The sequence below is a fragment of the Tympanuchus pallidicinctus genome, unplaced genomic scaffold, assembly GCF_026119805.1.
Source record: "Tympanuchus pallidicinctus isolate F22 unplaced genomic scaffold, pur_lepc_1.0 scaffold11, whole genome shotgun sequence".
In the NCBI taxonomy this organism is placed as follows: Eukaryota; Metazoa; Chordata; class Aves; order Galliformes; family Phasianidae; genus Tympanuchus; species Tympanuchus pallidicinctus.
In genome coordinates, this window is record NW_026294627.1 from 16,377,828 (window position 1) to 16,449,916 (window position 72,089).

At 39.2% G+C, this 72,089-nt stretch overlaps 1 protein-coding gene across 4 annotated transcripts; it reads right to left on the bottom strand.

Moving 5' to 3' along the window:
- Positions 1-1,221: 1,221 nt before the first annotated feature.
- SACS (sacsin molecular chaperone) lies at positions 1,222-56,260 on the bottom strand. Of its 4 annotated transcripts, XM_052669048.1 has the most exons (12): positions 56,018-56,260; positions 49,414-49,441; positions 36,195-36,738; positions 29,036-29,186; positions 26,854-26,941; positions 25,092-25,177; positions 21,817-21,928; positions 21,096-21,242; positions 18,481-19,963; positions 16,954-17,045; positions 15,654-15,680; positions 1,222-14,647 (listed from the first exon to the last, which is right to left on the bottom strand). In XM_052669048.1, the coding sequence occupies exons 3-12, from the start codon at positions 36,215-36,217 to the stop codon at positions 3,087-3,089; spliced, it is 13,770 nt and encodes a 4,589-aa protein (XP_052525008.1). In that variant the 5' UTR covers positions 36,218-36,738; positions 49,414-49,441; positions 56,018-56,260; the 3' UTR covers positions 1,222-3,086. The 4 variants fall into 4 exon arrangements, with proteins under 4 accessions (XP_052525008.1, XP_052524998.1, XP_052525018.1 ...); XM_052669038.1 differs by lacking the exon at positions 49,414-49,441; XM_052669058.1 differs by lacking the exons at positions 49,414-49,441; positions 56,018-56,260 and adding an exon at positions 48,999-49,098.
- Positions 56,261-72,089: the final 15,829 nt, after the last annotated feature.

Here is a 72,089-nt window from a genome sequence, read left to right on the forward strand (position 1 = left end):
GGCATCTGACATGGAAGTTCTGATGAAGTGAAGGTGTGTCATTGACGTTGCTCCACCTAGAAACGTCACCCACTGACATTCATTGATGCTTGGTGAACATTTATGGAGACCAAGTAGTGGATGTGAGCACAGTGAGGTTGCGTGTGTGCCATTTCAGCAGTGGTGACAGCAGGTCACTGCCACTGGTACATGTTTTCACAAGTGCAGCATGCAGGCTCTTGTTCATCACTAGCAAAAAAGCACAGCTCGTGGTGGCGATTATGCTGAAAAATAGTGTTTTGTATTTGAGCATTTGCTCTATGAAACGGTGTTTTTGTGTTCTTTGTATCTGTTGTGGTTTCCATCAAAATAAGCAGGAAGCATTACTCTTAGAGTAATGTACATATCTGCTAACATTTAATTCTATCCTTACTAAGAATCACCACACAATACTGCATAAGGCATCCAAGCCAACCTTAGGTATGTTATTGCACATTTCTCAATGTTCCCCAGTAGAACCAAAAGGAAGCGTAATTTTTTTTGTTGTTGTTTTGCCTTTTAAAATGCTCTGAAGAGACCCACTTCTATCACATTAGGGTTTCCATAAGTCCCTTTTATTTAGACTAGCTGTCACAATGAGTAAAGCAAATGAAATTGGAAACTTCCAGTTCAGTCATCCTCTCTTCCACATCTTTCTGGATCCATATGAAAATTTTGTTGAAACTTACAGATGGCATCAAACCATCAATAAAATAATTTTTCCGCTATTCAGCTTTTCTTGCTCATCTTCTTTCAACATTTAAACTTGATTCAGACCAGTTAGATTGCTAAGATCTGAGATGATTTTCTTTCTAACAGCTTCAGCACCTTAGCACACCCAATGTAACTAACACAGTAGCTTAGCAGTTCTGCACAGCCATTTTAAAGGCTCATAATATTGGTAGAGCTTACAAAACACAGTCCTGTACCTTAAAGGTTTCCTTTCTCAAAGCTTGACCTAAAAATGGAAAAGGTGTTCACGCAGCTCATCTGTTTTTTTTTTTCCAAACCATTCTGCCATCTTATGTTTTGTGTCCATGTAAACTGGAAAACATACTGAGAACTGTTTCCTCTTGTTATTATTAAATTTATCCTGAAAATTATTCATCCGACTCAATATACCAAGTAACAAAAAGCCACAAAGGAATGTTTTTAAAAATGTAGGGTATAAACTAGATTGATTTATTTCACGGCACACAAAAGTCTGTGGTTCACTTACATGCTATTTATTGGGGGGAAAAAAGGCAAAATGTACAATTTCTTGAGAAATTATTAAAGCCATTGCAAGAAAAAATGCATCTTTCCTTTTTAATATTAGTATTTGTACAGTTGTTTAGAATTAGTTTAAAAGAGATGGTGTATTATATAATACAAAGCTTGAAATAATAGGCAAATTTACTTTATAAAACCAAGACACATTGGACTGAAGTATGTTTGCATTTTTATTAAAATTACGGCACTTAATATTGAATAGCAAAAATAATGACAGGGCTTTCCAACCAGAAGCAGCATTGTTTTCCAAACATCCAATTTCTTCCCAATACCATTCACTGCAAGCTTTTCATAATTTTTCAGAGAACAAGCCCTTTTTAATTTGCAAAAAAAAAGCAAGGAAGCTTTTGTCGTGGTTTTTTCTTTTGACTTAAAACATTGTCAACAAACAGCTGTCTCAGCCCTGCAAGCTCGCTTGTCTATTTTTCTTTGCATTCTCTAAGTTAAATTACAGTTTCACTGTGCTGCCAAGTGAACAATACTAACAGCATGTCACTGGAAAGTGATGAACATGTTAAATATTGCTGATCCAGCAAAGAAAAAGCCTTCTTTTTAGCATTATCCTTCATTTTAACATTAACTTTTTTTTTCTTTCTTTTTTCTTTTTTTCTTTTTTTTTACAAATAGCTAATGTTGAACGTACTGCATGGTATTACCAGAAGTAGTATAAGCCATAAAAGAAAGAGTGTGAACTAAGCACTAGGCTTCTTTACAGCTGTAGTGAACTACAAAATGAAAGCATTACATTTCAGTACCTTTGAATATGTAACCAAAACAAACAAACAAAAATCAGTGTTCACTGTACACCAAAAATGTGGCACTGAATTATACTATTATCAATGTTTGTGGAAAAATATATGTATATATGTACACACACAAAGGCATATACAGGAAAGAATGAAACCCAAGCATTTCAACATCAGAAAACTGAGTTTGGCGTGTGGTTTTGAAAAAAAAAAAAAAAATCCATCATAAAACAACAATGTATAATAATGGCCACAATGTTGTTTCAGCCACATGCATTTTTTTCATTAAACAAAAGATGACAGATTCTAGAAAAAAAAAAGTAAATTAAATAATTATTTTACAATAAAGTAAATGCAATCAATGCATGACATGGAGTTTCACGTTAAGTCAAGTATCATCATTCAGGATTATAACAGCGTACCAATTCACAGGTACTAGACAATCCTTTATATGTTTACAAGGTGATACTGCAGCAAACCTACAATCAGATCCAGCTGATAAAAGTATTACTATAGCTGACATGAATGTCCACAGAACACAAAAGAAAACAGAAATGATTTGGAGCGTTATCTCCAAAGTTTTTTAGTTTTCATCCCACCTCACATTCCCTAGTACGTCCAGTCTTGAGATTAGTACATTGAATAACGATATTACCTTCTTGGAAACATAGCATTAAATGAAATAAAATCTAAGAAGGAGTTACAATTACAGAACCATCTAACAGAAAGCTAAGCTTTGGTTATATAAAGTGCAGTTCAGTAATATGCCGATGAATCACAATAATGTACATACAGTTAATTTTTGCACTGTTTCCTTGGAAATTTTAAAAAATATGATTTACAGTTTGCTTGTACAGCAGGCTCAGTTTAAAAAAAAATCTTGTTTAAATAAATTTAAATTCTAAACATTTCACTACCATCCACTTCTGTGCACCATATTTCTAAACTGCTTTGCAATATTTAACCCCTTGGATGTTTAGTAATCAGCTCGATCACATTTGTGTCTCATCACATAAAATACCTAAGCTCTGACAATAGTCTTCAAATCCCTTACACTTTTTGTTGTATAAAGTTTTCAAGTTTTATTATGATACAAGCAGTACATTCCATCACTCTCATAGCAACTTCTGAAGTAAACCTATCATTTGGAATCTGTGGAAAAGGAAGCAAGTCAGGATATCTAGTTTTTAAGCTATCTACTCCATAAGCTTCCAAAGTTTGAACATCGTTCGCAAGCCCTTCAAGTTGTTGACTATATTCTTCTATTTTCTGTGCAAGGGCTGCTGGTTTTACATCTTTGTCTGATTTTCCCTTCACAGCATAGTCAGCAGCAATCAAGGCTAGCTTAGTAGAAAGGTAGCACTTAAAGCATACCCATTCATTGGCATTTTTATGAAGATCATTTCTTGCAGCTGAAAAGTTCGCTCGGGCCTGTCTAAGCCATCGACGTGCCTCGACAGGATTGCCAACAGACCTGAATGTGGGTGGGACAAAAAAGCGTTGTGAGAAAGATGGCCCTGTGGAAGATGGACACTTCTCTTTATACTGCTGCCTTTCAGATTTGTGGCTTGTTGCTTCTTGATTCCATGAAGTATAAAACCTTTGGAAAGAAAATTTATCTGACTGAAATCGAGAAGCTGAGGATGAAAACGTTCTTCTTGAGGCTCTGTCCGTGTTTTGATCCATAAAGGCCTGCTTTTCTAGCCTGTTAATCTCATTCTGTAAATGTTTGAAAACTTCATTAGCTATATCAAGATTATCTGCATTTTTATCTGGATGCCATTTAAGATAAAGCCTTCTAATAATCTTCTTTCTTTCAGATTCTGGAAGCTTCCAAGCCTGTTCAATCACAGATGTCACTTCTCTTAATATTTCTGGCAAGGAGCTTGGCTTTAGCTTTTTTGGAGAGTGATGTTTTGAGGATGTTGTTTTGTGGCTGTCTCTACCAGTGAAGAGAGGTGGAATTGTTCGCAGTCCATGAGCTGGAAATTCTGTAGGACTAGTTGGGGTAGAGGGTGTGCTATCCCTACCTTGAGAACTTTCCTCAGGTCTTGAGAATCTGTACAAGTCAAGAGAGCTCACTATTTTATACTCACTATATCCAATATCAATCTGGTAAATCTTTCCTAGAAAACTGGGACTTTCACCATCTTCTCGTTCTACTTCCTGTACAATTATTGCATACGTGTAAGTTGGTTGATATGATCCATAGATATCACCACCTTCAGCATCAACAAGGTAACCAACGTATTCACCAGGGTAAAAGACATTCATCGGATCCATAAGAAGTGTGTAATGAATTTCAGCTGGTATAGGAGTGCCAGGTGTTGGGAGTTCAAGTTTTGATGGCTCAGATGAGTCATACTTCACCCCTAAACTGTCAAGCTTCTCACTGATCCGGTAAATATCATTACAACCCAGCATGGCAATTAAATATGAGGTATCAGAAATAAGGTTGTCAGTTGCAGATTTTAAGGACATTGCTAATGCTAGCAGGAAATTTATGTCTTTGCTGTCAGAGTGCTGTATATAAAGCAATATTACTGCGTTTCCGTATCTCTTTAGAAAAGCAAACGTTTCACTTTTACTGTGTGGAATAGGAGCAAAGCCTTTAACTCGTAATGTTGTTTGCAACTTCTCAAAACAGGAAACTTTCAAACCTTCTCGTAAAGCTTTGCAAAGCCTTATTGCTTTCTCTTCATTCGCTAAAAAAGCATTGTCGTTTTCATGCTTCATAATCCTAATAAGCCCTGTGATGAATTGTTCTGAAGACAACAGTAATTGTAATCTTCCCTGCAAAGAACACAAAGCTCCAAACTGACAAGTTCTGGGAGACTCTTCATCTAACTGCTCTTCAAGAATACTGCTAAGCAAGCGAGGCCTCAATTTCTGAGGGAATAGCATTATCAATTTCGTATGAAAACCATGGTCTTTGCCTAAGTAACACTGGCTAAGATCAACAAGCATTTGTACACCAATGTTACCCTGGATTCTACTTTTGTAATGGGGTGCATCATCAAAAACTAAGATACTGGACTTAACTAACCTACCATCTTGACTGGGAAGGTAAAGGGCAAAATCCCGCATGTTGTCGAGGTCATTCCTAACCTTGACAGAATCATTCTGAAGACTTTTGAACAGGCCAGAAACTACTCTTTTAACTGTGCGCATTTCATTAGGATCCAGTTGCTTTCCTTCTGAGTTCTTGAATATACGTCCTAGAACTTCAACATACTGTTTTGTTGAAATAACATCTTCAGTACCCAAATGTTTAAATAACTGATGGAAAGTACCGAGTTCTAAAGGAAGTTTGTAAAGATAAGGCTTAAAATCAGATTCATACTCAAGGTTTATTACCACCTCTTCAGGCTTCAGGAGCTTCCAGCCTTCTTCCACCATTACAAAAGAAACTCCTCGAAGCTGAAAGCGAAATTCCCTTTTCTCTGTACTAAGAAACTCATAAATGCTTCTCAGGATCTTGGCCCGAGTTTTCACCATTTCTTCATCCACAGTTGTTATATTGCATATGTTCCTGCAGTTATTGATAACTTTGTCCAGAGGAGGGTCTAGATTAACATTCAGCATAGTTAAAACTTGCTCAAGTTGTTCCTGCACATCAAGAGTACTTCCTTCTTGCTCTTTGATGCTTAAAGGTGTCGCTTTCTCAGGAAGAATGGGACATGAAGTCCACAGCAACTGTAATACATCAGTCTGCTTGAATTTAGGATTCACTTGTGCCCCATTGAATCGTATAAGAGGGAGTGTTCCATTAACTTCTTGGTACTGTGGATGAAATCTAACAAATTCTGCTGGAGCTCGTTCAGGGCAAAGAAAAGGAATTAACGACAATTCCTTCAGAAAGTTTCCTGACAAAAGATCAGTTCTTTCCTGAAAAATGTGATGAAGGAGGACATCAACAGCATTCTGCAATGTTTCTTTAGACCAATTTTCTGTATTAGCTCGCATGCTGATCTCCTTAGCAAACTGTATTAACTGTTGCTGTGAAATAATGTATTTTAGTCCGATATGCCGTAGAAAAGTTACCCATGATGGAAGGAATGCAGCTTGGCTTTTCGGTTTCGTAATTTGTTCTAGTTTCTTAAAAAAATCTTGAGGTATAAACAATTTTTCAGGAAGCATAACTTCAAAGACTTTCACAGTCCTGTCATAAAAATATTTTGCAGGTTTTAATCTATTGCTTGCATCATGAATGATCAATATGCTTTCAAGCTTTTCGAAGAGCTGTTCTTTCATTTCTGATGTTTCTTCAATGCTAGTTAGCCTATTCTTCAAGTAGATCAAATGTTCTAACTTTGCATCATAAGACAAACTTTCAATTTTTGGCAGAAGATGTTTCAAGTACACTTCAAGATCATCCACAGAGACACAGCCAAGCACAGTATACAAATCTTTTAAATGTATTTTCTCTTCAAGAAAAGCTGATGACGTTGACTGTGTCCATCTGTCTACTTCCACTGATGGGATGCTTTTTGTGAGTACATAACACGTCCCATATTTTGAAATGCTTATGTATCGACCACTAATGGATTTATAACATGGGAGAGACTTTAAAATTTTAATGTCATCTTGAGATGTCAAATGACATAAATTGCAGTTGAAGTACATTAAGAGAGCCTCAAAGTCACTTTCTGCTAACTTTTCAGTTCTAAAAGATGATGTTTGTACCATATACTGTATGGCTTTCAGAATGCTTGAAGGATTATCTATATTTGCTGTGGAAGCTGACAGCAAAGGCACTAAAGCACTATCTTTGGAGCATATTTTGTTCAACGCCAGCTGAATACAACCTGTTTTCATCAAAGCATGAAAGACTTTATCACTCTGGGCATTTGGAAAAACAGCAATATGCATAATGCTGAGAGGCAGCAGAACATCACACTCAGGCACAACAAGATGATTAGCTGAGACAGTAAACTTTACACCTGGAAGCAAAGTCCAGTCCTTCAAAGTTTCAACAACACCATCAAATTTTGCTTGGATATCCTCTTGTTCTTCCTTAACAGCTATAGATTCACTAATAAAATGCCAGGCATTTTTAAGCCAAGACTCACTTGCAAAGTTTTCTTTCCATTTCATACAACTTTTAGTTTTATATTCTCTGGGCAGCACAGAAGATAACAACTCAGCAAAACTTGCGATATCAAAGACTTTTGCTACATCACTGCTAAGTAAAATATTGTTGTACCTCAAATATAAAGTGTTCATAAAGAGGTCCTTGCGAGATGGAATAAGTTCATGGTAAGTTGTTAAGAACTTTGGTCGTTTTGAATCAAAAATTTGCAAAACGTTGTCAAGGGTAATAAGAAGTGGCAAGCCCTCAATTTGGATTTCATTTTCTTCTGCATCCTTAAAACAATAGTCCACCAGAAGTTTGAGGCTATGGAAGAGTTTCAAATTTGTCTGCTGAAGACGACAGGGTAACTTTCCAATGTGGCAATTCGAGTCTGGAAATGAAAATGTCATCAAAAATAATCGGACATCAGCAGGTGTGACATAGGTGACAGGAATATCTGCATCTACCAAACAGTGGTAAAGATTTGCAGTTTCATCACAGTTGTACACCAAATTAAAACCTATTTCTAAGAGTAAATGTTTTAATCTATAAACATTTTCAGCTACTGACTTCCGTGTTGTGATGTTGTATTCTGTGTTTTTGAGATGCTGCAATTCATCTTGTAGCAGATTGTCAAAGAATGGCCGGCCTTTATTCACAGTAGACATGTTAACCCATGTGATGATAACAGCAGAATGCAGATCAGAACCATCAACATTTGGAGCTCGCATAACAGGTAAAAGACGCTTCAAATCCTCATAAATGCAACTGTAAACTGCTTTCACTAGACAATACCAATCTGGCTGAACATCAAGTCTATTAACTGGAAAAAAAGATAAGAACTTTTTTAAAGTGTCTTTCACAGCATGAACTGGCGTGTTTTGCAGCACAGACACCGTAGGATCAGTGCCTGGAAAATAACGTTTCTTCAGTTGAATCAGCAGTTCAACATAAGCTGGTGCTATCAGCGCTGTCATCAGACTGTTATTCCAGTCACTTCTTACTCCGACTCCGTTATCATCACGCCACAGATTCCTTCTTGCAGAATCCAGAGCAAAGTGTCCATTCACATGAAAAGGTAGCCCAGTTTCTAAAGATAAAGGTAGGAAACAGAATGCTCTGTGGGGTTTTTTGTAATTATGAGTAATGCAAGCTGCTACCCCACCACGTGGAAAAAGAGTGATGTCCTCATTCTTGTGGGCTGAAACAACACTTTTAGATACCTTTTCCATAGCAGAAAAGCCTGACCTGTTACAAATCAACCAAGTTGTAAGATTTCCTTCAGAGTCCTCAGTATCCATTGTGTAAGTAATCTGTTGCACAGGTATTTCACTTAACTGCTTTTTTTTAGTCACGCTCTCAATTACAGATGCATGGAATTGCTTTCTTTTCAGCCTGTCTCCATCAGTGATTTTTCCTTGTACAGAATACAACACATTCAATGCTCCTGTTGCTTTCTCTATCTCACAAATAGAAATTTTTTCCATATGGTTCAAAAACATTAAGAGTTCTGCTCCATCTGTACGCAGTTTATCTAGAAGATTTTGGACCATTCTATCTGAGCATGGAACTGTGGAAATTTCTGATACTTTTGCCATTTCTCCATTTCGAAGAGGAAACCGAAACATTGTGCAATTATCCAGTTTAAAGTGATCTCCTAAGTAGAGGTCCAGGACATCTGAGAACTGAGTTCTGAAATCTGCATCTAAATCTCTAAACATGCGGCCAGGACTTGTTGATGTTGCACCTGGTGCGTATCTAGCATGAGGATCAAAAATACAAAGAATATCATTGCCAGATATGAAAGAAGGGCAATCAGTAATGTGATAAACAGAATTGAAGCCTATACCGTATTGCCCGGTTTTACAGGGGTTTCCTACTTTAGTACCTTTTCCAAGGTTCTGAATTCCTCTAATATCATCTTCTGTAAACGGTTGGTTGTTGTAAACACACAGGGCTGGCCCTTGAAGTGGTGCCCATTTCTCATCAAATATTCTATCAGCTGGATGCTGTCTAGGATCAAACACAAAACAGATCTCTGTAGCTTTTGCATCATCTGCATTCTGAAGGAGCTCTTTCAGCATTTCTTTTTCTGAAGGGTAGGCATTAAGAATACTTTTAATTCTACTTGTCAATTTTTCTTTCTGGCCAAATTCTGTTCCTAGGGTAGTAAAACAGATGTTGGACGCATATCTTTCTAAAGCTTTATGGCGTTTGGGTATTGCTCCTAGCTTTACTGCAACTTCCCTAGGAATATCAGCATGACAATACTTAACTGTTGTGTCTTTAACTTTAATCCATGGACAGTCATTGTAACACAAAGATTTTGCAGGCAGAAGTGCAAGACGAGTATCGGGCAACAAAATCTCTCCATACTTTTTCACACAAAATTCCTGCTTTTTCTCTCTAATGAGGCTCCATATTCCTTCACTAATTATTCTCCTGCAAAGCTGAAAATTCTCTTCTGTTAGTTGTTTGGTCCCTCTTTCCTGATTTATTAGTTCCAGAACAAGAGCAAAGTCTTCAACTGTGAAAGACTGCCTGACACCCATGCTTTCAAATAGCTCACGAAAACTATTTTTGTATTTGTTAGGCAACTGATAGAGATATGGTGCTGCTTCAAAATTCAAGTGAAAAGACACTTTTGTCGGATCAACATATACATTCTCAACAAGAATAAAACTACAATTTGTCAGTTGTTCAATTATCATAACTTTTGTTGATTCATTTTGCAACATTGCTTCATGTAGATGCTTGTAGCAAGCATTGGTGATATTCTCCTGATACAATGTAATGCCATCAAAAGACTTTGCAACTTCTTCTAACTGATTAATGACCAAATTAACAGCTGGTTTCTTTAGCAAACCCAAAAATTCTTTTACAGCTAATGACAAAGCACCACAACCTTTAAAGGAATGGGAATTTTCATTAAGAATTGGTTGTATCAGGCAAACTATATCTTGATGATCAGCAGTGAAAAGATCAGTTGCTGAAAACATTGCATCGGGCAGAAAATCATTGCCTTTCCAGTGCAGTGAGAAGCCTGCTGGCTTGCTAAGGAAAGGAAGAAAAGGGATGGTTTGACATTTTTCAGCAAATTCTTTAGCTCTAGGGTCCCTACACTTCAGTTTCTCATCAATAAGACTTAATATAATACTGCTTCTGAGACAAGCTGCTGCATGATCTACCTTGTTAATTTCAGCTACTGACTCTGCACGTTCTATCAGGTCTTCCCACAAAATATCATCTTTAGCCATTCCTAACTGAACAAGTTTAATCAAAGTAACTGGATTAAGGTAATCCTGAGTGGTGCCATAAGGAAATCTTCCGTCTTCAGCATCATATAACTTTGCAACTCTTCCTTCTGGATGGATCAGTCTTGACGGTGTAACTAATGGGTGCCCATCCAAAGAACAAGGAATACATGGAGTAACACGAAGAATTCCTGAAAACTCCTCAAGTTTTTCATTAAGAACATAACGCATCAAAGGATCTCGCAGCTCTGCAGCAATCTCTTGAACATTAGGGAAAAACACCTCAGAAAAAAACTGTTTTTCAGAGAAAGTGTTCTCCAATAATACATATTTGCATCCTGCTTCTTCAAATCCTGTCTTAACCCAGGAAGGGAGATCCACAGCACACAGATTTTTGGAACCAGTTTTTTTAAGGTACTTCAAAAAGATCTTAAAGGCTGATGGTCCAACATCTGGCCGCTTCAGAATTGAGTCATCTAGAAACCTTACATTCTTCATGGAAACCCAAGAGATACCATCAGAAAACACTTTTATCCCTTCTTTGCTTTTCATATGAGCTATGTCTTCATAGAACCCTTGACAGATAACAGAAAAATCATCGTGAACTGAATCAGGATCTGGCCATACAGCACAGTAACTGTAGTCGACGAGCTCACCACTGATTGCCATATCACGGAGAACACAAAGCGCTTCTATGTAGGCTTTTACAATAACATGCCTCATGAATACTGTGTTCCATCTCCCTTTTGTGTCTGTTTTCCAGATCTCTTTGCGGTTTGAAGTAACTGCAAAGCAACCATTTATATGAAGAGGTAAGCCTGTTTTTATTCGTAGAGGTAAGTAGCAGAATACTTCACCTATGTTGTTGCAATTAGGTTTCACAATCCACTTTTGATCCTGGGTTTCATTCAGCAACACCGCTACTCCACCACAGGGAACAAGACCTAGTCTTCGTCCACTTTCATGTAATGAAAATTTTAAAGCATCACCAGTGTCCATGCAAGAGCATATAAGCCATGTTGTTGAATCTACTGTCTTCTGTGGCAGTTCATCAGCTGACCTTTTTATCTGTCCTGATTTAGCCATTTCAAAGAAAGCAGCTGGATCATCTTCTGCACCTCTGAAAAGGGGAGACTGTAAATCAGCAATCCGCCTAAATACATGGTGAAATTCTTCTACTACTATCTGTAAGATACAGGAGGACTTTGGTGTTTCAGTGGGAAGCTTTTTATTACTGCTGCTGCAGACCTTCATTAGTTTAGCTGCTTCTTTTAAAACACTTACATTTGGTTCAGTCAATGCTTTGGAAGAACAAACTCTTTTTTTAATGGTGACAACATCTTGTGCCACGCCAGGATCTTCTTCCTCAATTTTCAAGTACTTCAAAACCATTGAATTTACACTCTGAGCAAATATTATCAGCCTATGACCACAAATGCTAAATTCGTCCACAAGAGAATAAATGTCTGCTGTATTGTAACATGTATTGCTGACTTCACTCACTTTAGCTTCCTGCTGAGTTCTGAAGGAGAGTCTGAAAAGCGTTCCTTTGTAGCTGTAAGGTGATTCTACAGTCAGTGGCAGCTGGCAACCAAAAACTCCTATAAATGGCTTAAACTGATTGGGAAATTTTCGCAGCCTCTTCTGTTGTTTACTCCAGTTAATTTTGATTCCAGGATTAGATTTATCTCTAATATGCTTACTGATATGATTAACATTTGGATCAAACATGATCATGAATTCCCGGCTCAAAATAATTGGAACATCAGTGATATGATAAACAGAATTGAAACCCAGTCCAAACTTTCCAACTTTGTCAACTTCACTCCTTTTTAAAGACTCTCCTAATCGAGTTATATTTAGAAAATCAGAGTCAGAAAATTCAGAGTTATTGAATGACCACAAAGCTGGACCGTGACATGCTGCCATTCCTGGATCCAGAAGATTTTCTCTTATATCCATATTTCTCCTCATGTCAATCAGGAAATTACATTCTGTGGCATTAGCATCATCAGCATTTTGAAGAAGTTCTTTAAAGATGTCTGAAATTGAAGGGTACTCTTCCAGAATGTTTTTAATTCTTACAGTCAGAGGCTCTCTTTGCCCAGACTGCTCAAATCCCATATTTTCTGGATTAATCAATCTTGTGCTAAGACATGGAACGTTTAGCCACTCAGCAGTTTTCATTGGTATATCTTCATGCACCAAAATTATTGGTTCAACAGAATCTTCAAGCAAATCATTTAAGTCATCAACTTTGATATCACAGTAACAACACTCGTGAATTGGCCTCATCACAAGTTTATAAGGAAGTTTGCCACTGTACAGTGGCATGGGTGTATGAAGACTTGCAGGAATCTGATTACTGTACAGCCATCTTATAATGCTCAACATAATGTGAAGATTCTGTTTACTCTCTTGTTCTGAGAGACACTGCTCACTTTTTAGATATATTTTCTGAATGACCATAGAAACATGGTCTGGTGTTAACTGTTCAATTGAACCACAACATTTAAACAACTGGTGAAACTTCGCCATAGTTTTTGGCACATAATGCAGATAAGGCTGGAGGTCAAGGTCAGGTACTGTTTTTATTACTGCTTGTGTGAGGGAACAAAATGTTTTACCTGTCCAAACCCAGGGAAATTTCAAGGCTTTAAAAGCTTCTTTGCCTTCTTCTAAATGATCATGCATAAACCCATAGATTTCAAGCAAGATATGCTGAAACTGATAATAGTCCTCATCACTGAAAGTTTTAGAACTGTGCCAATCAACCACCACTTTGAAATGTTTTAAAACCGCTTTTATGCTGGGTTTTGTGGAGATGCCAAGTGCTTTTTCTATATCAAACTGCACATTTTCCACAAGAGGAACTGAGGATCCAACTAAAATTGCATGAGATATATCACACATTTCTGGTGGTAAACACAGATTGCAATGATCTCCTTTCCAAACTAAGGATCCTGGATAATTTGGAGGTCTTTCCTTACATGCCGGAATCCATTTTATTTTTTTCAGGGCAGTTTTTGTTTCAGATGACTGAAGCAGCATATGGTTTTTGTTCAAAATCATCAAGAGAGTTCTAGCTTTCTTTATCAATAAATCACGATCGGTGTTAGAGTCAGCATGCAAACTTTCAATTTTGTTTGCTACTCTCATAATATCACTTTCCACAAGATTGGCTTCACTTTTTAAGCCTATCTGTCTCAGAGAATGGAGAATATCTGAGGATGTGAAATTAGCAGGAGGAAAGGAAATTTCCTCCTCAGAATAGAATAAGTTTTGCAGCAGTTCCACCTCAGGATCAAAGAGCTCATTTGCTGTCATTATCTTTTCCTCTGTAATTCTAATAAATTTCAACGCTGCCAGCCAATCTATCACATCTATATTCTCGTTTTTCAGAAAAGTCAGATTTTCAAGAACCCACTGCATTATCTGTGCTGTTTCATCGTATGAATAGAAATTACTTCTTATGTCTTGTATGATAAACTTCAAGCAATCTGTGCTCTTTAGCTGTTCTATTTTTAGCAGGTTAGCCAAGCGAATAGTAGCTTCATCGCTGCTGTCAATTATTGGAACAGAAAATCTTAGACCAGGCGGAATTTTGGCTGTGTGATGTAATACCTTGCTACCATTTAGCCCAGCATAAACAGGAACACCATCATCAGGTGATTTCTCCATTTTTTTAAATATCAGCAATTCCTGAATAATTCTTCTTTCTTTTTCACTTACGTCATTCAAACTAGCTAGGAATGCCCTAAGAGCATCCTTATGTGTTGACGGTAATGACAAAACTTGATTGCATAGTTTCTGCAGAGACACTTTTTCCATTATTTGTAAAACAGCACTTGGTAATGGTGGATGCACATATTTTTTTATAAGTGGATGTTGGATTGAAACGTCCAGCTTCTTAAGCACAACTCCACCAACTTTCTCAATAATATCAGCTATGTAATCTGGGAGCTGAGTCTCAGATTCATCTTCCAGAATGATAGGTGATGGATTCCTAAATCTAACAAGTTCTAACGATGATTGGTTTTCTTCCAGCAGAGTCTTAGGGATAAGCGGCATCTCATCAAAAGCACTTAAGTCATCAGAAAAATGCATATATAGGTGCTTCCAGACCATCTTAAGCCAAGAAACTGATGGGTGATTTTTGTCTTCCAAACCTGGATACCACTGTACCACCATGTCTCTGCCAGGCCACACACTATTCATAACTTCTTTAATCAGCCGAGTAAATCTTTCCGGGTTCAGAAGCTGCAGCTGAGTACATGGCCTTCCTGAAATTACAGCAAAAGGGAAACACCATGAGAATCAGAGCAGAGTTACATAACAAAGTGCTTTTGTAAGTTAGAAAAAAAACCTTCTCTTTTGGGGAAAACTGCTAAATAGAACTGCAGAGACCAGCTACTCTCATTTTTAGGAGTTAATTAAAGGCAAATACATTCCATGTTAGTATAAAAATGAAAACAAATTGAAAATTATTAATAAGTTATTGCACTTATTAGTTTGACACAAAAGCCTTCAGGCATACAAAGCAACTATGATTTTACTGTCAAGGTAGAAACTTTGTATTTTCTATGTATTTTCCTGTGTAGTTGATTCTTTACACTACTTACTTGCCTAGTGGTAAGAACCTAATCCACTATTTTTCCTCCTACACTTGCAAAGAGTCCAATAGTTTTAAGGATTATTTATTAAGTATTGCAAACCAGATGCTCTTATGCTAAAAACTGACAAGCAAAACTCAGTTGTGCAAGGAGCGCTGAAACTAAGTTTAGATGTATATGCTTCTATTCTTACTGTCTATACTTTAAATAAATGAAATGAATGTTAACACATCTTAATGATCATTAAGACAATTTATACTTAAAAAACTAAATGTCTGTGGCTAAGAACAGAGTATAGAATACAAAAATATCAATCCCTTCCAATGATATCAAAATAAATGACAAAAATGGAATCAAGACATCTGAGTTTCAGATCTTTCTCTATTCTAAATAGCACAGTTGTTTATAAGGAGATGGGCAGTAAGATCCTTCAAAATAAAAAAAGTTTCCTTTTACCTCAGCACTCCAAAAAGATATGTATTCTACCTCATGTGCTAGGAGAACAAATCGTATTTACAGCTCTTTTCATAATTATCTTTCATAGCTATCTTTTGGCAGATTGTTTTGCATATTTTGTTTAGAAACAAGCTGGAAGAAATGAGAATAGCTAATCATCAAATTCACACAAAGATCAAGCTTCAATACAAACCAGTACACCTTTAGTTAATAACCATACCTGAAAATCCCCAGAGAAGCTGTTGGGCTAAAATATAATCAAATTTATTTAGAAAACATCCAGTCAATTACATATTAACATACAGAACAGAAAACATTTAAACAACTATTAACTACAAAAATACAGTACATATCTTGGGAGAGAAAAAAATTAGATCTGGTTATTTTTGTGCAACACACACAAAAAAAAAAAAAAACCCATAACCTATAATCCCAAAGAAATTGTGCAAAAACGTGTATATTCTGCAACTGTATTGGGAATCTCTCTGATATAGTTTCTAGTTATACAAGTAAAATTCCTGAGAGGTAAGATCTTAAAACCTGTACTGTAGGTACGCCTTACTCTACTCTGCCCTGGTGAGGCCTCACCTGGAGTACTGCGTCCAGTTCTGGGCAGCCCAGTACAAAAAAGACAGGGATCTCCTGGAAAGAGTCCAGTGAAAGGCCACTAAGATTACAAAGGGCCTGGAGCACCTCTTTTATGAGAATAGCCTCAGCAACCTGGGTCTGTTCAGTCTTGAGAGAAAAAGACTGAGAGGGGATCTGATTAAGGTCTATAAAAATCAAAGGTGCGGGAGGCAAACAGACAAGGCCAGACTCATTTCAGTGGTGCGTGGCAATAAGAAAAGAGGAAATGGCCACAATCTGAAGCACAGGAAGTTCTGCACAAACATGCATATAAACTTCTTCACAGTAAAAATGCCGGAGCACTGGAACAGGCTGCCCAGAGAAACAGGTTGTGGAGTCTCATTCTCTGGAGATGTTCAAGACCTGCCTGGATGTCTACCTGTGCAACCTGGTCTAGGGAGTCTGCTTTGGCAGGGGGTTGGACTCAGTGATCTCTAGAGGTCCCTTCCAACTCCTAAAATTCTGTGATTCTTACAACTATGGAAAATCCTAGAATACACATAATTGAGGAGGAGGTGGAAATAATAACTATATTATATCATTTGATATAATGATAACTTAAAACATGTAATATATAGAACTCACACAATGTTAAGAGAAAGAATATTATATGTAAAAAACTTGCATAGAGATATCTCCTATTAATTCTTTAATTGTAGCTTTTTATCTATCTTTAGATCTCCCTTTTTTATTCATTCATAATTTTTATTTATGCCACTTTATTAAGTCTACAGCTTTTCATTTGTTTGTTTTTTTTTGTTTGTTTGTTTTTTGAGATGATTAACTTACCAGTGTGAACTCAATTTCAAAGACAATAAAGAAAACGAGTTTAGAACTAGTCTGTTCAACAATTAGCAATCTATTTCATTGTATGAGTTTACAAAAGACATTACCTCTGCTTTTGGCAGCTTCTTTCAAAGCAGCTAGAACCTCAGGCTTCAGGTCATCAGAAAGTAACCTCCCTTCAAGGCCAGGAAAGAGTGATCTAACACAACATTTAAAAAAATAAATAAATGTTTTCAGCAAAGCATCTAATTCACATATGCTTCAATACAGAAATTACCAGAATGGTAATCATCATGGTAATTGTTGAATGCAAAATAGTCACTCGTATATTGGGCTGTCAGTGGATATTTTCCTATAAAAAAGGAAATAAGAACTTAGGAAAGAGAGCAGTAAGAAACTAAATTTTCCAACTACTCTTCTTTTCAAAGCAAGTATAAGCAAAGCTTCTCTTGATAGAAAAAAATAACATAATATTATTTTCACCTATTCGTATTCTAAAGAAAGAAAAAAAAAAAAAAAAAAAAAAAACATTATGTTTTATTTCCCTTAAGAATTATCAGAAAGAAGAAAAAAAACATCATGTAATTCCAGGACTTCACAAAAATCCAAGTATTCAGACACTGGTCTGTGTGCAGACGTTGGTTAAGACTATTGTAACCAGAAGTAGTCCAGATGTGGCCTCACCAGGGCAGAGCAGAGGGGGAAGATTACCTCCCTCAACCAGCTGGCCATGCTCTTTTAATGCACCATTGGCCACCAGGGCATGTTGTTGGCTCATGGTCAGCCTGTTGTTCACCAGGACACTCAGGACCTTCTCCACAGAGCTCCGTTCTAATATACCAACCCTTAATCTGTAGTGATGCATGCAGTTATTCCACCCCAGATGTACAACTCTACACTTGCCTCTGTTGAAATTTATAAGTTCACTCTCCACCCAACTCTCCAGCCTGTCCAGGTTGTCCTGAAAAGCAGCACAGCCTTCTGGTCTGTCAGCTACTCCTCCCATCTTCGTGACATCAGCAAACTTCCTGAGGGTGCTTTCTAACCCTTTATCCAGATCACTGATGAATATATTGAACAAGACCAGACCCAGCACTAATCCCTGGGGAACACCACTGGACACAAGCCTCCAACTAGCCCTCTGAGCTCTGCCAGTCATCCAGTTCTCAGTCCTCCTCTCTGTCCATTATCTACCCCACAGCTCCTCAGCTTACCCACAAGGATCTGAAAATCAATGAAAGGAAAAGGAGGGGTGGTTCCATACACACAAATGGGAGACAAGGAGGAGCAGCTAAAGGTTAAAAAAAAAAAAAAAAAAGCCTACGTTATCTCATACTTCAATATAGCCTTTAAATGTAATGTACTTCCTAATTTGACACGTATCCTGTGGCACTCTGTTAAAGCCTAGATCACACTATTCTTTACAAAGTTATAAAAGCAAGTAGCTTTCAAACTTTTCAGATGAGACACATGCATACAAACATTTATACTAATCCAGACATCGAGATATGTTTATGCAATATTTCATTACAGTATAGGCTGCTACGTATCATCTTATATGCTAATAAATACGTAACAGTCTGAAGTTCTTTAGCATTTAAACTAAAAAGCAATTTTTAAAATGTTAAGTATACCTGGGAAAATCTTCTGAGGTTATGTAAACAATATCCTGTTCTGACACAGATGAGGAAAAAGAAATAAAATTTCCATTCTGTAGTGGCAAAAGCTCCAATCCAATGAGTTCACTGTACACTCCATCAGAAAGCACAAACTGAAGGAGATGAAGCTTTTCTTCAGCAGGTCCACTGTGCCCAGATTTCCTTAGTACTTGCCGTACAACTGCAGGAGTCACTTTTTTCACAGCTTTAACAATACAAGTAGTAAAATGCACTGCACTAGCAATATTTGCTGGTACCTTGGCAATCTGCTTCCCTGAATTCTGGAGGTAGTTGAGAACAGATTGTGTGTACTCCAAACTCTCATCCATTTCAGAAAAGTACACCTGTTCCACTTTCATCCACTGATTACTCACTGAGTAAATAACTGTATGCTGAAGCAGCTCTTTAAAGAGAGGTACTACAATTGGTTTCCAGGGAACCCTGATTTTGTTCTCATCAGGCCATAAACCATAAATTCTTTCAGCTGACAATGGAAAATCTGAATTCTCCTCAGTCTCCATCCGTTTGATAGCTTCCAAAATAAGGGTGCTATATGCCTTTGGCACAATATTCACCACAAGAAGATCATTCCACAAAGCTGCTGGATCTCTCCATTGATCCAGCTCTCGCCATTTGATACTCCTTCTATTGTCTGTGAGACCAAAGAAACCACTAACATGGACTGGCAGACCAGTTTTGCTTTCTTCACCTGGAGGCAAAGGCAAGAAACAAAACGCTCTTCCTGAGAAGTCTGCTACAGCTCCTTTATCCTTCTCATTACACGATAAAGGCATGGCTATTCCAATAGTAGGAACAAATTTCAAGTCATCTGCTAAGCAATCCAGGTCAGTACACATTCCTCGGCCACCTACACAGTTACATACTAACCAAGACGTTTTCTGTGCATCCTTAACACTCTCATCTTCTAGAGCAATATTTACATGGTATGTCACACACGTAATGCTATTGCTTGGAACTCCCTTACAATACTGATTTATTGCTGTTCCTAAGATTTTGATAGAGTTGGGTCTTTCATGTTTCAAGGCTTTGTTCTCGCTAGCAGTCACTCTAAAGATCAGCTTCTCTCTTCCATCAGCCTCTCTAACATGCAATGAAACATCCTGAACACTCTTTAAGAAGAGCAACACTGTGTCAGCATCTGCCCTGAAGGATTCAAACAGTTCCAAAACCTTCTGTTTGTCATAAACATTGCTGCTCAGTTGGGACGGCTGTAATCGAAGTGGGAAGCGAAAAAATGTACCAGAAAAGTTTCCATTCTTAAAAGTTTCCTTAGTGCTGCCAAACACACCAATAAATGGTGCAAATTGGTCTGTAAGTTCATTGATTTCCTTGCTGTCTTCTTTTAGATTCCAACACTGGCCTGATTCATGAGGTCCAAAGAGGGTTTGATGGGGATCCAGCATTCCAATTTGGTCACCACTGAAAATGCTAGGAACATCTGCATAAATGAAAACCAAAATATATTAATAACCCTAACATAGCATTTTCAAATACGGTTTTATAGAAGTAATTTAGTAAGGGCAAGAAACACAAGCATTCTAAAACAACGATGAACCTAGCAAAATTCTGATAACATAATTCAGTATTTATTGACAGGAAGAAACAACCACATCCCTATTCTGCAATATATAGTCATAAAACTATCTGAATTTTAGCAAATAGAGAGCAAGATAAAATGGAGTTTTTCCCCAGCTGTATCCTTTGACCTTTAAAATACTTTAAGAAAATGTACTTTGCCAAAAATAGATCCTATTATATTCATACTTGGCAGATCTTAAGGGCCAGCACATTTAAAATGATAACATCCCAGTTACCAAATCACTGAATGTATTAACTTTAACTAAGACTTTATGCATGCTGTACTAAGTAAAATATGATGAGAAAAAATCCTGTGCCTTATTAATTCCCTTCATAAGAGGCACAAGTTAAATATGTTTTTTTGAGCAAAATTTTGTCTTTATCCTGTATTACTGTAACTACTACGAAGGCTGAAGGCACTATTTACTTTATCTACTTTTTCACCACACATTAATAAAACATTCCAGAAGAATAATGGATTTCCATACTTCATTATTTTTATTTTTATTTTTGTCTGGGTTTGGTGTGACACAGATTTTTTTGGAAAATCTTTCTCAACTGTAAACACATATAAAACTCTTCATTACTTTTTAAAACAAAATAAACATCACTGCTTATTACGTAAAGAACTTGCATAAAAGTTTTGGTCTAGTGACCAATTTAGACTAGATGCTTCCACTTGTATATCCACCCTATATTACAGCCTTCTATAATGTGAGCTGCAGCACATAGCTGAAATAATCATGTAGAGGAACATTCATTTCAATATAAGGGAATAAGTACACAATAACATTAGTTGAAAAAGCAAACCTTCAAGTCTTCAAAACAAAAAAGACACCTTTCTAGGGTTTTAGAAAAACATCAGTAGTCTTTAGGGAAACTTAGGTAAAGACCTTACTTAAGACATACCATACAGATAGTATTATATCCTTGATGAATACATAATTAAAAAATTGTAAATGATAGTACTTTAAAATATCTACTGAATGTACCTGTTATATGATAAACTGAATTAAAGCCAATCCCAAATCTTCCAACTTTCAGGGGATCATCTTTCTTCCTGCTTCTAGCAATTTCCTGTATACCATGCCAGTCCTCAGGCGTGAAAACTGCATCATTGTATGCATAAAATGCTGGCCCTAAAATAAATAGGCAAGCATTAAAAAGATGACTGAAGAAAACTATTCACTGCTGAAAATTTCTGGAGAACAAATTTACAAAACTGAGAAAACATTTCTTTGAAGTATGTGCCTGCAAATTTAATGGGGAAGCAGTGATTCAAGCTGACTTCAGATTATCCTTGGTGATGAAATGGAGGTACAAATAGACGAGTAGCAAAAAACAGAAGCAAGAGTTAAGAGTTACCACTGCATACGGTACTATTTCCCAGAGAAATAAACCTAGAGATAGACATATATCTCTAGGAAAAGTGACTTAGAATAAAGAAGAACATGAAGACTTTCTTAAACAGAATATCTGGAAGCACTTGGAAAACTGCAACTGACAGCTTGCAAAAGGACAGTAGGGCCTTCAATACTAAAAATTTGCTTTGGAAAAGAATTATCTACATTATAACTTAGATAAAGCATTTAGCACGGTTGAAGCAGCAATTGAGTCATCCCAATATAGTCAACTCCATACAGAAAAAAAAAGAAAATCATAGAACCACATATGTACCGAAGAATGGACAAAATCAGTACAAAGTGTATTCACCCTGATATTGTGCCATGTCCTTGGACCACAGAGTTTCTGTTCCATATTGAGTCTCATCATATAAAAACCTAACCTCTGTGGCACCAGCATCTTCTGCATTCTGAATCAGTTCCTGACAACAAGAATAAAAAAAAAGAAACAAAAATAAGGTGTGATGCAATAGTTTTATGCATATTGCTTCCAACTGAAGCAGTAGAAAATAACTATAATATTCTCAAGTATAACTGCTGTCATACCTTTCAATCAAAAGCATCTTATCCAGCTTACCTGAATGAAAACAGATACTATAAAAGGAACATTCAGACAAATACTATAACCATGATTTGAATTTGGAGCTCAAATATCACACAGAACCAGTATGTATGCAGTTCAGAAGTAAACTACTAAACTGTTACTATAAGAACTATAGCACTATTTTCCCAAATCAGAGTTATACAACAACTCTCAAAATAATGCAAGATAGCAGAAGATTGAAAAAAAATAGTCAGTTTATTGTTAAGACCATACAGCTGTCAGACAGATACCAATAGTTGTGAAGGGGTAATATACAGCACACTTCTTTGCATTAGCTAAATTCAATTTAAATCAACATTTCACAGCAGTGAGGTGCAAGACATTTCTGAACTGTATCTCTATAAACAATGAAATCAAGAGAGGTCACCAGTCAAAGCCCATTGAGTAGAAAGAGACTGAATATTTGTTAAATAGCATTAGTAGCAGTGAGAGCCATGGAAAAATCTCATAACTGAAATGTCAGTAAAGTTGTTTACTATGCAAATTATAAACTATATTGATAAAATATGCCCATCTAGTACCGTTTACCATAGACTCATCAGAATAATTATGAACAGTTGCAGAGTGAGAACTTCACAAAATACTCTATTTATACTGGATCACCAGTGCATGTCAGGACTCCAAAAATGTACCAGATATGTGCCTATGTGTGCGGGAGAATACGTAATTAAGTTTTGCACAAGAAGATCCCTCATTTGAATTGGAAAGATGTCTAGGTAGGTACATCACACCAAAACATAACATACAACATAAATTTTCTTCAGTAATTCACAACAATAAAAGGGTTGCCAGCGAGGTGAGTGTTCAGGTTGGATTCTAATATATTGTTGGCAGCAATGAATAGTAATAAATAAGTAACAAACTCATAGATATCTAGCATAGAGCTTTAATTTAAAGCAGTAAGCCCTCAGTTTTTTACTGTATGACAATATATTCGATCCAAAAGGTACATTACAATTTAAACAAAATATATTGTCAGTTCTACATCATTTAAAATCAAGACAAGATAGCAAGAAAAAACACCCAGTTTAGCATATGCTTTAAACAGAATCGCTACATGCAGCACTTAATTAAAATAATAATAATAATAATAATAATAATAATAATAAATTCTTATAAAAGAACTAAAACAATCATGCAAGAAACTACAGAAGAAGTCTCTAGAAAAATGGAATAAGCATGGAAACTTCCAAGCAGCCAAGGACTTCCATTCATTCTGTGACACACTGGATCTGCTACGTCTGACTTTAACAGCAAGGTACAAGAAGAATATTAACACTGAAGTCTAATTTAACAGGCCAGCAAAATACCTAGTAATAAGCCATTCTTAACAGTCAGGTAACTCTGAACTGTAAAAACATGAAAAGATGAACATTTATAATATTATATCTACCTGCTTGATTTCTAAGGACATTATCCTACTTTTTTTTTTCAAGCTGCAATGAGAAACTGAGCTTCACTTTTTAAGAAATCATGAACCCTTAATGATGCAAATGAATCTTATAGATTCAACTAGCATTCAGGAATACACAGTAAAAATGGTAGGTGTCCATTCGTAGGATGGGTACTCTCAAAAAATATACCTGTGATACAAGCTGCCAAAACAACTGAAAACATCTGTAATTTAAGTATTCATACTTAAAGTAACTAACTTCTTGTCCCATGGTTGCAAAGAAAGCCTTCCAAGACAAAATCTTGGAAGATTCTTTTGTCACCTGCTTTATCAGTGCGTTTTCTATAGACAGATATGCATCTGCACCAAATCCCATTCTAGTCAGAACCTAGAATTCCCACATACTAGAGAAATAAACTCCCTACTATCCATGAGGCATTCTGGACAAGAAGTACAATATTCAAACATGAAAGAGTCACATGAAATGCCCTTCAAAAGTAAAACTGGCGCTTCAACACGTTAGCACAGAAAGCTACAATAAACGAGACATCTTTTCTCTTGCTAAAATTATTGAAATAAGAGTGAACTGGACAGCCTGGTCTAACGGTTGACAACCCTGCACATAACATGGGAGTTGAAACTAAATGATCATCATGGTCCCTTTCAACCCAGGCCATTTTATGATTCTGCGAATTATCTGTGTTTTCATTAGTCTAGAGTAAAGTGAGGTAAAGCCCATCCTACCACTTCCCCATCTTATTAACTGCAAAATTTTATCTTTTAGGTCAGTGCTGTGATGTTCAACCTTTGGCTTGCACACATAATACTCAGCATTCAAACACAGAGCCAGCACACTTCAAGGTCTCCTAGACAAATTATAACGCATGTAATGAACACTAACTTCAGTTTAGAAGAAAATCTGGTGTTCATTTGCTATGATAACCTATTTCTAGAATAAAAATATTTTTATGCCCATAGAAAACCAATGAGCTTATTATTTATGTTGCTTCAAAACAGTCTCCCAAAAGTTACTCAAAGATGTTGTTATAAATGTACTTAACCTAATTATGAGACTCTGTGATACCATAGTAAATCATTGAGAAAAAAATGTATTTTTATTTAATATGAAATTCTATAGCAAAATTTACTACTAACTTCTCAGGTTCACCCTAATCTTATACTAAACTAAGTCCTACAGAACTGCATATACTATTATGTATTTTTTTTTTATAGTTTACAGCAGAAATGAAAAAAATTGCAAGAAAAATAAATATTTTATAAAGCTCACTCACATACAATTAAATCAAAGATTTCATGACATAAATTAACATCTGCATTTTATCTTTTTTATTAATTATAATGGCACTGGTGACAAGCAAGCTCAGAGACTATGTTAAACCAAAAAAAAAAAAAAATCACATCTCACTTTGCTTTATAGAAATAGAAATACTTATCTACTGTACTAGTATCTGATGAAGTCAGATTTCAATACTTCAATTCTTCCACAGAGATTTGCTGGGAAGCATTAAACTAATAGTAGTGTGTCATGCACATTAATTTCCTTCTAAAAATACCATTTATTGTATACCTTAAGAATCTGTCCTCCTTCTGGGTATCTTCTTAAAATATCCTTAAGAAAATCAACAAGTGGTGGAGTTGTTTGTCCAAAACGACCTAAAGCAGAAACAAACAAACAAAAAAATCTGTGCATTATTCTACTATGCATTTACTTTCAGGTTTAAGAAAAAATACCAATTACTTTAAATTTTGTTTTACATTAACTTAAGACCTGATACTACGACATCTTAAAAAAAAAAAAAAAAAAAAAAAAAAAAAAAAAAAAAAAAAAGTTGATGTTAATGTTAGTATGAAATTTCCTATCTGGGTGAAACAAACTGGATAGCTAAGGCTTTCAGGTCATTTATATCCCAGTTCCCAACTAATGAAAGTTCAAATGCAGCAACTTCTAAAGGACTTCGAAAACTTCTAAAGGACAACTATTTTTTAGACTGTAGGACAGCATTCTAGGACTCTAAATATTTTACTGGCTGAGATGATCCTTTCCGACATGCACTCACACAGCATACTCTGTCTAGTGTAAACTTCCTGTTGTAGCACATTGTGGTGCTGGTGTTAGCGTGGGCGCTACCTGTGCTCAGCACAGGAGGGAAAGTCACAGAAAGCTGCTAACAAGTTTTGAAGTTCTGGTGAATAAGCACTCTACAAACTCCACGGTCAGCCCCTGCTCTAAGAAAAATAATCTATTACAGAATGAAAGGATCAAATTTCTCCAGTTCTCAACCTCCAATCTAAAGAACAGCTTCCTAAAACCAAACTTGAGATGAACAGTAGATGTAATGCCCACAGGAAAACTGGCTAGAGCCTATTTTCACCTATCACTTCCCTTCAAAATTACTAATGTAATGGTTATGTCTCTCTCCCTCCTGCATATATTTGTTTATCAAGTACACATATGCAAACACACATTACATATACTATGGGAAAAAGACATGACAAAAAGCAATGGAACAAAAAAAACACTACAGCATCCTCCTCAATGCGGAAAAAAAAGTGATGGCTACAAGATCTATTTTCTGCAAATGATCTGTCCTAAGAAAAAAAAGTCTCAGAAGTTATGCACACAGAAGTCTGGTGTTAAAGCCTTCAGATCCTTCAGAATGATCTACATAAGTGTTCAGGGCTAGGAAAAGTTAAGTGCTTTCTCTAAACATGGAATCCTTACAGTAGTGTCTCTTTAGAAAATCTCACAGCCAAAATTCAAGCACAAAAAACTGCAACAGTTTTTCCTTTCCATGAAGGATTTCACAGGACTACTTACAATGTATTCCCATATACTTGTATGACTAAAATAAAAAAACAGGTTAGAAAGAGGAAAAACCTGTTTATTTGAAGTCTATCACAGCCATATACCAAATAAGAAAAATGTTTCATCCGTAGAACCAGAGTCCATTTTCACAGGTGTTTTTGAACCATTACGAGTTCTACTGCAAGAAAACACGAACTTGTAGCTAATACACAAGTACCTTACTTTCCTCTGTCACTAGAAAACCACTAGAAAACCAGTTAATAAATTTGTGGTTTACTAAGCTAAGAAATGCAGCTTTTTTGTGACACCAAATAAAATATCTGCATGAAAAGGACTTTCTTCTTCGTACATAAGCATGCTTTATTCCCTTGTAATAACAAATGGATACTTATAACATACAAGAAAAAACTCTGCTTCCCATTTAAAGATAAAATAATTTCTATTAATTCCAGACTAGAAAACTCCAGATTAGAAAATGTTTGGACCTTCTAGTTCATAAACAGAGACATGTATTTTTTCATACCTCCTCCTTTCAATGCTTCTGACTGAAGATTTAGAAAAATCTGACTTTGAGACTTTTGAAGATCTAGAATCTTGGTATCATCAGACAACTGAAACAGAAAAACAGATCTTGGTCAAAACACTCTGCAACGTACATATTCTAGTTTAGTTCTATTCCATGCATACTTATACCATGAAGCCTGGCTTTAGCTAGAAGCACACAAATACTCTGCAACAGCTAGTATTCACTTCAAGCAGTACTTCAGACTTCGTGGTCTAGTATGGCTTTTTTTCCTAATGCCTGTCTGGTGGTGCTCAGGTGGTGCACTTTTCTGACAGTAACAAGACCTCCAAATGGCTGCAAACAAATCAAGTAGAAAAATGTCTGCAGATGCCTACTAAGTGCAAACTACAGCCTCTTTTTGTATTTGAGAAGCTACCTGGGAACTTCTGGAAGCACGCAGTTACCATGCTAATGTGCATGCCCATAAGGAAAATTAATATACACAAGTAATTTTAAACTAAGCTGTATCACTCAGAGTAAGGAAGACAAAAAGTGTAGAGAAAAGTATGTCATTGAAAGATCCCACAAAAACTTGACAATTTCATCGCACTTTTACCTCAAACCAAGGGAGTCACTGGGAACACTCCAGAAAAATAAGGGCAAACTAAGCAACAAACTCCTCAGCAGCCATTGGGAAAAACATCATGGTTTTGTTATAGTTTTAGTCTACTACGGGAGTCCCAGTCATACGACACAGTGCACAGATACAAGGGGAAAACAAATGTATAATTGCTGTAAAGTTGTACTGAGTTAATTTGAAAACTAAGCAATTGAAATTAGTCTCAGCTTATAGTAAACAAACAATTTCATTATGTGAAGTTGTAATATTACATCAGCTTTAGTCTACAGTAAAGTTCAGGTCTACTTTCTCTTTTCAGTGGCTAAAAAACAAATCACAAGGAAGACATTAGTGCTCACACAGGGATGCTTACAATCAAAATACATTCAATAAGCAAAAAATTCCAGTCCAAAGCACTTACCCGTAATTTTAAAACACTAATTAGAAACACGTTTCTTTTCAATTGCATCAGTTTTAAGAAATCTTCACAGCAACAGTAGGCTTACTGTAAGATCCTACACAAACACTACTTCAGCTGACCGTGTCTCAAGATGTAAAATCACTTAGACTGGGTATAGGATAGCTTACAATTCAGTAAAATAAAAAACAATCCAGAAAACGATGTAATCCACCACCAAATACTAAAGGGAGAGAATAACCAACTTTTCTCAGGTAGTATCTCTGTACCCAAAACACCAGCTGAAACTAGAATAATTAACTTGTTCAAATTAATAGATTAACACTACATTATTGGAACAGGCTGCCCAGGGAGGTTGTGGAGTCACTGACCCTGAAGGTTTTCAAGAGAAGGGAAAATGTCACACTTAGTGACATAGCTCAGAGCAGTCACAGGCATGGGCTGATGGTTGGACTCCATGATCTTAGTGGTCTTCCCAACCTTAATGATTATGTGACCCTATAAGGCACTGTGTGAGAAAGAAATACTGGACCATTTTTTAACGTCTGGTAGCAGCTGTGATGGAAAAAATGACACAGCAACAAAATAAAGAATTAAAGATAAAATAAACAAGCACTTAAAAGTTTCAGAAGGAGTTTTGAGATTACCACAGTAAGGAATGCCTGCTAACATTGATATTTCTAAATATTAACCTGAAACGTATCTGAGAACAGTTACTATTGCCTGCTTACTGACTGCTCCTTGCCAAAACACAGAGGGCAGCGTCAGACAGAGCAGCACTGGTATCTTGGCTTCCAGATGGGTTTTAGAAAGTGATACACAAAGCCCCTTTCTCCCAAAACAGGAAGGCCTGAAGAGCACAAAATCAAGGACAGAAAAACCAAGCTAGAAAATAAAATACGTACTACATGGGTAATTGGTTTCAAAACTCAAAGCACGTAACAGAGCAGTACAGCTATGATCACCCGGCTTTGAGCATTCCTGTGCCACACCGAAGCCCAGTTCCCAGCCTGCCCTCCCCACCCCACTTCCAGGCAGCACGGATGGAGCTCACCAAGCAGCGCCGAGCCGGGGACCTCCCGTCGATGCTTTCCACAGCACAAGGTCATTCGTTCATACCCCTCTCCCACGTGCCTACATCTCGAATTCCGCCCCTCCCTCACCTCTCTCCCGCAGTGCCACAGCCTCTGGCGGGCAGCAGGGAAGCCGGCTTCCGCGTCGATCCGCGCCTTCACGTCGCCCACATCCGCGGAGGGAGGCAGCTCGAACGTCCTGCAGCCCAGGCAGCCATGGAGGACGGTGACCCGGGCCAGCCTGCGCCAACACAGAAACACAGCCTGAGGAGCGCTGCCCCAGCGCCCACCCGCAGCCCCTCACGACCTGCAGGCCCGAGGCGGCCGCCGGAGCTCCCGGCCGGGATGCGGGGTGGGGTGGCGGGTCCGAGAGGAGAGGCTGTGGCAGCGCCTGCACCCGTAACCTCGTCCCGTCCCGTCCCGTCCCGTCCCGTCCCGCCGCCACTCACATGCCGCAGCGCACAAAGGACCGTTAGCTGCCGCCGCCTCTCCCCACACGGGGAAGGGGAGGGACCGGGCGGCGGCGGGCGGGAGGGGCTCGCCTTGAGCTCTGCGGCTTGAAGGAAGAGGAAGAAGGAGGAGGAAAAAGTGGGACTGGTGGGGAAGACGCCCTAAAAGCAGCGGTGGCTGCCGGGGAGGGGCGAGCAGCGCGGCCCCTGTCAGGGTGCCCAGCTCCGCGCAGGGAGGCGTCGGGACGTGGAAGCCGGTTCTGGTCCTGCTGCTTCCAGCCTTAAACAGCAGCGTCTCCTCACTTCTCCCTTACTTCATTCTCGCTCACGCAGTGCCCAGCATCCAGGCCCAGCAGTCTTAGGGTTAATAAACCCCACGTTTCTGAAGAATACGAAACACAGGAGGAAACCTCATTTTTTTTCTGTGAATTGCTTGCTTAATCATGAATACTTACTGGTATTGATCATCCACTTTATCCCGTGGGGCTTGTGCCTTACAAAACCTGTGGAAAACACACTTTCCTGAAAATAGGTAGGAAGAACTTACTCCAATCTCTCAAGGTACAGAAGCAAAGTCTGCAGTGGTTGTTTTCACTCAGCCTGTACCAAAGCTCAGTGACTGCAATATGCTCATTGCAAAAGTTCTGTAACTGGATGCTGACAGATGGAGGAAACAACTTAATGACCATCCACACAGAAACAGCTTAAGCACTCACTGCATGAGTCTTTAAGGGCAAAGCCTGTTTCCAATCTCTGACACATTTTGGGAAGGAGAGGAGCTGCCAGTGATGAGAACTAAGCAACAATTTGGAACTACAGTTAGAAAGTTTGTTGGAAAAGACCTTAAAGATCATCAAGTCCAACCTCAATCTAACCATACCACCCTAACTCTAACAACCCTCCATCAAATCGTGTCCCTGTGCACCAAATCCAAACAGTTTTTAAACACATCCAGGGATGGTGACTCAACCACCTCCCTGGGCAGCCTATTCCAGTGCTTAACAGCCCTTTCTGTAAATAAGTTTTTCCTGATGTCCGACCTAAACTTACCCTGGCACAACTTGAGGCCATTTCCCCTCGTCCTGCCACCTGTCACCAGTGAGAAGAGACCAACCTGCTCTTGCTGTAAGCACCTTTCAGATATTGGAAGAGAGCAGTAAGGTCTCCCCTCAGCCTCCTTTTCCCCAGACTGAACAGCCCCAGTTCCTTCAGTCTCTCCTCATAGGCCGTATTCTCCAAGCCCTTCACAAGCCTTGTTGCCCTTCTTTGGACCTGCTCCAGCACCTCCATGTCCTGTCTGTACTGAGGTGCCCAAAACTGAACACAGCACTCGAGGTGAGGTCTCACCAGTGCCGAGTACAGGGGCAGGATGACTTCCCTAGTCCTGCTCACCACACCATTCCTGATCCAAGCCAGGATGCCATTGGCCTTCTTGGCTACCTGGGCACACTGCTGGCTCATATTCAGTTGACCATCCAGCCAAGGTCCCTTTCCATCAGGCAGCTTTCCAGCCACTCCTCCCCCAGCATGTAGGGTTGCCTGGAGTAGTTCTATCTACTCAGGTCCATACAGGCAGATGGGATTCACCAGTGTTCAAATGCAGACCAATGTGACTGCAAGGCTATCTCAGGAATGTGCCATCTGTGAGAAAGCACAATGACCAGAACAGCTTTATGGCTGGAAAAAAAAGGCCCATCTTATTGAAGGTCTAAAAGGATGCTGAAAGGAATTGAAGGCCACTAAATCTCATCTCAGATCTGAGATACTGCAAAGAAGATCAACTTGGAATCAGTGTAAAATACTCAAAGGACAAAAATGTAATAATGAAGACAAAGCATGAATTAGCAAGGATATAATCAACTCTTAAATACCCTGCATGATGCGATGAACAAGTATGTAGATGGAACAAAACTAGTGAAATACACCTCAATTTAGTGTGACTTTTGAAACTGTAGCCAGCAGCAATATTCATGTCTGGAATCTGAAGAAGTATCAGCTGGAATGGAATGGTGAGTTGAAATGTTGACTACTAAGATTAAGAATTTGTATAAAGCAGAGTGTCCAGGCAGGCAGAACTGGGTAGACCACCTGATATTGTTTAACATCTCCAACAATAGCCTAGATGGAAACAACATTGGCACCAAGCAAATTTGTAGAAGGCACTTACGTAGGAGCATTCAGAGCCTTCTCTTGATACCTAAGGTTTATCAAAGACAAGCTTTAACATGACTGATACAGAAATGAATTAACTGTTGTGCTGCATGATGACTGGTATATTAAAAATAAATAAATAAACAAATAGATTGGAAATTAATTGTCATCCTTGCAGGCATTAGCCAAAACTGACAGTAGAGAGGTATGCTTTGCAAGAGATTGACGATGATTTGATAATATCGTGGCAAGATGAATGAAGAAATACCTGCAATGTCTATCCCAGTGAGCACCAACATAAGCACAAGCTTTGACAAATCAAGCTTGGGAAAGTTGTTCTGAAACTTCAGAAGAGATCCTATTTGGGGACTTAATTTTTGAGCAGAGAGAAGAGGTGGGTCCCATCTTTGCTACACGCCTGAAGCAGAGAAGCCTCACATATGAATGCTCGTTGGTGGCAGTTCTGTAGATCAGTGTTAGTTGTTCACTGTCTTCAGTGTGGTACCCTCTGTCACCATTGGTATTGTCATGCTGAGCTCCTGGTGACTGGTGAGGTGACAGTGCTGCTGTAATGGGTCAGCTAGTATATAGCTGCATTTGTATAAATGTGGCTATTGTTGCAATTGATGGGTTAAATGCTGTTACAGCCATAGTTCATAAACCAGGGGAAACTTCTGACGTGCAGACAGAGAGAAATATTTGGTTTTAGGTGGATGCTGAATTTTTTAGACATGAGCTGTGTTAGAACAGTTACCTTTAGAGTTCTGGCACCTACTTTAGAGCTTTGCTCCCTTGTTATTTTTATTTTTTATTGAATAGATGTTGCTGTTGATGAACAAGCATCCTATTGATTCCAGTGGTGTCAAAATTTCAAGTTAACCAATTTTATGACAAACTTCTAGCAAGAAAAGGCAATGATTTTAGTAACAAAGGAAAAAAGAAAAAGAAAAAAAAAAAAAAAAAAGAAACAAAACTGATACTACATCCAAAGAATGGGAAAAAACAAGCTCTTCTTAAACTGAAGAGAAACTACAATTTGAGTAGAAACCTCTTGGAGAAACTTAATTTTTTCCTGATGGCTAGATAAAAATCTCATAGAAAAATGACTTAGAAATTACACTGCTTGATGAAAAAGAAGTACTATTTCTGGTTTGTAGACTTTGAGGACCAAAAAAACCCCCCTTTTTTAATTCTTACTTTTTATCTTGCTTATCCCTTTGAATAATAGAACTAGGAAGGTATGTAACATCTTTATAACAACATTTCCAAGCAGAACAGCATTTGGATTTGAAACCACATACAGAAATTTTCCTATGTCCATAAACAGGGGTTCTGTTTGGTTCACAATAAGGTCATACAACCTATATATGAACAGACATGCAATAGAAAAAAATGGAAAGAGTCTCTGAAGCGCTAAAGTATTTTATCAAACAAACTGAAATACATTTTCATAGTAGTATGTCCCTTACCACAGAAAAATCTGTGTTGCAATGTGATCTTATATTCACAATAATTTAAAATAAGTGTGCAGCAGCAGAAAGAGATGGATTCAAGCCCAGTATTTCCTTATAACTGTGCACAAAAAGATAGAATGGAGTCTTCAAATGGAAGAATACTGAGAGACAAATAGTGTACACTTTCTAATATAAGAGAAAATTCACTGCAGTACAGTATCATCCAGTGCAGCAAATTTTCTGCAGTGCTGGCAAGCAAGTAGATGTGACTCAACAGCCACATTTATTTGAGACAGCACATAGGAAACATAAAGCCAAAGATTTCTTTGACACAGTAAGCACTTAGCTTCATTCTTAACCCAGTTCTTTAAATGGTTCTAACAGACATTTTCAACATTACATCATAAATATTTCCCATTAGACAGAGAATATAGATTGCATTGGTCTGCAGTCACTGCCAGGAGCTTGCTTTATATCCTTGCTTACCTTTTCAAGAAGCTTGAGTATAAACCTATCACTGGCTGATGTCATTCACTGATGACACATATACTACCCATTGGGAAATCACCTCTTTCTGGAGAATGGAAAGTTTCTACTTATTTGAATAACTTCATTAACAGAAAACAACTTTTTCTATTTTTCCTATCTGAAATCACTAAATAGGCATTAATTAAATCTCGTAGAATTGACAAAAGACACTTTGGCCTTCAAAGTAAACTTGATTAAAAATTACCCAAAAATCTGTTACAAAATTGAAGTATTTTGCTGAAATTGTCTTTCTATAGTTTGGTGAAATCCCTTTGAATCAGTTCTCCTACTCTTCAGTCTTCATATGAAACTATCATAGCCAGCTTCTAAGTCAAATAGCTGCATGATCATGGCCTAGTAAATATGCAAGAACTAGAGGAAAGTGTTCTTATTTCTTTTGCAAGCTGATGTATTTCTAAACACACATTCCAGGGGCCAAGTACTATACGAATTGAACACTTCTGAAATACTAACAAACAAAAGAGTTAAGTGCAGAGGGGCCAAGGACAGCATTTATTTCCACATAATAGTTTTACTCTCCCAATTACTTCTTTTAATGTTCAAGCCACTTCTTTGATGGCACTGATGAAATGTCATGGGGAAGTGCTTAAGAGTCCATGAAATTTGTATACTCTTTGCTAATAAAGAGCAGAGCAAGAAGGCACTAATAAACAGAAGAATTTCAAAATCTTCTCAAATGTGTAAGTAAAACTTCCTCTTAGATCTACCTCTGGGAGGTGACTTTATATTATGTACCTAACTTCACTCTTAACTACAGCAGAGTAACAATTACTCTTCAGATAACTGCTTTAAGAGGAACTTAAGAGTCCTTGCAGCGTTGCAAGGACTGCTGTTGGCACACATTTTTTAGTAGTAGTTGTTTTCTTGTAGCCTTTGGTGACAACAAAAGGATGGGATTTAGAACACCCACTTTAACTTTGCAACACCAAAAACCAGAGCTTAAATTTGCATATTAATTTCAGTGACTAAAGTATGTTCCAAAGTACCATAATGAATCTAGTCCAGGCCTCCATATGGGACACACAGTAATGAGTTTATCAAGGGCATTTCTTCCATGCTACTTTGACAGTTTTCCTGTTTTCATTTCAGAATACTTAATGAAGCTTCTATCTTTCTACTTAAAGTGAGAAAAATCCAATCAATAATAGTAAAATGAGCCCCAGATTACACATAGATTACACGTTCTAAGAAGTATTTCTCATCTCTGTTCTAGAGATCACTTCTGAATTCTACATCTATTTATGCTCCAGAGTTTCAGTAGGCATCACTGAACAGAACCCTATGTATCTGGATAAAATATCAAACAGAAGAAGATTCATGCAGTTTTCATAAATTATGACAACACACAACTTCAAGGGCCTGTGAGAGTGTCTGTGTATGTCTGTGCATCAAATAAGTGGATGGTACCCAGTAATCACAGAATGGCTTAGGTTGGAGGGAACCTTAAAGATCATCTAGATCTAACCTCCCTGCCCCACCAGACCAGGCTGCCCAGAATTCCATCCAGCCTGGTCTTGAGTACCTCCAGAAATAGGGCATCCACAACTTCTATGGGCAACATGTGCCAGCACATCACCTGAGTAAAAAATTATTCTAAGAGATTCTGCTAGTTTTCTATCAGTTCTACCTCCTTCCTACCAGTTTTTAAAACACTAAGACAAACAACAAATTGTCCTTCAGATCACAGGAGATAGATGTGTGGCACAAAGGAAAAAAAACATGAGATGCAAGGAAGGCCTTGTGAGAAGGAACAGCACAGAGTATCCCCTTCTGGGTGGAAGAAAACCCATCACTAAATAGTATCTGAGATGTTAATATTGAATATAGAATTTTAAATAGTTGGCAGAAGGAACAGTGCTCAGTGCAAGAAATCTGCCTATGGCACAACAGATTGAGCCATTTGTATGTAACAGTCAGCGTCTGTCAAATCAAAGCCTCTCCCTTGCTGTAACTCTAAAGTCTGATTTATTCAGTCCCAACTCTTCTGAATACCCAGTACTCAACTTACTTATTGGCCCTGCACCTCCAATTAGGACAACCCACACAGAGGCTGTGTCTGATAGAGTTGCATGTCAGTGGGGATACTGCAGATTACAGTTCTGGAGGTGGAGGCTGTCATCTCTTCATGCATTGATTCTGAGTAATAACAACATTTCCAGTGATAGTTTGAGACCCAGGTAAACATTTATCTCCTAGGTTTTGTTCAGATACTGTCTACACAAAGAACTCATGTTGTTCTTCAGCTGTTAGCAAGATTATCCACTGTTCCCAGTAACATATTGTTATATGTTGAATTCATTGTTGGGCAAGTGCATAAAGAAGAGAAGTTTCATTTGTTTTTTTAAAATGCATTAGTGAAAGTGAAGTGTACATGTAAACTGTAGGTCAGACTATGAATCTCACAGGAACTTTCTTTTTTTTCAAGCAGTTTTCATTGGTAAATTCACGTGCAAATGCGTCAGAACCTGATACCTACTTATGATTTTGTAACTAAAGCAATGAATCTCTTTTTTTAAAGTAGTACTTTTCAAAAAACAAATTCTAGGTAGTTTCAAACCCAGTGCTTATCTTACTGAAGACCATAGGAGTTTGAGCAAGAATATGTCAGCCTAACAAAAAAGTTCTTAGAGGAATTAAATTATTTACCTGTCCTTATCCTTGATCTCCATTGTCTGTTCTCTTTTGATATCTTCTCAATAGAAACATGAAGCAGATTCTGGATTTATAAATTAGAAAATGATTTTTCAGTCTTCTTTTCTTGGTGGCTTATCACCTCCTCTTCACTGGACATCAGAAAGCCCTAACTCAGTTTTATCCCTAACTTAGTTTTCACTCCATCCTTTCATTCCAAAAGACTGCTTTATGTCTCACCATCTGCTACTTCTCCAGTTTTCTTCTAAAACTCAGAGTTAATTGTTCACAGACCTTGCCTTTCTCATAATCAGGAACAAACTTAAGCAAGGTTTTGCTTAGTTTTTCTTATCCGAATTCAAGACGATGCTTTTGTGCGATTGATTTCTAACAATTTTTCTGGAGAAGGGGTGGAAGTGTCACAGCTGCTCTTTCTGCTTTTTCTTCCTTTCTTCTGGAAACAGACAAAGTTGGAAGATTATTTGTGAAGGCCAAAATCTTGACTTGTCTTCTCCTTCACACCTGCTAGAAGCCACTTCTTAACATCAGCTCAGCAGTTCTGGAAGAACAGACACAAGAGAAAAGAGGTGGACCATTAGTACAACAGAGAACTGAACTGAAAAGTATGGAGAGTCATTTCCTCTGAGGGCATAGCATTAAGTGAGTCATGTTACTAATTATAAGCTGCCTTCTGCATTACAGTGCTCGTAAGCACGTGGAGAGCTGAAAAAAACCAATGAGGTTTTCTGCTTTTCTTCCAATACAATATAAGTAAGTGCAGTCAACAGAATAACTAACATATGTAGCTGCGAGTACACAGAATAACTAAGAAATTTTTCAGTTTCTTCCTTGCATTCGTTTCTCCTAAAAAAGACTCCAGAATATATTATAGCTTTGACATAAGATTATTCCATTGAAAAAAGGAGCAGGCTGGGCAGAACAGTAATGGGGAAGGAGTTTACCCTTCTACACAAATGGCTTGCAACTAAAGGAAGAGATTAACTACCTTGCAATGAATTTCCATAGGGAGAATTCAGAGTCCTCCCATCTAACCCCCCTTCTCAGCTATATAGGTCAACATTCACCCTATGCTGCCCATACTGTCAGGAGCTATTTCCTTCAAGCTGACACAAAATTTTTTGTAGCAACAGGAAAGTGTATAAATGAGGCAAAGCATGTGCTGTCAGATGGCAGAAAACATTTCATTCAATACATGTACAAAGTTATTGCCAAAGGAAAGTATGTGTGAGAGAGTTGGGAGAAAGACATTGGTATTCCATTAATGTTCAGCATCTGTGCAAATGTAAACCTTCTCTGAGCCTCTGACAGTATTTGCAAGTCTTTATATAATGTGCAGTTGTGCTCTTCAAACAATAATGCAGAGAGCCATTGTTTCCTGACCCAGAAAGGGAGACAACAGGATAAACTGCAAAAGGTAAATTAGTTTATCGTGTAAGTATGATGTTGAAATACATATGGTATAGGAAAAAGGAGGGTAGAATTTGTGAGTTGAGGGTTTTTTTCCAATATTTAGAAATTTCTCTCTTCAGTAAATAAACAAGTATCAAAGTATATGGACTGAAAATTAATTTTGAATGCATGATCACAGAGAACATAGCTTCACATAACATGCTACTAAATGGCTTTAATATAATTTTTTCTTTCTAAAGATGCTAGGCAAACAAAAGTTCCATGATAAAGAGACACAGACTTAAGCAACAGTCATACAAATGGAACCAGATGGGCTCCACCCTCAGGTGCTGAGGGAGCTAGCAGGGTGATTGCCAACCCATTCTCTGCCATCTACCAGCACTCCTGGTTATCTGGAGAGGTACCTAGACTTCAGCAAAGCCTCTGACACAGTCTCTCACAGTATTCTACTGGGGAAACTGGCTGCACATGACTTGGACACAGGGTTCCTACCCCCTTCTTTGGGTAAGGAACTGGCTAGAGGGCTGTGCTCAACAGGTAGTACTTAATGTAGCTAAGTTCAGCTGGCAGCACGTTTCAAATGGTGTCTCCCAGGGGTCGGTACTGGGGCCCATCTTATTTATTATCTTTATTGATGACCTAGATGAGGGGATTGAGTGCACCCTCAGTAAGTTTGCAGATGACACCAAGCTGCCAGGTACTGTTGATCCGCCTGAGGGTAGGGAGGCCCTTCAGAGGGATCTAGATAAGCTGGATCGCTGGGCTAAGGTGAATGGGATGAGGTTCAACAAGGCCAAGTGCCAGGTCCTGCACTTTGGCCACAGCAACCCCATGCAGCACTATAGGCTTGGGGCTGAATGACTGTGAAGAGGAAAGGGACCTGAGTGTGTTGCTGATGCTCAGCTGAACATGAGCCAACTGTGCCCAGGTAGCCATGAGGGCCCACGGCATCTTGGCCTGCATTAGAAATAGTGTGGCCAGCAGGAGCAGGAAGGTGATCATCCCCCTGTACTCAGCTCTGGTGAGGCCGCACCTCAAGTATTGTGTTCAGTTTTGGGCCCCTCACTACAAGAAAGACATTGAGGCCCTGGAGCGTGTCCAGAGAAGGGCAATGAAACTGGTGAGGGGTCTGGAGCACAAGTCTTATGAGGAGCGGCTGAGGGAGTTGGGATGGTTTAGTCTGGAGAAGAGGAGGCTCAGGGGAGACCTCATTGCACTGTACAACTTCCTGAAGGGAGGTTGTGATGAGGAGGGGGTTGGCCTCTTCTCCCAGGCAACAAACAGGACCTGAGGAAATGGCCACAAGTTGTACCAGAGGAGGTTTAGATTAGACATAAGGAGAAACTTTTTCTCTCAGAGAGTGGTCAGGCACTGGAATGGCTGCCCAGGGAGGTGATAGAGCCACTGTCCCTGGCAGTGTTCAAGAGGTGTCTGGATGAGGATCTACAAGATATGGCTTAGTGCTTGAGGTAGCAAGGGTAGTAGGAGAATGGTTGCACTAGATGATCTCGTAGGTCCTTTCCAACCTTGTGATTCTATGACTCTATGAAATCCAGCCTCATTTCCACAGGTATGAAGGACTCCCTCTGAAATGAATGAAACCAGTGCATCTCTGCTGATTAATGAGTTGTCAGTAGCAGGAGAGCACAAAGAAAAAACATTTTGGTTACAGTGGAGACCAAGGGGATTCTGGCATTCTGGTGCAGCAATTGCTGGAAGGCCAGCTTACACTATTTCCACTAAAAAAAAATTAGAAAAATCATAAATAAAAAGCATTAGAAGTTGTTTGAACAACTTCAACTCTCTAGGGGAAGGAAAAAGAAAAAATAGATTTATAATAGAGAGCTAATTATGATTTAAGAGACAGCCTCTCCATAATTAGTGACTGACACATTTTCTCAGACAGTATTCTATTTTGAGATTTGGCCTTTCAAAGATTGTCCTTTATTATGTTGCTGTGGAGAAGCTTTTTAACTCATTGTGATTTTGTGCATGATTTTGCACATACCAAACTGTGCATGACCTGCATGCTGATGAGACTCTAGCTAAATCTCTTATCACGGTGTCAGTAATTGCCATGAGTATTTATCATAGGACACTGAGAATCTCTTTGTTTCAAAGAGTACATACGTGACTTGCTGTTGACATGTTACTTGTACTGACACATCCTTAGAAAAATAAAAAAATCCTTGTAGGATATTTGATGGTGATACCTTGGATAGGTCTAAAAGTACTCAGAGGAAGCTTAGGCTTAATTAATTAGCAGTAGATTAAGCTAAATAATCACGTGAACTGACATCTCTACCTTGGCAAATCATTCTGATAGTCCTTGAAGGAACTTGGCTTTGGCTGCATGGATGTGACTACTTGGTATTATCAGTTTTGCTACCAGATCATGTTACAATCCTAGAAAGATTCTGACAAAGTCATCTCTATGTTGTCTCACATGGTAAGAAAGAGAGACAAATTGGCTGTCTGACACCAGGCACCTAAAGACCGTGGCACACTGACTTCCTGACCTTATTCTTCACTGCCTAAGGTTGCCATGCAGGCTACCTTGTAACTTCACACCATACTCCTCCCTCCTGTCTTTCATTTAATTCATTAGTATAAGCATAACCATGCCCCTCTCCTAGAAAAAAGATACAGTTACAACCATTGCCTACATCAGTTTTCTATGATGGAATTTATTGGCTTTTCAAAGGAAACAACTTCTACTGAAGAATTCTGTCTTTATTTGAATTTTGGTGAAGGGAAGATGTTTAGTAGTCAATCTGTAAAAATAATCTTCAGTTTTGTAGATGCCTATGATTAGTTGTAGATTAGAAGACATAGGTAAAGGTCCTAGCACGCTGCTGTTCAAATGCTTAATTCTGCCTGCAGCATAACAGACACAGAGTCCATGTGTAAAGGAAGTGCAAGAAAAACACTTTTTTTTTTTTATTAGAATATTTAATTCTCCTCCAAAAATGCTTCGCTAGTGAAGTGTAAATTGAATGAAAAATGTACAACTCAATCATATCTCAGGAACATGAAATCCAGCTTGATTCTACCAAGGATGGTTTTAACAGCAAATACAGGGAGATAGGCACTGTTACACATACTAAAAACTCACACTCCTGTGTATTAAACTCATGAGCATAAAAAGCATCGCTTTAAAAGGAAAAAAAAGCAAAGATATCTGGCCAAAGTGAAGGCTCATAAATCAGTGCTAGCAGAGGCAAAACCAAGTTTTCCTGAGGTCCAATCTCCGATCTCAAGTGTTATGAGGTCATCTCAGAGCTAATTTGTAATCTCTCACATGCCATTGTGAATACAGAATGGCTCCACTGTTTCTCTAAATTTCTGCCTTTTCCTGGATTTATTAGGCAAGAGCATATGACAGGTTTAATTCTCACAGTTTTAATCCTACTCTATGCAGTAGGGCTGAATGAGCCCAGATCCCTAGCTGCAGCACAGGTGCACAAAATGGGCTGGCAATTCTTTGTGCAGCTACTCAACATCCACACTGTGTCATAAATGTGAACTTTAATGTGAACTTCAGAACCCTCACTGTTGCATACTGTGGACAGAGTAAGGTAAACATGCAGAACAGCCTACAGAATTTCATATAGAAGTAAGTCTTCTATATGAAGGCTTACGTTTCTGCATTCATATTGCTGTACACAATGTGGCCATTCATTCTTTCATTATCACATATAATTTTAAGATAAGTGTAAACGAAAAGCATTCCAAAATGCCAATACTTTAGTACTATTGATGGCATCAACACCATAGATGCTGGTATTATATTATTAATGCTAATTAATTATTAATGCCTCTAGTTGGAGGCCTCTAATTAGTGGTGTTCCCTAGGGGTGTTGGTGCTGGGTCTGGTCTTGTTCAACAACCTCATCAATGACCTGAATAAAGGAATAGAGTCCACCCTCCATAAGTTTGCAGATGATACAAAGCTGGGAGGAGTGGCTGACACACCAGAAGGCTGTGCTGCCGTTCAACAGGACCTGGGTAGATTGAGGAGATGAGCAGGGAGAAACCTGATGAGGTTTAACAACAGCAAGTGTAGAGTCTTGCACCAGGGGAGGGAAAACTGCATGCATCCATAACCAGGTATAGGTTAGGGGATGGCCTGCTGGAAAGGAACTCTTCAGGGAAGGATCTGGATGTTCTGGTGGGCAACAGATTGGCCGTGAGCCAGCACTGTGTCCTTGTGGCCAAGGCAGCTAATGGGATCTTGGGTTACATTAAAAAGAACATGGCCAACAGGTCTAGGGAGGTGATCTTCTCCCATTGTTCTGCCCTGATGAGGCCACGTTTAGAATTCTGTGTCCAATTCTGGACTCCTCATCTGAAAAAAAACAGGGATCTCCTAGCAGGAATCCAGCAGAGGGCTAAAAAGATGGTAAATGGCCTGGAGCATCTCCTTTACGAGGAAAGGTTGAGTAACCTGGGTCTGTTCAGCTTGGGGAAAGGAAAACTGAGAGGTGATAAGATACATGCTTCTAAATATCTAATTGGTGGTAGGACGCAAATGAACAAGGCCAGGCTCTTGGTGGTGTGTAGTAATAGGACCAGGAGAAAAGGCCTAAAACTTGAACATAGGAAGTTCTGTACTAACATGCAGAAGAACTTATTTACAGTAAGGGTGACAGAGCATTGCAAAAGGCTGCCCAGAGAAGTTGTGAAGTCTCCTTCTGTGGAGATACTCAAGACCTGTCTGGATGCCTACCAGAGCAACCTATTGTAGGGAACCTGCTTTAGCAGTGTGGCTGGTCTTGATAATCTCTCGAGGTCTTTTCCAAGCCCTGCAATTCTGTGATTCTGTGATTCTAATGATACTATCAAGTATAAAAATGCTGCACTGTTGTTGATTTTTATGGAGACAACAGATTATCAGTAGCTTAAAAAAAAAAAAAAAAAAAAGCAATTCTGTATCTAGAACGTGATGCGTGATGATTTTTGGATCCAAATGTTGTTTGTGCCTATCCCTTGCAAGGCTACACAAGCAACAGAGAGCAGCAATTACCTGTTTTAGATCCCGTAGTGTACTAAATGGGACTATGGGACCCGCAACCCTATAACCATAGTTTAGTAGTATAGCAGGAATCCAATCTAAACCTCCTCTGGCACAACTTGAGACCATTTCCTCCAATCAAGTAGGACATCTTTCAGTTTTATGCCAAAAATTTATAAAGATAAACCACAGAGAGCAGAGGACCACGTTTGTCTAGGATAATTGTTACAGACAGCATTCTTTTTCCAAAGAGCCTATGTTTGAGGAGCAGCTTAAATAACATTGTGGCAATGATCTGTGAGTCCATGAATTCAGTCAATGATCCAGACTGTTTCTGAAAGTTGTTAGGCCCCATCCCCCTACATCTTCCAACGAGAGTATTTGTAATGCATTAAATCAAGCACACATAGCAAGCCAGACTACAATACAGAAAGTTCTGTATTGATGTCTACCTAAACAAGTACATCAAGAACTGTTTGTAAAAAGCAAGTGATCACCAGGATAAATGATTTAAGTTATGTAGTTTTCTCATAGATTGAAACCAAAACATTTTAGTTCAACGCTCACATTTCCTCGGTGATTTCTTGAGAAGTTCAGAAAAGCATGACTTATGAATCTTGGAATCAATTGCAGCTGGTTTAGACTTCAGTATTACATTTTAATAGAAAAAAAAAGCTGCACCATATTTGTGAAAACTTCTTTGCTACTGAAAGAAAAACAACAGCCTCCAGCATCAGACAGTGAACTTAGGCAATGATCTCTAGAGGAAAATTTGGGTGCATCTATAGCTCATAATGGAAAACAGTTCAGAGTGACCTGATCAGAGAAGCTGCTAACTCCAAAACCAGATGGATCAGAGCACAAGAACACAGCAGTGCAGCTGCTGCAGCAAGCAGAGCTGATAGCTGCATGTTCTCACTGCGAAGCTGGTAACTCCACACAGCTCAATACCACACAATGACTTCAGGCTGTGATAACCATTACTCCGAACCATGGAGTACAGGAAATGTGTCTCAAGGGCCAGAAAAAAACTCTGCAATACATATTCTCAAGAACAATACAAATTTCATTGAAATTAAATATAAATATACATTCTGTGCTAATTTCATCTGCTTCTTCTCAAAAGGCATGAGGGAAATGCAATCCTCAACAAGTAAGTGTGCTTAACATATGAATTGTAATACTTCATTTACAGGAGAGGTGACTCAGGAAGTACGATTGCATACATCAATATCTAAAGCTCTAGATATGGCTCGTAATAATTTGACCAACTTGCAGTCAGATTCTGTGGTATACAAAGAATCTCACAGTAACTGTCTGGGACTGTATGCTGAACTATGTGTAAAGAATCCCTTAACTGAGTTCTGATGAAGTGATCATACCCAAAGTGGATGTTTCAAAGTGACTATTGAGCAACACACAACAGCTGGAGAAAAAACTACTTGGCCAAAAATAGGCCAGGCATTTAAAAGCTCATCAGAACTGCTGCTCTCCAGAAACCCAAAGGTGTGAGGATCTTTCCTCTGAACTGAACACAGGAAGACAAGAAGAAGGAGAACTAGCCCTGGTAAGAGTTAGTTTTCAACCATTTGATGAGTTTTCCAGTGAAACAGGAAACTGAGACTGTCTGTAAACCACAATGCAGAAATTAGAAGAGCTCTGCATTAGCAAACAAAAACATGAACAATGGAGTTATTAAGCAGAGGAAAAAAAATAGCATAAACAGATTATTGATTGACTGTACAACTTGATGCCATTTAGAGATACCCAGCTTAATCAATAAGTTCTGCTTGCTGTAAAGCAGGATGGATTTAGCCTCATAGATTTGCTGGGCTAAAAGCAGCAACGCAATTTCTGGTACCTGAGCTTGTCTGCACCACCCACTGCAGCAACACATCGACCTGTGCAGTTTTGTTCATACAAGAGTTCGTTAAATACCTGGCAATGAGTTATTTCTCATGAGGCTCTGGTGAGAAACCACATGAAGGACAGGATAGGAACAAAGCTTTAGTACAGAAAATATAATTCAGAATAAATACACCAGCTGCAATACACGATAAGAAGTGGTCAGTCAAGTGCTGCGATAACATGGTTCTCCAAAGCAGAGTGAGTATATCCTCAGAGATTTCCTTCCGTTTGTCTTTATTTTAACTATGTTTTTTTTGGATTAGTAAAATCATTGAACTATATTTCACAAGCACTTTTCTTAAGGAGTAATCCAGAAAACTCAGCACCAAGTGTTAGTCTTACCTCGACTCTTGTTTTGCAACATTACTCCTAGATGAAACACAAGGGAAAGCAGATATCCTCTGTGGTCACATAAAGGCACTTTATTGTGTTGTACACAAAAGATTGTTATAACAAATGCATTAAGTCTGTTGGTGCCTCTGACATGCATTTTGCAGATACTGGTTTAGAATGTTTTCGTTTATATTACTGCTTGTTTTGGATGTTCACAAATAATTAAGTTGTTGTCTATATTCAAATGTCTAAAGCAGGAAAAAAAAGAACAAATTTCAAACATTTAATGTATGCAAGGAAAGATATCCCCTCACAGTTTTAAAAATAAATCTGATTTTATCTTCAAGTACAAGCAGTAGCTATACTCAAATCCTCCTAAAATGAATTCAAATCAGTGTTGCCATTTCCTGAACACCACGTAACCTCAACTATCAATACAAGCTGGCCTTGCTATCTTCTCTGGCTGAGCATCTTTCTTTTTGTTCACCCTACAACACAGCAGCCCAGGAAGGAAGGTATCAGCCTGCTTTTGGTACAGTTTCAGAGTCTTTTTCATAATTATTACAATGGTTACAACGAAAATTGGAAAGATTGGCTTGCCACAGTTATTTGAAAGCCATGAGAAGAAGAGCTATTTCAAGTGGCGAATGCATTTATTTCTTTCATTAAATAAGTATTCCTTACTATATGGAAGTTTTCCGTTCTGTTACAGGTATTTGGTTTCAGGGACAATCAGTAATCATGAAACACTGATCTGTAGCATGTATGTATCAATGTGATTTATTTACTGTATGAATATGTTTTGCAGCATCTTCTTCTTAAGGTTTGAAATAGATTGAAATTGTCAGACCTACAATTCAGAAATCTGCATTTGACTGACAAAAGACTGATGAGGAAATTTCAGACCTACAATCTACAGATTATAGAATCATGGAATCATAGAATCATAGAATCACCAAGGCTGGAAAAGACCTAAAAGATCACCCAGTCCAACCGTTCACCTATTCCCAATAGCTCCTACTAAACCATGTCCCTCAACACAACATCCAGCCTTTCCTTGAACACCCCCAGGGTCGGTGACTCCACCCCCTCCCTGGGCATCCATTGCAGTGCCTGACCACCCTTTCTGAAAAGTAATACTTCCTAATGTTCAGCCTGAATCTCCCCTGCTTGAAACCATTCCCCCTGGTCCTATCACTAATGACACGAGAGAAGAGGCCGACCCCCAGCTCACTGCAACCTCCCTTCAGGAAGTTATAGAGAGCAATGAGGTCTCCCCTGAGCCTCCTCTTCTCCAGGCTGAACATTCCCAGCTCCTTCAGCCTCTCCTCATATGGCCTGTGTTCCAGACCCCTCACCAGCTTTGTTGCCCTCCTTTGAATTTATCCAAAATGTTTATGTTTATCCAAAACATTGTTTGTTTGTTTGTTTTTGTGGAGAGGAAGATACTAACAGATCTTAAAGCAGTGCTCAAGAAATCAAACCTTCTTGTTATCCTGTCCTCTACTACTCCTAAAAAATATTTTCTTGTTTTGAGTCACTGGAAAGTTTATGATAAGATAATCTAGATATAATGATTGCCTCTACTTTAGACACTATGGGATATGCAGACAGCCCTGGTCTGAGAGATCTCCAGGTGAGACAGGTATTTGTAGAGCTGACGACCACATCATGTCAGGAAGTATGTAGCAGTTCTGAGCTACAGACCATGTACAGTGTACCACCTCACTGAATGATGCATCTTCTACCCTGCAAGAGCTTCCAAATGACTTCTGGGCCCAATTTGAGATATGGTCTTTCTACTTAGAAAGCCTTACGCACAACCAGTAACACAGGTAACACAACAGAGGAAAGTAGCATTCCCATCTCATGTTAGAGTTCAGTGTTGGGACCAAGATGACATGGCTAGTAGAAAAAAAAAAAAGAGAGCTGTAAAAAACATTGCCATAACTACGGTAGGAGTTGAAGTTAACCCTCTCTACTTGGAAGAAACCAGATCACCTCCATCTAAGAACTCTGGAACACAAAATTGCCATTTTAGTAGGAAATATTTTTAACAAATCAAACTGATGTTACCACTTAATGACCGGAAGATGTGATTTGGGAAACTGCACATCCTTTGTGCAACATCAATAGTGTGCAAAGCTTTAGAAAGGAAATAATAATTAAAAACATGGAAACAAACACAAAGTGAGTTAAAGTACAAAAATCATGCAAAGTCTACCTCACGTATTCCATTCAAAAATTACTTAGCAGAGAAAGGAATCTGCATAAATCTCACCTTCTGAAGTTTAGAAACATCAAATACTTTGAAAACTATTCATTAAGCAGGAAAAGATTGAAATATTACAAGAATGGTAGATACAGAACCAACTGCATGGTGGGTGGCAGCAAGAAACTAATGACACTTCCCAAAGACATGACTGATACCACAAGGACAGCTAAGGGGATCAAAATCCTACCCTTTAAGCTGAGACTGAGAGAAACTGTCCTCTTCAGCCAAGCAGAACGATAGAGAAGATAGCACAGAAAAGGTAAGATTATTTTTTTTAAATCTAATAGATGGATGAGCATAGGAAGTGGAGAAGAGCTATTTAAAATATTAGAGGACATGGGTGTAAAAATACATAAGTTTAAATTTCCCCAGAATAATGAATGAATCAAAAAAGCAGTGAGGTTCCCAGGCAGGCCTCCAAGAGTAGAAATGAGTAGAGTAATGGCTTTGGAGACTGATCAGCTTTTATCCAAAGACGGATCTCACAGCCTGTGACATCAGAGCACTGCTCCGTTCCTGGAGACCTTTTCCAATCCAGCAGTGCACAGCCAAGCGCTGGAAATCACTTGGGACATCCAAGCTGACAGCATCTAAATTTGAATATCTGGAAACTGGCATTTAGGAAAGTGTGAAGAAAAGCTCTCAACTTTGAAATTTACATCTGCCCTCTTATCCGGGGGTAACTGAGTTCATTTACCTGTGGGTCACTGAAAACATACTTAATTTCTCCATCGGAATTGGATAAAATGAAATAATCTTCCATTTGCAGTTTGGGAATGCCTTAGTGGTGGGAACAAAGTTTTATGTTAAAAGAGAGCTCACTCATGCATCTCAGATTTACCAGCGTGTGAGTATAAAGCAAAAATGGATGCACTTTTTTTGCATTAAGTCAAAAACATCTTAGTGTAGTCTAAAACAGAAGATCGCTCACACAGCAGTGTGTAATATGATGATCTGGCTTTTAGAGAATGATGATAAGAACAAATTGCAGGCTCAGTACATTATCTAGCAACCTAATATAGATAAGTTTGTCCAGTCAGCTGGCAGGGAATTCCAATGTTGATGTTGATTTTGTTGTGTTTGCCTGTGCCCAGACATAGCACAGGACTGCCTGATTTTGCTCAGGAAGCAAAATATTTTGTAATAGGTATTTGCTTGTTATAGTTGCATAAAATTATCAAAACTAAGATAAAGATACTTCTCCTGGAACTGTTAGAAGGAATCAAGTAATCAGCAGCACTCTGCAAACACATAAAACCCATCTAAATGAACAGGCCTTGGCTGCAAAATGAGGACCTTTATTTTAGACCAGACTGGTCCTGACCTACAGAAAGTATATATAAACTACACTGATAACCAGTGCTGCTTGTGGAAACAAGGGAGAAGCCCTCTTCAGTGCCATCCTCCCTCTCTGAAGTGCTCTGGAGTCTGGCTGCCTCAGAGACAAAACCTTCAAGGCCAGGCACGTAGCATAAGATTTACCATAACATATACCTAATGCTTGACCAGAACAAGTAGATAGTACTTGGTATTTAGATATTTAGGTGTTACAGCACTGGAGTAAAATGTTCCCTGGCCTTCTTGAACTGTAGAGGCTTTTTTATTGTCTCAGAAAATTCCTAGAACAGTCATTCACAATTCCCTGATAACGAGAGCCACAATACCTAGTACCTAATCTAGAAACATTCCAGAAACAAGTACAATACTTGTTACAAGTTACAGACTTGCCAGAACACTTGAATGGCTAAAAGACCAATACTTAATACTTTATTACCTAAATAGAGTTCTCTAGGATATTTTTGACAGAACAGTAATGCAGAAAGGGAAGGAAAAAATGAAGCCATCCAAAATTTCCGACCCATTAGCACCAGTTGGTAGGGACATATGGCCATGCTGCACAGTATGGTTTCAAGCACAAACTGTAGAGTCCATCATCATCCTCCTCCTCCTCTGACTCATATTAGTATGTAGCACCCTTCGCATTTTTTGTGGGAGAAAATACTGAGAGATTCAACTGAAAAAACATAACATGGGAACATTATAGAATGTTATTATTAGCCAGTTGTGGAGGAATGTCAGGCTCACAGTGTTGGAGAACAACATGCATTAGAGTGGCAAAGGCTTTGAAGGTAAGGACAAGCTGTTCATGCTTAAAAGAAAAGTGTAGAGTAGGGCAACCTTACTGTTGTGGAAAAATAAGTAAAATCGTGCACAACAGCTTCCGTGTCAGTACCAGCAGGGAAAGAAAAAGGCATAGAAAAAGATAGTATTACCTTTAAGATCCAAGACAGACAAAATTTTCTGCAGAAAGGTGAAGTCAGAAGCAGCAATAAGGCAAGGCAAAAGACTTGGGAAAAGTTCTCATCCCATTCATAAAAAGCCATTTATATTTTCTGAAATGTGCATAGCCTTTAGACCACCTGGACAATGTTTTTCTTTCCATCTTGGAAATATATACAGCACATACTGACTGTGTATACACCATTACAGCCCTGTACCCCAAAAACAGGACTTAGTCCATTCTCTAGATGGTGCTTATTCACTCATGTGTATTCAAATTAGGACCATGCCAGATCTGGGCCACAGACCAAGTGTGCAACCCTGGTCCCAGATCTCTTCTCTGCCCCATGTGGCAATCCTGTGGTCTTGAAAAGTTTGGGGGAGGGCACTTTTTGGGTGAAAAAGGTCTGAAATAATGACAGTGAAGTTGTACAAAAAATCCTGCTTTTGTAGCATAAAGTTACTCTCACAGACTTAACGCTGTATATCTCCACAACTCCTGTCAAGTAGAAAGACAAATCACTAAGAAAGTACAGGGAATGGCTTGCAGGTGATATTACTTCCACAGAACAATTCCACATTACAGGCAAGAAAATGTTTCTGCAGAGTGAAAAGAGTTTCTTCAGCAATGGACTCAGTAGTGAGAGAAACGCCAAGACCTTGGAGGTCTTTTCCAACCATGATGATTCCAAGACACTCTGACTCTAAGTGCTGCTCATCCACCTGACACAATCTTTTTTAGACCAACTGATGCATCCCCCTGAAGAATTGTTGCAAGGCTGAATTTTATTTTCAGTTACTGATATTAATCAAAAGTAAACACCTGCTGCCTTCTCTCCTGGTCCTACAAGCTGACTCCTAAATAAAAGCAGTAGGAAGAGGCTCTTAAGATCACGACATACTTACAGAAGCGTGGACAAAGTCTGACAGACATCTGTGCTTTTTGCCAGCCAAAACTGAAGACAAATGGCATGGCATTTTCTGTCTATGACTAGTACGCTTTTAAGGAGATAATTGTCTATATGAATGTCTCCTCTGTAAGCAGGAGGGTTCATCTCTAAACTGAGACACACTATGCTGAAAATTTACGTCTGGGAATGCCAAATGTTGCAGAAGCAAGGAGATTAACACACAGGCTTGGCTGGATTCAGGATGTCTAGATGGTGAGGAGAAAATTTTTTCAAAGCTGAAAATAGTTAACTCTTTTGCAGATGCTGCAAATCAGTATGAAAGCATGGAAATACAGCACGTTTAGCAGCTGTCATTCATGACAACAACTGTTGTTTAAAAATATTCTTAGGACAGCTCTGCCAAGATTTGGTATGCACAAGATTTCACATCTCTTCCATTACTCCTGTTACTTCACAGCACGCCCGGTTAGATATTCAATTTTCTAAGCAGTCATTTCAGTGCAGTTTTCCTAATTAAAAATGTTAGGAAGGTGAAAGACGGAAATGAACATGGATCTTTTAGCATACGAAACAGAAATAGCACTATTCACAAACAACTATATTAAGCTACAGGGGTATCATAAAGAAGCATCCATGAGTGTTTGCAGAGTGGTTTGAACTACTTGATTAAGTAGCACCCTATTAGTGAAAATTATGATTAATGAGAAGCTTATAACAACAAAGCTCTCTCTGCAAGTACTGCAGGAGAAAGGAAGAAGGAAACGAGAAGTGTATTTCAGATTGGAGTTGTTAAATTAATAATTAAGGAATGAAGATCCACTAAAAGGGTTTTTGGAAGATTTGTGTATTCTAAATTTTAGAATGACCAAAAAGAACATGAACTTTGTTCTACTATTTCCAGATGGGTTTTTTGTTGTTGTTGTTGTTTTTATACTTCAAGATCCTACTGTTATCCCCCTTAAACAAGGCAGCATTTGACAACATGGTATAAGAGATAACATATTAAGACATAAAGTGGCAAGCAGGAGCCCCCAAGATCAATGCTTTCAGTCACATCAGAGCAATTCCATTATTTCCCATATAAAGCAGGCAGCTGCCCTTTACATCCAACTATAACACTCATGCATTAGAGAAAGAGGAGTTGTGGTCATTCTCATTTATTATTTATAACACAGAGCACGTACAACTTGGCTGACATCATCCTTGTCACAGCTCATGAGAAACTGAAATAAATCACTTTCTGTGGCTTTTAGGAAAGTTGAAAAAGCCCTTTCAGGCCTAATAATCCATTTTTCTGCAGTAGAGTGCTGTAACATATACAGCCAAATAGTTTATTGCATATAATTGTGTATGTCCCAAGCTGATGACTTAACTGTTGTTTGGAGGAAGTCTCTATGTGTACATACATATACACATACTTTAAATATAATTTAAAGAGACGTGTTTAACATTGACAGATGTAGCCAGAGCAAACTGAAAATCATTTTAAGTTCTTCAGCTCTGAAGTCTACTTTGCTCTAGTGGATCAGCACTGTTGTCATACAGGATTGCTGGGCTAACAAAAGCCTATACAGGAGACAGGTTTCCAGTGCCAGACTAACATAATGAACATAACAAGGTCAAAATTACTTGTCAGTGCCTGGAAAGGGTCTGCATCACTCTACAGTGCAAAGATCACCCTACAGCACACAGCCTGTTCTGTCTCTTGTCAATGAACAGATCTTGCCACAGACTATGGCTCAACATGTTTGCACTGGTCCCAGTTCAGGCATGAGCTTGACTGCACCACCGAGCACAAAGGAGACAACTAAGGGCTTGGGCAGGTTCCTCTTCCCTGTCTTTCTTATTTTGCAGCCCAGGTATGGTCAGTGCTTCGAATCCACCCTCAGGGAGTAGGAGAAATGTGAGATGCTGTTTGGGAACTGAGGTAGGACAGGGATAATGCTGTTACAGAAAAACTAATGACAGAGATCATGCAGCAGTAGGCATGAGAGGGAGAAAAAGAATTATATGAAGGAGAAATTTGAAAAGGAAAGGAAAGATTCAGATGGGGCACTTTATGGGGGAAGTGCAGGTGGTATAAGAAAGGATTGAAAGCACAAGGCTGCAATCCTTCTCCTGTCCCATGGGGTTTCCAGACATCTCCTGACATTTGCAACTTTTTCATAGTATGATTTTATGCAACAAGACTCAGTGACAGCTGGTGCCCGCTTGTAAAGCATACCAAACCACTCTGAACTTGCTGTCATGTTTTGGAGGATCTCAGTTTACACTGGTTAAAACACGAATGTGATTTTTATGTTAACGCTACAAAGCTTCAGTGTGTACCATGTATAATTAGCAAATAGGCAGCCAGGTATATTAGTCTGTCCTAAAATAATTATGTGACATGAAAGCGACTTCAATAAAAGCTTCAACTAAAACTGGTAATTTAAATACTAACATTATTATTTCCTTCTTTGTGGAAGCCCAGAGGTAAAGCTCAGGTCTTAGCTATTTTCTGCCAACTATCTCATTACAGATAGGTGAGATATAGCCTAAGGAGATATGGCCTAAAACTGGAACACAGAAGTTCCATACTAACATGCAGAACTTCTTTACAGTAAGGGCGATGGAGCAGTGGAACAGGCTGCCCAGAAAGGTTTTGGAGACTCCTTCTACGGAGACATTCAGGACCATCTGAACCTGTGTGACTTACTGTAGGGAAGCTGCTTTAGCAGGGGGTTGGACTCGATGATCTCCTGAGGTCCCTTCCAAGCCCTGCCCTGTGATTCTGTGTTATGCAACTACATATATTCTCTGTAAGGAAAAAATAGCTGAACCTTACATCTAAGGGGAGCTTATGCATATTCATGCCCTCCTGAGAGGTCACCAGAGAAGCTAACAGCTGTTCCACTCTGTCCTGAGTATAATCATCACTCATCTGATTTGGTTTTGTCTGGGTGGAGAATATTTCTACAGGTAAGTTTAAGGAAAACAGTTAAGCCTCATTTATTTCTGGACCAACTTAACAGCTGTAGGGGTTTTTGTACATGAATACATTTAGGTCTTCATAGATAGACTGAAATCTTCCTTACACAGCTCTGTTGTGCTTCCATCACAACAACATACTGGCTAAAAATTCCAAAGAATGACTGTTGAAATGGCCAAAAATGCTAATAAATTAGACCACTTTGTTTAAAGATTTAGTTCAAGACTGCCAAAAAGCACGTATACCCATTAATTACACACTGATGAGAAAAGCTGGAATATTAAGAACAGAAAAAAAGATGCTGCAACAAATTAATGTGCAACTTGTATTTATTAGTTGAGGCAGAAGTAATTGCTGGACTGCAAAAATAACAAAAATTATTGCTGAATTATTTAATACTTATTTCTACAAAGATTAAATCTTTCAGAAGATCAAATACTTGGAAATGTGACATGCATGCTTTCCTGTGCATTTCCATTTCTGTGCATTATCCTAAGAGATTAAACAAAATGGGCAGCTAGACACTCACTGTTTAAATTCTGCAAGAAAATGCTCTTTTGGATTACAAAAACCTACGGTACCATATATTTCAGTGTGAAATGTAATGCAGTATTTTTGAAGCCCCAGTCACTGTGAGCACAATGACCTCTGGCTCATTTTAGGTATGTGGTCTGTCAGTTTTCTGAGAAGCTTCCATTGACTTTACAGGGAGCCTCAGGCAAGCACAATCTTGGGCATCTGAGGTCCTTCGTTTTATTTTTGTATGAATCTTGGCCTGTTGCCCTCAAGTCCATAAAGATTCATGTCTGAGAATCAGGAAAACAATTAAGTAAAAGGTTCAGAGAAAGAAATGCTTTTCCAGTTGGCCCCAAAAATGCCAAATCCACCCCAGCGTAATTCTGTTGAAAACAATGGAAGTACACAGGAGCTGAACTTTTCCCACTGCCTTCACACAGCAGTAAGCAGCCTATAAAACAATTCTATCTAATTAAATTATGTCATGGTCCTGCACGTTTTCTGTGGGAACAGAAATTCTCTACATGGGATTGGCTTTTTGTATTCTGTTTGTATTCATACAACCCTCCCGTTACAAAGCAAACGATTGCTCTCTTAATCTTTGAAAATTCTGTTTCTAACCAGAGATTCTGCATAGTGTTGGTGACAATCCTTGCATAGAAGAGAAAGAGACAAGAGCAAACACTGGCAGTGCCACAGCCTCAGTATTCACATTCCCTTCTAGGCACCCCTTTAGATAATGATGTTTTGATGTAAGCTAATTAAGGGCTAAACTGGGCCTCTTATAATTCAAGTTTGGATAGCAAGCAATAAAAATTTGCTTTGCAAATGAACTGTCACAGAGCTGTGATACCTCTGAGAACACAAAGTGAGGACAATGCCAAGAGGGACGATGAGAAAAGATCCCTGTGGGTTTCTCAGTGTATGGGTGGCATGTCCCCAGCTTGACAGGGTCAGAAGAGAGTATTCACTTGCCAGCATCAGCAGCTCTGCTAGCTCCCAGAAGAGATGCACAGAAGATGATTACTTCTTGCATCACCAATTCACCCTCCCTGACAGGCCAGCAGGGCTGCTCAGCACAGCCCCCCTGCTGCCACCTCCCTGATGCCGGAGTGAGAACTCTCTGGGGATCCTGCAGCAGCTGGTGATTACCAACGTACAGCTGCAGAGGCCATCAAAAAGATGGAAATCTTTGCTTCAGAACAAATTAGCATAGCCTTACATGTACTTAGGTAGATTAAAGCAGAATCAATATTCTTATAAAGAGTGAAGAAATTTCTTGTCACTTAGTTTTTCACCCTGCTGCAGAGATAATTTTAGCTGTAATTAAAATAATAATAACAATAATAACAACAACAACGATGCCTGGTTACCAATTTCCTCAGAAACACAGTGCAGTAAACTTGCTGACGGTTTTTGCTTTCTGAATTTAGTTTTAAAGCTGGCACTAAAGCCAAATCTAAAGCTTGATTTAGATCCTCAGAGCAGATGGAGAACAAAAGGCATCAAATCATCTGCCAGAATACAAAACACTGCATTTCCATAAGAACAAATGTTTACATTTAAAAATGCATACATCTACCTCAGCTAGAAAGAGAACAAAAGGCAGGAAAATGTTCGTTCCTGTGAGTAATAAATCATACTTGGCGCACTCTCAGAGCTATGTTAGGATCCAGCCTCCCAAAGGCAGCACGCAAAGCCCTTGGAATTTCATATGCTTTCTACAACTGCATACATAAGGAAAATTAAGAACGGGGCACTTGGTGCGAAGTAAGGTTGCATAAGGAATAATTGTTGGATTTTTAAAAATCAGGTCAGCCACTGTAGCATGAAATAACGTACCGTGTTCCCCTGTGCCTGAAGGCAGCCCTGAGCTCCAAAGGCCGGCGCAGAAACAGGGTGGTACTGCAGCACTGCATGGCTGCAGCAGGGAGCCCAAGTGAGCCATCCAGAACAGAGAACATGTTCCTATGCAGAGCCCTGTGTTTCACCCACCCTGCCAAGGCACTGCAGCTTGTGAGTCACCCAAAAACCATCGAGATGCAGGCAGTGCTGCTATTTGGCTCGGTACACTATTATGTGAGTGCTAAAAGCAACACAGTATCTGTAAAATACCTCCCAAAGCATTGGGATGCCTGTAAAACATCTCCCACAGACAAATACAGAGACCACTGGATGTGAGATTGAGCTTGTACTTACAGCATCGGCCGGGACTAAGCTCTGTGTTTAACTATTCCTTCATAAACTGCTTCCACATGCTTGTCTGCTCATTGTGCCATTTCTTCCACTGGTTGCTTGTGTTTGACAGCATCTGGACAGCAAAATGATCCTTCTTCCTCCCCTCTTGCAAAATCAGCAAGCCGTGGAGGGATGCGTGACCACTGCTGCAGCCTCTGTGTATGGGAGCAGCCCAATGCAGCAGAGCTCTGGCTCCCCCTTCCCAGCCCGGGTTTTTCTTTTCTTTTTTTTTTTTTTTTTTTTTTTTTTTTTAAAGAGATATGATCCAACCTCCTGTTTCAGCAGCACAATGCAAACTGCAGGCGTGGGGTGGTTGACTAACACAGAACAATGCTGAAACAGAAGGCCAACCATATTTTGAAGAGATAACACTGAGGCATACCTCGTAATTGAAGCAAATACTTCCTGTAACAGATCTGACTTGAGGTTTTGTTCTCTTTTGTCCCATTCTAATCTACTTTCTGCCATTTTTGCTGTTCAATTTCTCCACTTTCTGCTTTTTTTATTTTTCAGTTTATGTGGTAGAAATACCTCATTCTCTATTGATTTAATGTTTGATCTATCCTGCTGTGTTAGAGAATGTTTATACTTAAAATGGTCACGATTTGTCCTTCTGAAAACCTCTTGTATGTGGAGCAAGTTTAGGAAATGCCATAGCTATTCTGCTTCGGACTCCCTCATTCAACAGAAGTGTGCAATGCTTGTGCTCTTCAGGACTCCCCGATTTGGTTTCTTCAGTGTTCATTATATCAAGATTCAGGAGTCTGTGTACTACCAGCACCGTCCTGAGTTTGCTCTCTCTTTCTCAAGTTGGGGCATTTTGAATCATTTACACATTTTAAAGCTTAGCTCCTTACGTATTTTACATTCTTATTCCTATTCAATTCATAAAGCAGACCTCAGAAGCATCTGAGATCTCAGACACAAGCTTGAATGGAAATGAAGTTTGTACTATTTATGGCATTTCTAAGGTTTTTTTATTCTCTAACTTGCCAGTCACCCATGTTAAGGTATCAGATTGTCCTCCAAAGGAAACAAAGAGAACTCTGAGAGCTATCCTAATCTTGCCAGCCCTGCTGTTTGGAGTTCCACATGTCAGTGCAGAGTGCCATCCACACCCATGGTCCAGCAACTCACTGCCACGAACAGTCTCTCCATTTACTCCAACAAACTGCCAAAAATTTATCTCCATTTCCATTTAAAATATTATACTAATGTAGCACATCACAAATGTTTCAGGACTCACCAAGAGTATGAAATTGGGGATTTCTAGGGAGCTGGTACTCTAACTCCCTCTGCAGTCCTTGGCCGCATCAAGATAAACGAGAACTCATTTGTCTTCTGGGTAATATCTACAAAGGTGCAGAAAACACCACTGAGAGGACAAAAACAACAGTATTGCAGCTTTGTACAGGCAGAGGGCTCCTCCTTAAAGAACTCTTGGACTTTACTATGACTCTGCTGCTTTTGCTTAAAAAAGACCTGTTTTCCTGCCAAGAAGCTGAGGCTGACTTCTATCACGTTGAAGGTTAAAGTAATGCTGCAAACATTAAGGAGTGTCTGCAGTGTTTTATTAAAGGATAGCAGTCTCTTAAGGAACAGAAACCTGTTCCTTAATGTTTTGTGTAAAAGTATGACCAATAGGAAGCAAAATTATGTGTGTTATCATTAGGCATGGAGTTTACGTACAAGCAGCTTATCAGGCAAGCATCTTCATGGATACAGCAATGTGTATGAAGGTCAAGAGGTGCTGAGCATACGTAAACACAAAAATTGGCCTTACACTGTTGCTTTTTGTCTCACAGAGACGAGGAAAAACATATTTTCCTTGCGATCACATCTGAGCTGTACCAAAGTTCGCCCTGACCACTGTATGAAATCCTCTCAGAGTTCAAGTAAACAAAAGGGCATTGTAACCAGGCAGACCGGACTGTTTGGCCATGAAAACATGCCATGCCAGCCTCCAAAGCATTACGCTGCTGGATAAGCTCCTGCAGCACAGTGATCTCACTCAGCTGTCATCTCGATCCTAAGTTTAGCTGCTCAGGGCCTTGCCTCTGTTGTGATGGTATGCTGGGCATACGGCCTGGCTACAAGCAGAGCACACACCTAGGCAACAGCCATTCAGGTCAGTGATGGCATCAGCCACATAGGGCAGTGGGGTGGCATCATAGGCATCGTTGCATCAGTGTTAGACCCCATAAGGAAAAAGAGTCCTTGTGGAGCTGGGAACTGAGCCAAGGAAAGCATGATGGTGAGAGGAGGCAATGGGGGGAAAAGACATTGAGAAGAGAACTTTTGGAAAACACTTTCTCACAGATTGCTTAAATCCTTTCTGAATCACATTCCTTCTTTAAAAGTCACTTTCTACAGAAGAAAAAAAAACAACTAAAAAACAAGGTTGAGAACTGTTATTCTTATCAGGAATCTTCCTACAGAGAAGTGTGAACCTTCTGTTGGCAGCCTTCTGTCTGGAAGCTGGGGCTGGAGAAGCAGCTGGGCTTCCTGGTGGGAAGCAGGTGGAGGTTGAATTTCCCCTCCAGGGACATTTTGAAACAAAGGCAACAATAGACATTTAATTGATGAATTCACCATCCCAGCTGTGAAAATCATAATCAGATTAGAAGGCTCACTGATGCCACTTCATCTGGCATAACTTTGGACATCGATGGAGTGCAGGCAGTTGCTCACAGGGACTGCCCACACTGCTAATGGCTCACAAAAGTACCCAGCCAGGACCATTCTTCTCTGCTTCTCACATTTCATTTTCCTCCTCCCTAAATGACTTAGGGAGAGGTGGATTTCCAAACCACATGTCCATGCTCAGCCCCTGTGCCACTGCAAAGCCCTCCATGCTGAGCACAGAGTTTCATTAACCACACAGAGCCCAGGCACCTGAGATAAGCTGAAATCCTCCTCAAATCGCAATGTGTTTAACTTATGCGATAGACCCAGTTCAGCTGTTACAAGGTAGCTGTAACTTCTTTGACTTTATGGAAAATCTCAGAAGAGGTTCCTAGCTGTTACAAGAAATATGATGCAAAATTCAATATCCTAACCACATTCCTCAAATTCATAAACTATTCAATTAAGATTTTCTGGCATTGAAAGATCACACTTCTCAGCTGTCACAGGAGAACTAACTGGCAATTTCTTCTTAATCAGTCTTCCCAGTGCCATGCATTACTAAAGTAAAGTTGGATAAGAATGTGGCTTGGCTTTTAAACCTTCCTGCTAATTCCATCTGCCAGTGATGTGCACTTTGCAGAAGCGAAGAAGTTGTTGAAGCAAATAAGTGTTTAAGAGATAACTGATGAGAGATGTGTAATGATAAACGTGATGTTCTGAATTAACTTCTGAAAGTATCATGAAAAACAGAGGTTTTCTAACATATTAACCTGTGTGACTTGCTGTGGGAAATCTGCTTTAGCTGGGAGGTTGAACTTGAAGGTCACTAGAGGTCCCTTCTGATTCTGTGATTCTGTGATATGAAGTTAAATACCTGGGGCTGTGTTAGTTAGTTGTACTAAGATCACACAACAATGTAATGCCTAGATAACAAACATTTTGTCACAGTGTGGTCCAAGTGACTCACATGAGGTTTAAAGGGGAAGAAGGGAGAAGAAATTTTTAATTAAAAGAAAGAGAGAGAGAGAGAATGATGGGAAAGAGACAATATTCAATGGAGTGAGTGCAAACACTCCCAAGCTCTCAAGTCTGATACTCTCTTAAAGTAGTGCTTTCTGTATTTTGCAATTGATGGTATCTAAGGTAGAATTCTTGGTAGACTTCACAAATTCAAGAAATAATAAATATTAATATTTCTAGGCTGTGATCCAGGATAATTAAAACTCCATCTTGCCCAGGCAGGGCAATGGCTATAATGTCAGTGGAGGCGAGCTATCAGCATTTGGATGATTAAAACACCAATCTGATCTTCTGGAGCCACTGCAATCAGTATGTGGGCAGCCCAAGCTATTAGTGTCAATATCACCAACACTGTGGAACTGTACAGCTCCTCGATATTTGTAAGCTCAGATTATCTGGGCATGTTTCTTTTCTTCTTTTTCATTCACTATACTTTTTATAATTGAAACATATACATGCATATTTCACATATTCATGGAATCATATGAAAAAAAATCTTGGTGTGTTTGTATCTCCACAGCAATGGAAAAATTAATATCTCATCTGAGTAGGAAGAGTCATAAAAAGACTGGATCATCAAGTAAGAACTCCAGGCAGGGAAATTAAAACAATGATCACGATGCATTCACTCTCTCACTAAAATGCAAAAGCCAGCTCTGTCAGCCCATGGCACACAGCCCGGATGGAGCCATGCAGTCTGACTGACCCCATTACAGAGGGCACTTGATGCATTAACCACTGACATGCACGCAGCCCTCTCTGTGTCCTGGAAATAGGTGGGAAGAGCTGAACTGAAGAGCTGGTTTCGGCACTAAGTGTTGAAATCCAGGAGACAGGCTTTATCTGCTATTCAAACTGGCAACAGTGATGGGCAAAACTTCACAGTAAGTGAAAAAAGGCCATGGAAGTCAGTTAGCTCAGCACAGGTTCAGTGGGAAAGTGGCCACATGAACTGTCAGAAGCAGCTGCATACTGGAGGCTGAAGCCAGGTCACAGCAGGCAGTGGGACTGCAGTTCTCAGCAGAGTGCAAAACTTAGCAATGTATCTGCACTGCATCTTAGGAACATGGTAGAGATCACATGTATGCATACAGATACTATATGCTGCAATATGTATTGATGTATATAGCATATATTGACTATTTACTGCTACTTTCTGATTTTCAACTATCTATATCCTGTTATCCATGCAGTCCTACCCCTAACTATATACATCTCCTTAAAAGCCTTTGGCGAGGAACTAAAAATCCCTTTGGGAATCTGGACAGATAGGATTTCCAATATCTTTATATGCTGCCGCTCTGTGTTTATGTATGAGAGGCACAAATTGCATTGACAACATTAATGAACTATTGACAACTTTCATGAACCCATGCTAGTTGGGCCTGATCCCCTGGTTATCCCACACATGCTATGTGATCTCACACAAGATGATCCATAACCTTTCCTGCACTGAGGTCAGGCTGATGGACCTGTAGTTCCTCAGATCCTCCTTATGATCATTCTTATAGATGGGAGTCACATCTTTCAGGCATTTAATTCTCGTGCCCTTTAATGAATTTCTCACTGAAAATGCCCAGGTGAGATATTTGGCCTCATTAAACTCTTACTCCTCATTTCATGTATTCATTTTTTAACCTTTTCTACATTCTTCACTTTAAGTTGGCCACTCTGTGTAGTTTCTGTCTGGAAGGATGCCAGCATGACGTCTTTTGTGGTGAACAGAAATGCAAATAATGATTCAGCTTTTCCTGGTATGAGCTTATTTTCTTTGTTTGCCACAGCAGGGATTTGTGGAAGTGTTTGAAAAACGGAGAATGAGTGAAACTTGCAGAATGTTCTTCACCAATCATCTGAGAGCTGTGACACATCCAGTCTTGCTTTATTTACAAAAAGGTATTTCTTTCATGAGGATGTTTCCTCTAGTGCTGCCTAATACCTTCTTAAATGTGGAATTACACAGAGTGCAAGATAGGAATGAGCTAGCATAGGTTTTCAACAGTCTGCTGGAGTCTTGTTTATACTTATTTGGCACAATGTAAAAGCCAAGGAAATAGGCTCAGGAGAGAAAGATAAAATGACCCACCTGTAACAATTTCCACACTTCTCCACAGACAGAAGTAAACCTGTGGGGAAAAAAAAAAAAATCAGATAGCTCTCTTGCACCTGTTCTCCAGAGATCACTGCAGAGCAGCGTGTGAAATGAAGGGTATTAAAATGGGTCTTGAAGACAAACTAGCAGCAAGAGTCAGACTGCACTGTCAGTGAGCCCACACTGCCTCCATTCTGCAGTCAGAGAAAAGATTTATTACTATAATAAATAATAATTAAATAATGTATGAGATACAGTATAAGTATATAAAATATAATCTATATATTTGATTTTTATATAATCATAAATATTGCATTCAAAAATATATATTTTGCTATTCATCATTGTGAATCCCTAGCAATAACAATAGAAAAACTGCGTTCATCTTCAGTGAAGAGATTAAACCTGTTCAGCTTGTTCATCAAAAAGAAAGGGAAGAAAAAATTGTGACTGATCATCAGAAATATCCATGAGTAAACAACCAGGAAGCAGAATAGGTTTTTAAGCTACTGGACGCTTTTCATTTATCATCCAGAAAAGCTCTACTCATTTTTTCCATGCATTTTTTTCCTTTTCTGCATGTTCTTTTCTACACTTCAATTTTGTATTTTTAGCACAAACTGATCTCTGAACGAAAAGTTATGAACTATTTCCTTCTCAGACAACCAGCTTCCATATCTTTTACGACAGTGAGCTTTGCTTCTTATATCCCATTTCGTCTGTGTGGTACACAAGCAACTGCCTCAGACAACTATCTCATGATGAAAATCTTGTTCATCTTCAATTATTTGCCTTTTTTCCAGACTCAAGAACAACTCATTGCCTTTTTTTTTTTTTTTTTTAATTTTCACTCATGCTTTGATTGTGTTTTGGCTCCACTACAGATCGGTAGCTTTCTATTTCTGACCTCTTAGTTCTAGTTAGAATGTAAATGGAGATTTCTTCCCTCTTTCTTCCTCCTCTTCTTCTCCCATCTCCTCTCATCATGCTAAAGTCAGTTAGAAGGTCCAATGCAATCGGTATAGAACTTCATTCCTATGTGGGTGAAGATCACATTTCTCCATGATCTTCAGAAATATCTTAGCTCTTAGAAGGACTTTTCTTATTATTTTGAAGGTAATGCAGTTACGTAACAGCCTTGCAGGATGGTTGATGTGGCAGGAGACCTTCTGAGGTCACTTGACTCAATTCCTGCTCAGACAGGGGCACTCAGAGCAGAGAACCAAGGACCACATCCAGGTGAAGAACTCTACAGAGACTCCACATTCTCTCTGGGCAGCACATCCATGCATAGGCAAGAAATGACTGCAACGCAAGTCAAAATGTGCATAACTGTAATGGGAGAATTTTGATAAGTGAAAAAATTTTATATAAAAATCTTACAGTGATGCTATCTGTCTCCTTTTCCTTTCTATTCATCAAGAAATGGGAAGAGTTCTCTAGAGAAATAAATAAACAAATGGTGTAGCAACACCCTACCTCTGATGCTGTCACAACTCTCAGGCACAATGGCAGTGTTGTATTCAGAGTCACCCAACAGCTGCTTCACAGTACTTGCTAACATTCTGTGATTTGGCCCAAAGTGAACCCACTAGATGCATTTCATCTATACCTAATAGCAGTAGACCTAATAACTTCCTTCTGTTAGTTACCTAAGACAGATACACGAGTAAGACAAGTCCATTGGGAGCAGCTCTCCTAGCTGTTCTGATAGCCGCTTTCCATCAAAGATGTTTCTCACTCCCGAATCTCAGGCAGTGATTGCCCAATGGTTTTGCATCATTCTAGGCATCCTCTATCAGAACTGCTGTGCATCCCTGGATACTCCATGGAAATATGAAACCTGAATATTGGTGTTTGTTTTATTTACTGAAAGTTCTGACTGCTTGCAACAACAGCAACTAAGTTTCTGATAATGCCCACTGTTTATTATAAATTAAATGCTTGAAAGATAAAAGCAAACAGAAGTTATGTAGTTAAGCTGATCATTCCTTCAAATACACGTATTCCATTCATGTCTGTGCATTTTGTTAAGTCACCTACTTTTGTGGATCTAACTGAAGTTCTCTGGAATCCAACAGGCATCTCTTCAGGGTGTATCAATTCACCTAAGCTTCAGCTTCTCTCTCCCCTTAGTAACATTTGGCTTTCAACACTGCACTTTCAATACTCCATCTGCTATTGCAGATTGATACCAGCAGTTGGACCTGCATTTCTTGAGAGCATTCCCCATGATGCAAGACTGTCATCAGCTGCAGCACCAGAACACTTGGAATCTCTTGAACCTCTTCCGTGCACTGGCACAACCCAAAGCTTGCTAAAAGAAAAGGAAATTGCTGCCAAGTGGCCGGGGCAAATTATTCAGCATGCCAGAAGTTGTACTTTAAATCACAAATGGTGATGCTCCTTTGGTGACAGATTATCTTCAGCACTCCTTTAAGTGAATTTAGATTAATAAATACTCTCCCTGTCAGCTTTCTCACCACCATTGGATTTGGATTCACTTTATCACAGTGCTGCTTGCCAGTTCCCTATACAGTAGCTTTGTGAGAGCCAACTGACCATGACTATTGGTGGACCTATGTATTACACTCACATGGGATACTGGAGAACACACAGCTCAATTTTCCTATGCTCTGAACCAAAAGTTATGTTGTTAGATGAGTTAGCTGAGATTAACACAATTCTAAGGAGGAAGTTTTTCACACAGAGGGTGGTGACACACTGGAACAGGTTGCCCAAGGAGGTTGTGGATGCCCCATCCCTGGAGGCATTCAAAGCCAGGCTGGATGTGGCTCTGGTGGTTGGCAACCCTGCACATAGGAGGGGGTTGAAAGTAGATGATCACTGTGGTCCTTTTCAATGCAGGCCATTCTATGTTTCTATGATTCTAAACATATGCTGTTAGGCTCTGCAGAGAGGCAAAGTATCCAGCTTAGGCTGGATGCCACATAAACCCCTGGAGCAGGGAAGGAGTGAGCTCATGTTGGTCTGCATAGACTCATGCAACCATATCCATGGCTGACAGGCATGGATCTATTTCTAATTAAGTTTTGCAGATGACACAAGATGGAGAGGTAATTCAGCCCATTCAGAGGGACTTAAAAGGGTTGCACCTTATGAAATTCAAGGTCAAAGGCAAAGTCATGGGAAGAAAAAGCCCCCTGCACCAGGACAGGCTGGGTGTACCAGGCTGGAGGCGGTCTGTGGGGAAGGACTTTGGTGGGCCAGAAGCTGAGCATGAGCCAACAGTGACCTTGGCAGAAAAAGGCCAACAGGTCACCTAAACTGTATGAGCAGACACAGAGCCAGAGGGAAAAGTTCATAGCTTTGCTTTGCATTCACAAAGAGAATTCAAAAGAGAATTTTGAGAGTCCCCTTCTCTCTTCACTAACAGGAGCGTGGGCTATCAGCCTCGGAGAATCACACATCGCGATATTTCCGTGACATATCTTTTGAGGTTTTTTAAATTAAAACTCCATGATTAGTATGTGAGTGTACATTTTAGGTGATGTCATATTCAGATTGCCTTAGGGATTGTAAAGATCATGGCTAAAAAGGTTTATACCCAGGGAAAAAAAGAATCATAATTTAAAATATTAATAATAATGTTACTTGAATTAAGTATTCCATGTTCTGTGTCTCAAATTCAGGGCTTAGGTATTTCAGGAGTAAAAAAAACACAGGGGAAGAGATGGGAAGGGAGCAATGCAATGAAGAAACCCTAAGATACCGAATGATGCAGGCATAAAACCACAAATATTTTTAACTCCACAAAAGCAGTATTGCAAAATGATATAAAGCTTCAGGATTGCTATCTAAGGAGGGCTTAAAGAGCAGATCCCTGAAAATGTCATGGGTATTTAAAATCTCTTCTGAACTATATGTCATGGAAAAATATATATGCACAATGAATACAGACACCAATTACTTCAAAAAGCATGGATTTTCACGCTGTATGATTTCACCAGCACTGACATCAAGCGCTAGTCATTGCATTGCTTATTTCTTCTTGCTAATTCGTGTTAATTCTCTCTCTCCCACCCCGCTCAGCAGGGACAAGGTGCTGCCGTACAGCAGGGGACAGGGTTTGCTGGTCGGGTGTTTACCACGAGAGGTCCCCACAGCCCCACGAGCGGCGCTGCCGCGCCGTGAATGTTCGCTGTCACTGCGGAGTTTTCTCTTAAGGTGACCTCTGCGAGGCAGGGCTGGGTTTCCAGTCTGACGGGATATCAGTCACAGCAGTGCCTGTGATCTCCAGGAAGACTCTTCATCAGATTCGGGTGTCTAAAATTAAGCACTTAGATACGAGACTTGATTTGGGAAATCACCAACTGCAGGAAGTTTAACACGAGTGAGTGCCGGGTTCTGCACCTGGAACCTGCAACCCTGGGTCTTTCTATGTATTAGGAAGCAAGAAGATGGAGAGCAGTCCCACAGAAAGGGATCTGGGTGTTTTGGGTGACAGCAGCTGGACATGAGCTGACAGTGTGCACTGCAGCTCAAAGGGCCAACCATGTCCTGGAGTGCCAGAACTCAGGGAGCGTTCGGACAGTGCTCTCAGATATTGGGTTTGGATTTGGGGTGGTCTTGTGTGGAGCCAGGAGTTGAACTCAAAATCCTTGTGGATCCCTTCCAACTGAGTATGTTCTATGACTCTATGATTTATTTTTCCCCTCTCTAAGGAATTTATTCTCCCTGGGAATGAAAACATGTTGCAGGAAAATGCAGAGCAGAAATCAAAGTCTGTCCATGAAAGTGTTCAGTTGGGTTTGGAGTGGGGTTTGGACAAGGGTTTGTTTAAAACCATAGTATATGCAAGGCCCCAGCCTTGTGTTTGCATCGGTGTGTCTCTGTTTTTCAAAAACCAAAGTTATACAGGAAACTCTTCTTCCAATAAAAAGTTACAAATGAACTTACGTAACTAGAACCAGAAAAAAATGCCACTGGCCAAATAGTCAGAATCATTCAAAACAAACTCTCTGTCTCTGATGAAACCTCAAGTAAACTGTTGCTCTCACTTCCCCCCAAAGCTGTTTATAAAAGTAAGATGGAAGTGTAAATTTCTTGGTGCCAATGGGTGCCCATAGCGAGCAGACAAGGACTTTGCACACACTGTTTGCCATGATTTTACTGAAGTGTATCCTGAGCTGCATTTTGGTAGGCATCCAGATGACTTGAGGCATGGCTACGCTTCAGCTGCATTGCTAACATGACTAATGATTTGTGGTAGTGAAAGTGACACATACCTGTAATATTCATTGACATGAAAAGACATCAAAGGCAGCAACATATTTGCATCCCTCACAGCTTTGGTCAGTGCTGCATCTCCATGAATGACATAGATTAGGTTTTTTTGGTAAATTTTTTTAAAGCCATGTGAGAGAGCCACACACTGCACTTTAATCACCATTGCACAAGGGAATGGCAAAGAACAGGCTGGCCTAATCACACAATTAGAAAGAACCAGGAGCCAAGATTGGCAAGACTATACTACAGCCTTAATCCAACAAAGCATGTGTTTAATTTTAAGTTTATTTTTAAGCAATTCATTGTCAGCAGCATGGTTGTTCTCATGTTTGAAATTAAGCACCTGTAAAAATGCCATGCAGGATCAGACGTCTTCCTTCAATATCCTCAGTCTGTTCACATAATGCTGCTCTTTGTTGTGTCTGAAAATCTGTTTCCTTAGCTTCCTTTGCCCGTAGTGATATGCTATAATACAATAAGAAGGCCATTTAGGGCCCAGTCCTACAATAAGCTCCACTTGGGCAGACAGTGAAGATACAGAGTCCTGCCAAAACCTCCTGCAGGGTCCTACTGAAGTCTTCTACCACGTTTTTGCACTAAATGGTGAATCACAGCTGAGATGGGACCCTATTGCGTTCTTGCACCTTTGAGCCAGGCCTCAAACTGCAGCAGAGCAGTAAGTCAGGATCATCATTGCAGCAGGGGAGCAGCTTTAGCTTGCATGCTTTGTCATGACAAAGCACCCTGTTTGCTTACGGCCTCTAGAAGCTTGTACGTGACTTCTGATTAGGAAGTGGACTTAAACGCTTGTTTTCCCAGCCTTCCTAAAGTCTGTTTAATTCCTAAATAGAAAAGGTTCTGTGTGTGTGTGCAGCATTGTTACCAAGTGAAACTGCTGAACTAACCTGAACACAAATGCTCCCCAGAACGATGTGTCAGTCACATACGTTGTTGATGCAGTGTAATGCACAAAACAGAGGGCATGTATTTGCATGCAGCTAGTCAAAAACGCCAATGCCTCAGCTCCAGAACACCTGGGGGGGAAATGAAGTAACCTTGTAAATGGCTGATTATAAGGCAAAAATGTTGTCCTGTCATTAAAGAGGGCATGAAGAGTGAAATAAATTTCCAGATCAAAGACGTGAACGGAAAGAATTTGAATTATTTTTTTATTCTGAGTGTTTCAGGCATTCGGACAGTGGTCACCACTGTAGAACTGCTGTGTGGTGAACCCACAGTCCTGTTAGGAGCAGGTCTTGTCACCCTGGGAGGGACACTGGGGCACAGCCTGCATTGACCTGTGCTGTAGCTTAGGCATGTGTGAAGTGTCAGCTGGATGCCTCCCTATACCACCCTGAGCCATGACACCAGCTTTTTATTTTGATATCACAGAGGCAGGAGGAATGCTTGTCTGCATGTCTGTTCATACACACGTTAAATTCCACTTACAATGCTTTGCTTCTTAGAGACTTCTTAGAGACAGAGACTTCCCCTTGAAAAAACGATTGCAGAGATTAGATCCAAAAGTTTGGAAGCAGATGCCTTAAGTCTGCCTGCTAAAGCTGTACTTAGCCACTTGTATTTAAAGTTCTGAAAATTGTTAGGATTGAGTGAGTCCTTCTAATGTAAGTGGAAAGTACAACACAGAGCTTATATACAACCACAAATTGGAGTTTAGGAGCCCAGACTTCTATGAATATCTTTGCCATCATGCAGAAAGCACTTGAACAGACCCAGATGTTTACATCAGCTTCAATTACATGAGCTTCAAAGAAGGAAAAGCATATGACAGTTTAATTCATAGAGCACACATTTCTACAGGTCAATAAACTTTTTGGGATCACAGATATTTGTATAGTGGGGCTTTTTTATACTTCTTTTTGTGTTTCAGTGCCTTAGGTTATGATGAAAGGAACTGGAATTACAATAGAAATGGGAAAATGACCCTTTTTAAAAAATGTGTATATTGGCATGAAGCAAAGTAAAAAGATACAGAGAGCATGGATGAAATCTCTGTAGCAGAATGTGCACGGTGTCTAAAAAACCCCACTGCAGTTGCATTTGGATATTGATGGGTATTTTCACTCACCAGTTTATGGACTCTTTTTTTTCTATCACTCCCGTAAGATGTATGGTTCTGCTTTGGAACTGTTGTTCTGCTCCAAAGAGCCAGACCTTGCTATGGGTGAAGAAGGTCTTTTTGGTTCTTTTTCTTCTCTTCTCTCTGACAGTGCACACCTTTGACTTCACATTCACAGCAGCTCTCCTGCTGCCCCATTGCCTGAACAGCAAGACAAGTCTGCTTTTATCCCAAACAAACATATCCAGAAGTATCTCCTTCTCTGTTAAAAGCAAAAAGTCTCCGAATTCAATCTTTTATTTCATTAATTCAATTCTCATCAATGCAGTGCAAATTACAGCAGAATCTTTCCTTTACTGGCTTTGAAGCAGTAAGAGAAAACATATGTGTAATCATTAACATCTGTGAATTTACACATTTTGAGATGCTTTTTTAAATGAAAGTTATGTGCTTGCTGAAGATGTGATTAGTTGCATAGGTATAAATCCTACAGTTGTATTGAAGTTTGAGATGCAGTTAACAGTGAGGCTTCAAGTTCAGATGCTCACAAAGCTTTTAATAAAATAGTCTATATTCTGCAATGCTTTCATCATAAAAACTTTTAGGAAAATCTACAGACCATTATACCAAAACTGATGCAGATCATAAATGAACACAAAGCGGCATTTGTGGGAAGAGGTAATAAAGACCATCTTTGGGTAATATGGACCATATTACCTCTATTTGGAGGCTCATGGCCTTAGATGGTTACTGCTACTGAAGCAGCACTGGGGTGTAAAGAAAGGCAGCGCGCAGAGGCTGTATTCTCTGTTGGAAGCATTTTCTTCTTCAGTGCATTCAAAACATTAAAACATCTAACAGCTCATCAGTAACCCACCCATGATGTGCTATACAACTCTCTCTTGGGTTTTAAAGTAAATATCTCACATTCCAAGATGTCTAACAAACCTCTGTGTCTCTACACACTGAAAAGGAAGGCTGCACAGAAGTGTTCTTCCCAGGAACCCGCAAATGACCCTGGACAATAGTGGAACTATTCCAGTTTTCCCCATCACTCTCTTTAAAATTCATTCCTGTGCACTGAGAACAATCTGAACATTTGAATCCTATTAAATGTTTGGGCACATAAAGTATTTTCACCTAAACATGGGAGCTGGTGTTGCGGAGGTTGGATTTACCTTTTTTTTCTCTTTGCGTCTTTGCCCTAAGCTCATTTAGCTGCTAAGGTGCAGCATTGCACCCAGCTCACTGACTGCTTACAGTGGGCATCTGCTGGGTTTTGCCTTAGCTTCTGCCTTGCCCTCCCACATCCCCTATGAAAACTGGCAACCCAGTGTGGGATGGCTGGCACGCACATGACTTTCATCCAAAATGTGATCAAAACACGGCCTTTGTGCACATCCTGACGCAGAAACTCACATTTCCCCTGCTATGGTGTCTAGACACAGGCTTAGTTTGTCTGGGTCAATAATTTCGGTTTTCCTGCACGCAGGTTTCTCATAAGCATAGTGGAGGTATTGGTGTTACTATTGTGCTCTCTTTGTTACTTGCTATCATTTTGGAGCAAGGACTGGTTCTTGACTTCCTTGTTCAGGACCAAGGAACAAGCATACTGATTTCTACAGGGATCTCAAGCCAGAATTATAATTAAGATATGCACAGTAATTAGGTGCAAGGTGCTGGTGCAGCTATATGGACAATGTCACACAGTCAGAAATCAAAAGAGCAGTTAAAATAGAAGCTTAATCTCTTGAGTGCATGTAATGCTTGCTTCTCTGTGGCACGCCTGTCTGTGGGGATGGCTGTGGAGCCGCACACCACATAAATCCCAAATGCTTATAAAACAATGTGTGTTTCACCACCTGTTCTTATCCAGGTGCTTTTCTTTTTCTTTTTTTCTTTAGCTATAACAACTGCACGTGAAATGTGGGCTTGAAAGCCAAAGAAACATTCCAGCCAAAGTCCAACTTCAAAGAGTTCTTATTAAAATTCTATGAGGAGAAATCCAACAGGAATAACAGAGGGCATTCAAAAGCATAAAAACTGGCGGTTTCAAATTCCATCCTGGAAGATGACTTATTTTTAGATACTAATGAGATTTTCTGCTTCACTTTAAACCTGTTCTATTTCTGGACCTCCAGCCAGCTGCTTTCCCAATAAAAGCGAATAATAATAGCTACAACATGTGAACATTTGCCTTCTTGAAAGGGCTTGCAACTTCTGAAAACATTGCTAACAGTTGTATCCTGTTGATGCAGCTATCACCACAGCAACACACCTCCACTGGAGGTAAGCTAAACTTTTGGCAGAAAATGTTTTGTTACGAGTATTTTGGGTAAATACAATTGGATTTACCATTGCATAGCAATGCAAGCTATGAGGAGAAGAATATATATATAGAATATATATATATAGGCATCTGTTTTTCATTTATAATTTTGTATTAAGTTAATCTTATCCTCAAGGCAGGAAAAGGATCATCTAAATCCATCTGTAAGAAGTTGGATAAATGATAGCTTATGTAAGAATGCAAAAATTCTCTTTCAACTGGCAGTAAGAAAATGAGGTCACTGGTAATTAAATTATTGATTAACTTGGCCCATTCCCTAACATGACCTGATGTTTATTTGTTTAGACAATACATCTCAGCACCCTTCTGTATAGAGCAGCCCTGGCTGTTGGAACTGATGGTAGCCTCACAGTTAATGTGGTTATCTTTCTCAAAGCTCACCATTTACTGGGCCGGAAAGAGAAGTACGAAGGTGATTTTTAATGCTGTAAAAAGGAGGAATCTGTAGCCACCTAAGGCCATCTTCTCCCTGTAAATTTTCTCACTTGGTGGCTCCTTGAGCATATACTCAATACGTCATTTGTTTTCTCAGCAATCAAATGAGAACTGAACAGGCACAGATGACATCTGGCCACACAGGCATTAGTTCCTTTCATGCAGATAAAGGAAGATT

Excerpts from the sequence above, each read along its gene's own strand:
- SACS (XM_052669038.1), bottom strand. The coding sequence starts at position 36,217 with ATGGAGATCAAGGATAAGGACAG. Across the intron at positions 29,187-36,194 it reads GAGATCAAGGATAAGGACAG|GCTGGCCCGGGTCACCGTCC; the intron begins GTAAATAATTTA and ends GTGTTGGCGCAG. Across the intron at positions 14,648-15,653 it reads GCTTCTCTGGGGATTTTCAG|GAAGGCCATGTACTCAGCTG; the intron begins GTATGGTTATTA and ends CTGTAATTTCAG.